Source organism: Eschrichtius robustus, chromosome 9 (assembly GCF_028021215.1).
Source record: "Eschrichtius robustus isolate mEscRob2 chromosome 9, mEscRob2.pri, whole genome shotgun sequence".
Classification (NCBI taxonomy): Eukaryota; Metazoa; Chordata; class Mammalia; order Artiodactyla; family Eschrichtiidae; genus Eschrichtius; species Eschrichtius robustus.
Genome location: NC_090832.1, coordinates 2,316,935 through 2,388,388, shown reverse-complemented (window position 1 = coordinate 2,388,388; position 71,454 = coordinate 2,316,935). Strand labels below are relative to the sequence as shown.

Sequence of the window (71,454 nt, the reverse complement as noted above, 5' to 3'; positions counted from 1 at the left end):
GACCTAAAACAAGTAGGCTGCCAGATATTTCTCCAGCAAAGATGGGTTTATTCGGGACCAGCAGAGACTTGCAGTTCAGGGTCTGCAACCATGGTGTGAGCCACATGCAATCCCTGCACAGCAAGGGATGATGAATGCTTTTATAGAGGGAAAAGGAAGTTGGGGGGCGGGGGCTACAGTAAACAAAGAGTCCGTGGCTTTTCATTGGCTGAGTCCTTGCGGGAAGAAGAGGCCTCTTTCTCTTCCTGTGGGGCTCTGCCATCAACCATCACAGGGAGTGAGAGCTCCTCCTTCCGGTCTCCCAACCCTGGTTAACTGAGGTTTCTGTGTATTAACTTTTTACATTTCCCCTTTTGATCAAGATCTTTCTCTGAAAGCATCACTGATCAAGAGTCAGGTTTTCTATTTCAGTGGATTTTTGTCCCTCAGTGCCAGGAAGGACTTTTCAGCGTGTAGTGTCCTAAGTCGGAGGGAAAATGCACAGATTGGAAACCTATTGAGGTCACATTTGAGTAGCAAGGAGGACTAGGAGGGAGGGAGAACTCTCAGACACTTTTTGTCAAAGTCTATATGTTATCAAGAGCATAGACACTGGAGATCATCTCAAGCACTATGTCATCTTCAAAGGTTTGGAGACAAACTTCCAACAGGCTTGATCTAGATATCTTGGGAAAGCTGTCTCATCAGATGTTGTCTGCTTCAATTCTGGGAAATCTTTACTTTCAGGTCACCAGATGACATGCAGGTCCAGTCAGGGTTCAGTGCTTTTTTTTTTTTAGGTGTGCCATGTGAACCCAAGAGTCTCTTCTTTGGGGTTTGGTGGCACAAGGGTTGGTTAGCAGCACCTGATAGGGACCTTTCCAGAGAGATGGAAGAGAGTTCTTCTGGAGGTGACTTTTCCAATAGACAAAAGCTCCAGGTTGCAAGGTGTGATGCTTAAAGTCTCTGTCTCCTGAGGGCACACTGTGAAGACTGCTTTACCAAAACATGGCTATTTTTAAATAGAAGCAAGTAGGCCTTTACAGTATTGGAGTATCTTTCCTTTTATCAGCTGTGGGTCAAAAGAAGCAGGAGCCAAGTGCATTGAGTCTCTGGGACTATCTCAAAGGGTGAGAGGTTGTGAATTCCAAAAAACATGCATCTGAGATTTAGAAGGACAAGTGGCAAACTTTTGGCCAAGGTGTTTTGCCGACTGAGTCTTAGGAATTCCCTTAGCATGTGCTATTAAACCAGAGGATTGAAGGTGGTTAGCACAGTGGCAGCGTTGTAAAAGCAGCTGGACAGCACAGACCTATCCAAGCACCTGGCCAAGTGATGGGTCCCTCCATCACTGTACAGTTTGAGGGGACAATCTTTTCTGAAAGGACTTTAGCCACAGAAGAGGCAGTAGCCTGTCTGCAAGGGAAGACTTCAGTCCAGTGTGAAAACATACAGACCATGACTAAACATATTTCTATCCAAGAGATAAAGGGAGTTGTATGAAGTCCACTTGCCAGAACTTGAATGATCCATTGGGCAGTTTTAAATGTCTGGGGCAGTGTGAGTTGTCTTCCCTGGGTTGTACTTTGGACAATTGGGACAAGTGAGGTAGGCAGTTTTGCGGCCTTTTAAAATGTTTCCCCACTAAGGTCTTCCCTGGTGGCGCAGTGGTTAAGAATCCGCCTGCCAATGCAGGGGACATGGGTTCGAGCCCTGGTCTGGGAAGATCCCGCATGCTGCGGAGCAGCTAAGCCCGTGTGCCCTGACTACTGAGCCTGTGCTCTAGAGCCTGTGAGCCACCACTACTGAGCCCGTGTGCCACAACTACTGAAGCCCATGTGCCTAGAGCCCGTGCTCCGCAACAAGAGAAACCACCTCAGTGAGAAGCCCATGCACCGCAACGAAGAGTAGCCCACATGCAGCAACGAAGACCCAACACAGCCACAAAAAAAAAAAAGTTTCCCCACCGCTATTGATTCATAATAGTTATCATTTTGCCAGAACAATGGTTTGATGCATGTACAGTAGTGGGGAGTGGGAATTTTAGAGTCTCCGGTAGGACTGGGTTATTTGGTCCCAACCAGAGCTTTCTCTTTCTATCAAACCAACAGTTGTTGAATTTCCAACCTTGTTTTTCCTTTTCTGAAGCCAGTTGTTGGACTTCTCTAGGCAATTTTTCTAAGTTATTATTTGGGGAAATTTCCCTTTGGACCATGACAGAGGTTTGGCTTCTGTTGGTCCTTTTAAGGGCGGCATTCCTAATTTATTATTAACAAGTTAATAATTATTCAAATATTAACTTGATCCCTAGAGGGTCAAGTTTAGAATGTCCTGGAATCTTAATAATATCTGAAGTGGCAGGTTAAAGTATTGCACTTAATAATTCCTGAACATAGTGGACATTTTAAATTTTACTTCCACTGGAAGTAAGGAAGCCACATTGCTTCCACAAGATTCCAAAATCATGAGGTACTCCAAACGTATACCTACTATTAGTATAAATATTGCAAGTTTTGTCCTTGGCTAAAGCACAGGAGTATATAATTCAGCCTGTTGGGCTGAAGAAGCCATAGGTTCTTGTTGTCCTTACCTCAGGCAACATCAAAGGGGTTGTAATAGCACACCCAACACAATGTCTTCCTTTGTCATCTTTTACGTAAGAGCCCTCTGTGAACCATGGAATTTCCTGTGGCTCATCACAAGGAATCAGGAGGTGGTCCATCAGTGTTAAATGGTCATGAGGGACTTTGTCATTGTTGGAGGGCAGAGAAGTAGCCAGGGTAAGGTTATTACAGTGTAAAAGAGGTATGTGAGGGGCAGTTGACAGAAGGGCTTCTTAAGAGGTGAGGTGGCTGGCTGAGAAATGTTGAGTGTGGTGGGAATTCAGGAGGGCTTCCGCGGCATGGGGTAAAAATGGTTAAAGGGAATCCACCAGGATTTTCTCGGTGGCCTTAACCAAAAGGGCAAAGGCAATAATGGCTCTGAGGCAAGGGGGTAGTTCTGTGCCAGAGGGTCTAGTTTTGGGGGATAATAACCTTATGGGTCAATGGTGGTCCCCATGTTTTGGGGTGAGAAACCACAGGGCATTCCCTTCCTTTTCGTGTACAAAAAGGAATGTGATAATTGAGACGCCCAAGGGAAGGTGGGTTCATCAAAGTTTCTTTTAAGGCCTCGAAAGCCATGTCATCCAGTTATTCCCATAAAATTGGGCGTGCGGTGTTACTGTGGAGTAAAACATATAGAGGTTTGGCTCTAAGAGAGAAATTTGGAATCCAATTTTGGCGATAACCAATTATCCCAAGAAAACCTCACAGCTGGCAATTAGTTTTGGGTTTGGGGAAACTTAGGACCCCATGAAATCCATCTGGATCTAGGTGTAGCCCTTGTTCTGGTATCAGAAGCCCTAAATATAAAACCCAGGTTTGGGCAAACTAATTTTTTCCTTTGTAACCTTATGTCCCTCTATAACGGGGTTGGCTGAATGTAAATGACATTCTAGAAGTTCTCTCATTAAGAATGTTTTGTCTTAAATAATGATGTTTTAAATACAGATGTAAACACATATGTGTATACATAATGTATATGTATTGAGAAAAAGCCTAGAGAAAAACTCTGAAACAATTTCTTTTATTTATTTTCCAATGTTTTATGATGACCACATGCTACTTTCGTAAACAGAGATATAATTAAAAAAATTAAAACCTAGAAATACAAAACTTCATCTTCATCTGGCTTCTTGTCAATCTAATTAAATTCACAAGTCTTAGCTGTTCTAGAATACTGGGCACAATACTGAAAATCAGGCATAGAATTCTCACCCAAAGTAGAATAGAAGTATCTAGAAAAATGATAAATCAAACCTCCAAACTAAAATCTTTCAAGCTGCATGAAATGACTGATTATCAGTCAGAATAATACTTTGTTTTTTTAAATAACATTTGGAGGTCAGTGTCTGCCACATGAAATTTACTATAAAATATATACTAAACACAAGAAGTTAGTAAATTAAAAAGTATAACATTTTAATGTTATAACATGTGTTACAATAGTTTCACTTAATGAAGAAATATTCTCAAAGTAAAATGAAAATCTTAAAGTAGAGCATACTTTGTTTGTAAAAAAGACATTCATTTTATTATCCTTTTAAAGTTATTTTAAATTATTTCCCAAGTGATTCGAGAATAGTTTCCAGTCATATCTTACTGTTCCCAGAAGCAGCCTTTTTCAACTCCTTTTGCTGTTTCCGCAGATACTTACTTCCCTCATTCTAATTGTGTTTGTACTTACATCTCTCCCTGTATCACTTTAAGACATTCTCAGTGGTCATCCAATAATGGAAGATAAAGACTTAATGGCTTCTCTAATCATCTTCCCAAATTTTCCTCTTTCCTGCCATGCAGTAAGAATTAAAACAACATTAATTTACCCTATATGAAAATATAAGTACTTTTTCCTGTGAGACAAGTTGTATACCATGATTCTATTTCTTATTTCTTTCTTTTACAATGTTTGCTTTTCCTAGGGTTAAAAATTTAGGTGTCTTCTATCATTTCTTCTTAGGCTCGCCAAAAGAATTATGTTAAAAAACAGAACTAAACTAATTGCTATTTCCAAATGGCCAAGCGCATCAGCATATCGGGTAGTTACCGTTTTAGTCTCTCTCTGGCGTCATCCTCCGTTCCAGTGGAAATAGGTTTCTTCCTAATCCTTCTGTACACCTGTCCTCCCAGGACTTCTGTTTACTTCTCACTTCTGCTGTATTTGCATCTCCCCGGCCAGGAAAAATTCTCCGCTTTTAAGGACCTGTGTGATTAGATTAAACTCATCCAGATGATCCAGGGTAATATGTTGAGAGCGTTTATTTAATCACACCTGCATTGTCTGTTTTGCTAGATAAGAAAACATACACACAAGTTCTGGGGATTAGTATGCGGATATTTGTGGGTACCCATTATTCTGGCCACCTTACATATCTTTTATATCTTCCTAATTTTTTTCACTTATTTCTCTTAAGGCATTATCAGTTTGGTTAATTTGCTCTCGTGTTATTATTTTTTATAAATTTATTTATTTTATTTTATTTTTTGGCTGTGTTGGGTCTTCATTGCTGTGCGAGGGCTTTCTCTAGTTGCAGTGAGTGGGGGTTATTCTTCATTGCAATGCGTGGGCTTCGGTAGTTGTGGCGTGTGGACTTCAGTAGTTGTCGCACACGGGCTCAGTAGTTGTGGCGCATGGGCTTAGTTGCTCCGCGGCATGTGGGATCTTCCCGGACCAGGGCTTGAACCAGTGTCCCCTGCATTGGCAGGTTGGATTCTTAACCACTGTGCCACCAGGGAAGCCCTCGTGGGTTATTTTTAACACATACAAATTTAAATTCTTTCCTGAGTTTGTCAATTCCTTTCTGAGTTTTTCTAAATCTGACATATGTTGCTTTCCATATCTTATGTCATTCTTTATGTCTGCTATAAACCTAAAACAATAAAACAGCCAGTTATTTTACCAGCAAAACAGGTTTATTCAGGAGCAGCAAAGAATTGCTATTTGGGACAGGCAACTATGGTGAACCACATGCAAGCCCAGTAAAGCAAAGGAGAGAAAACTTTTCTAGAGGACAAGGGGACGTTGGAGGCTGTAATAAACAAAATTCCCTTGGAGGAGATTAAAGTATAGTGGCTGTTCATTGGCTGAGCTGTTTCCAGACAAGGAGACAAAAAATCTTTTCCTGCGGGAGATAGTAAAGTAGCATCCATTCCTGGGGGAGATGCGAGGTGCATCTCTTTTTGTTGGAGTCTGTATTGACCTTGAGTGGTACGTGCATGAGAGCTCCCCCTTCTGGCCACCCCACTATTTCAGTGAGGTTTCCCTTTATTAACTTCCACCTTAATTTATTTTAAAATATCAGATTATCGTTCCCACCTATGTGGGAGGCATGACTTTCTGGCTTCCCTAGAGCCAGTGATCCCAGAGAGCAACATAGGAGAGAGCGCCCTTCTTTGGAGCCCAGCCTCCGAAGCCAGACGTCACCATTTCCCTCTCATCCCACTGGTTGCACACCTATGTCCTCCCTGTTCAGTGTGGGAGGACATAGGTGCCAGTGGTGGGATCCCTGGGGCCATTTTGGAGGATGGCTACCGGATGCTAAAATCAGTCAGTAAAAGTTTAATGAAGGAGAAGATATTTGCATTATGTCTTCTCATAAAATGCTTATTAGTTACAGGGGGAAAACAATAATTCAATAATTTGATAAGGGAGAAACCTCACAAACACCACTTAACCAAGAGCCCTGGTCAGTTCGGGCTGCTGTAACAAAGTCCCATAGACTGGGTGGCTTGCAAACAACAAACATTTATTTTCTCACAGGTCTGGAGGCTGGATATCCAAGATGAGGGCGGCAGCAGGGTCAGGATCTGGGGAGGACCCTCTTCCACAGGTGGCAGATTACCGACTTCTCCCCACGTCCTCACAGGGCGGGAAGAGAGCTAGACAGCTCTCTTAGGTCTCCTGTAAGGCACAGCTCCCATCACCATCACACTGGAGGTTAGGATTGAAACATGTGAATTTGGGGGGAAAGACACAAACAATTCAGACCATTGCACCAAGTGACCAAAATTTGCATCACCAGGAATGGGACAAACTGACACCATGTGCTTCTCATCTGGTGAATTGAGGACACATCACTTATGTGGTATTCCTGCCAAAAATGCATAATCTAAATCTAATCATGAGAAGACGTCAGATAGACCCTAATTAAAGGACATTCTACAGAAGACCTAACCTGTACTCTTCAAAAACGGCGATGTCATGACAGACAAGAAAGGCTGATGCCACTCCAGATGACAGGAGACTAAGGGGACTTGACCAGTGGCGACTGTGGACTGAATCCTGAAATGGGAACAACGTCTGCTGCTAGGGATATGCTTGGAGTAGCTGGAAAGTCTGACTATGAATGGCAGATTGGATACCAGTGGTAGTGGGCCCAGGTGGCCCGGAGCTTATGGTTAAACATTGAGGAATTTTGCAAACTGGGTGTTAAATTGTTGGTAACTTGAAATCAGCCATGGTGAGCCATTTCCCATGGAAATGGCGAGTGTTAGGAATTGGGACTCCCCCCGCCTCACCCCCAGTGCACCAGCATGCCACGTGACAGTTGGATTGTGACAATGTTCAATTTCCTGATTTTGGTCACTCTACTGTGGAGGGCAACCTTCTTTTTCTCAGGGAGTCCACAGTGAAGTATTTGAGGGTAAAGGGACCCAGTGTGTGCTGCTTACCCTCAGACAGTTCAAGATAGATCAATTAATTGATCGATATGTAGATAGACATTCATAGGTGATAGACAATCATACAGTTAATACAGCAAAATGGTGACCTTCGGTAAATCTGGGCAAATAGTTCTTCGTACTATTCTTGTCACTTTCTGTACGTTTTAAATTAAAAAAAAAAAAACAGAAACAAAAAGCTCCAACCCTAATATGCTGTAGGCTATGAAGTCCTGGAAACATGACTGACTCGCGAAAGTCACACAGGATGTAGCTCTTTGGTCTAAGGCTCTCATAGCACCTTGAAGTGGCCTTTCTTAAAGATTTAAAATTTTCATTAAAATGTCTTATGAGAAAATGAGTGCATGAATACTTTCCTATTTTAAAAATAATTTGTTACACATACATTTTTCTGTTAGAAACGAAATTATTTTGTTTCCTTTCAGCTTTAGAGTTGCAAAGTCTCCTTGGGTTCTGAATGAAAAGCTACAAAGAAGAGCTGGCACTTGCTTCCGCAGGCGAGAAAGAGGCCTTGTGTTCGAAGGCAGAAGGGGTTTACCCTGGACGGAAACCTTACCAACAGTGGGCCGAGAAGTTGGTAACTTGCACTTACATCGCACTGATGATCATTGGGGTGTTACTCTACAGCGTGATTTCTCAACATCGGTTGGACTGACATTCTGAGCCTGCCAATTCTTTGTTGTGGGGTGTTCTGGGCATTGAAGGATGTTGAGCAGCGTCCCTGGTCTCCACCCACTGGATGCCAGTGGCAGGGAGCTCTCCGCCGCCAACAACCCAAATGTCTCCAGATGTTCCGGGGAGGGCAAAATCGCCAGTTGAGAACCACTGTTTTAGAGTCGATGGTACAGGAAAAGTCAAAAGCAAAAAGAAGAGATGGTATATGTGTATATACACGTATATATATGAGACATTTGAAGAGGCTAGGGTTTCTTTCAATGGACGTATCCTGATCTTTGTGTGTTGTGTACATTTTATTCTTCTTGTTTATTTTTTAGATTCACCAATTAAAGGAGCCTAATTTTCTATATCACCCATGTTTTAGAGAATGAATTCACATCTATCTTGGACTCATAATAGCATTACTTTCTATAATAGTATGAAATTCTATTTAATTTAATTAAGTTAATGGTTTTAGTTAATCTATCCTAGCTCTAACATACTGGTCAAATTCTGAACTTCAGCATCCAAGGTATTTAACTAATGGGTTAAAACAATGGATCAAAATAGTAACGACAACTCAAAGTGATTTTTTAAAATCCCAATTCTTCAAGAATGAGTAGTACACAGCTTCTAAAACACAGAGAATGTACGTTTCCAAGGTTTGAATGTACCATACACTGATATGGTACCATAGCGATGGCTTCTTGTACCAGCCACTTATGCTTAGACATGTACTTAGCAAGAAGATAATTAAATTCATAAAGAGGGCTAAGCATTGTAAAGCTAAATAAGTAAATAAAACCTGAGAGAAGTCACGGGGTAGAAGAAAACCACTTTCATATTGTCCTCGGCATTGAAGAATATCTAATTTAAAGGCATCAGCTAAGTGGCGAATCTATTATCTGACAGTATTAGCCATAATATCTTAGAGCAGTTAATGAAAATTAGTGAAAAAGGTGATCCTTGCCGGTTGTCCTGGTGCACGCTGCCCCCTGTTGGCTCTCAATGCATCTTTGCGTCCTTTCCTATCTCCTGCATTCCATGTCTTCATCCAATCATTTTTTTTCTATTTGTTTAATTCCATTTGATTTAATCAAGTTACATTATATAAACATTGGGAGGAGTATTTCCATAAAATATTTTGAGAACCAAGTAGACTTGGATGGTTCATCTTAGCTGCTGTGTGACTGTGGGTAAGCTGCCTAACTTCTCTGAGCATTAGTTGTCTCATCCGTAAAACAGAGCTTAGAAAACACAAAAATTAGCTCAGAGTATCATGGAAAAAATGCGATGAGGCTGTATATAAAACCAACTCATAATAGTTAATATTCTTATCATGCTCTCTGTTTTAGACATTCAATACTATCTAGCAATCTTTCTAACTATATATATTCCCACACACGGAGACTTTTACCCCGTTTACAAATCGGAAACCAAGGCACAGCGAGATTAAGGAACTTGCTACAGTCAACACAACCAGCAAGAGGATCTGAACTCATGCAACGTGGCTCAAAAGTCCATACTTTTAACCACGACACAAAACCCGTTATCAGAAAATCCTCGTTGAAATAATGAACTAAGTAATTTCAGAAATGTACGATGAATATGCCAACAGGGGAAGTACAGACTTCTTCTCTTTCCCAGCATGCTAGTGTCGTTCGCACAATCTATGAAGCATTTATGAGAACTCATAGGTCATGAAGCACTTTATTCATTCTTCACCTCTGTCTAAACCATCCCAACCTTTCAAGCACAGGACAGCTGACCTCAAGAGAGAAAGCATTAATACTCCTGAGTGCAGATGGAGAGACTATCCCCATGAGTCAATATGCATTTTCAATTTCTTGACATTAAAGAAACAGGGACTTTCCATGCCAAGAATATGCAAGTAGGAAGTCAGAAGGCATTTCCCCTGTTCCAGCCTCCTGAACTTATTATCAGAATCTAGTAAAAGAGTTTGTTTCTATAACACAGTCACATCTCTTGAGCCCATCTTCTCTGTACCCTCACTTCTGCAGCACTGCAGCATGAGTCCAGGCCCTTCTCTTTTTTTTTTTTTTTTTAAAGCAAATTGTCTATTTTTAGGTGTCAATCAGAAATACATTGAAAAAATATATGTTCACACAAAAAGTTGTACATGAGTGTTCACAGCAGTGTTTTTCCTAGTAGCCCAAACTAGGAAGCAATCCAAACGTCCACTGACTGATGAGTAGATAAATAAAATGTGTTATCACCATACAATGCAATATTATCCCTTATTAATAGTGATACGAAACAAAGTACAGAGTCAATGCCACAGCATGGATGAACCTTGAAAACCTTAGGCGAAGTGCAATAAGCCAGTCACAAAAGGTGATTCCATTTGTAGGAATTGCCCAGAATAGGCTAAATTCAGAGACCTAATGTAGATTAGTGGTTGCCTGGGGCTGTAGGGTCAGGTGGGGAGTGAGTGCTAATGGGTAGGGTATGGGGTTTCTTTCAGGGAGGACAAAACTATTCTAAAATTAGAATGCGGTGATGTTGCATCACTCTGAAGATGTACGAAAATCATTGACTTGTACACTTTAACCCTGATCAGCATTGAATAATACCGTATTTTTATTCTTTGCCAATTTGATAAATGAAAATTTATAATTTGTTTACATATGCCTTGCAATGATTAATAGTGAATTAAACACTTTCTTATAAAAAAAAAGGCTTGTACACTTTAAATGGACGAATGTACGACATATGAATTATTTCTCAACAAAGCTGTGACGGAGTGATATACTGAGTAACTCCCATAAGGAGGTGAGTTCAATAATGCCAAATCATCAACTGTGTGTGCTGCTTCTCTTAAATAAAACACGGAGGCTAAATTGGAAAATACAAGAACAAGCTAAATGTGAGCACATAAATTGGTACCACATCTAAGGGCATCTTTTCTATCATTTCATTGTAAGCATTTTTTTTAAACTTTTAATCCATCCGTTTTGGTGAGATATGGAAATTAATAAATGAATAGCTCTCTTACCTCCCAAGTCAAACAATAATGCAGTTCCCATTTCTTCTTCCTTAATTTAAGGCTTATTTGGGACATTTAAAAAATTTAATGGTATGTTTCCTTCAGTTAGTAAAATAAACTTTAAGCAGTAGTATTAAAAATCCCATGTTTACAAATGATAAATAGTGACATCTTCGGCCTTAAAGTGCTCAAGGAAGTGAATGCTTTTGAACAGAGCTTCTACTTTGTTGACTTTATGATAGGAAAAACGCATGCATTTTAAGGCAAATTCCCCTGTTGTATAAACGACTCCCTGGGAGTGAGGAGTTATACTAACTTTTATGATAGAGTAGTAATTGAAATAATACCCTAGTGACTTCGAAAGTTATCTTACAAAGCTGCTAAAAGAATCGAAATGGAGAACCGTAGCTTAGCTGAAAGAGGAACTCTAGTTGCAGACCTAGAAAAAGCCAAATAAAGATCAAGTGCACCGTGGCCTACTCACTGCCTGCGAGTTCCCTCTGCCCGCGTCCATCTCCCCTCACCCCCCATCACCAACGAATCAGATCCACATTTATGTCATTTTAAGTTACAAAATCTTACGAGGTAGGTTAATACTTGACAGCTGAGGAAACCGAGGCTTAGAAAGGTCAAGAGGCCTTGAGAAGTAACAAACGGTACAAATCCTCAGACTCAGGAAACCCAGTGAAGGCAAATGTGCTAGCAAACGTTTAACACCTGGCTCTCTGTTTGTTTTTTTTTTTTTTTTTAAAGCCCTCATTTACAGTATTTGCCAATTTCCTTAGTGTTTCCTACCATAGTGGGTTTCAAGCTACCAATGTGATATCATGGGAACACGCCCTGGGTTGATAGTTGGCTGTCATATTCTTCCTTCAGCATTTTTCTATCATTAAAAAAAAACCTGACTCCACAGTCTTTAAGATTTACCATTGCCCCCATTTCCACAAATGCTGGAGAGATTGCACAAGTCAGCACCCCCCTCCCCACGTGCATCCCCTCCCGCTTAGTCACAACTGCAAAGCCGTGGCACCACCCCCGGGGGTTATGGCCACCCTGCTTACCACCAAGGGTGGGTCCTCGTGGCCATCCGGCTGATGAGTACCCCGATTCCAGAACCCCCTTCCCAGGTCTGCTTCACATGACCCGATCTGGGGCGACTGTCTTGGTTTGAGTGCCCCAGAAGCAGAGCCTAAGATCAGGCTTTGGGTGCAGTTTATTTGGGAGAGGGTGCCAGGAAGCACCAGTGGGGAAGTAGGGAAATGGGACCAGGCAGGGAAGGAACTAATAAAGGCTGTGTTTTCAAGCACGTTTCTATTTAAGTAGAGCTCAAGCCCGAAACACTGGAAGCTAGTGGACACAACTTAGATGTACCTCCTGCCCCCAGGGGTGAGGGGGCTAGGGGTCCTTACCCACTCATTGCCTGCAGGCCCTCTCGGGAGGTACAAACTCCCTGGCACTTCAGGTCTTCCTCAAATGCAGGCAGAGCAGGTTTATTTGGGACCAGCAGAGATTTTGCAGACAGCTTCTTTTCATAGACATGTTACAAACACACAAGTAATTTTTCCACTTCCCTAATTTGGATCCTTTGCTTACTGTCTTTTAATTTACTAATTTCACTTCATAATTCCTAATCATCTTTTGATGTGTATATATATATATATAGATAGATAGATAGATAGATAGATAGATTCTGCCTCATTCTCTTTAACTCCTGCATTCTGTGTAAGGATGTTTTACAGTTATCCTTTGTGACTAGACTACAGTCCATTTGCATTTGTTTTGTTGCTGTGGAAGTTACTCATCCCAGTGGTTAAAAAGCCAAACAAAAGGGGAAACTACTGAAAGGTCTCGAGTCCTCCCTGTTCCCCTCCGCACCACCTGGTACCATACCCTAGACTCAGCTACAATTAAGTTTGTTTTTAATTCTTCTGGTTCTTTTCATTATATCTCTAAATAATATACATCCTGACCCATCAACCATAAATAGCATATTTTCAAAGGATAAAATTTTATCTTCTCTTTCAGCTCCTAATTTTAAAACTTACATTACTTTTAGTTCTAATGGTGGAAGATTTTGTGACTTTACCTAAGTCATTATTTATAAACTTACATATTCCCTATTGGCTCCCTGCAAAGGGAGATGAGGAAATTAGTATATTTATACTCTCTCTCACCCCCCCACCAACGTTATAAGTCTGAGTTTTACTTCTATACTGTCAAGAATTTGCATTCGCCTCTGCAATTATGATTACATCTTTCAAACTTTGCCCATAATTGATTGAAAACACTCAGCAGCATTCACGATATTAGGGGTACAGCAGGTCTGTAGGCAGCTCGCATATGCCTTTCAGCTGAACCTTTTCTGCACCCGGGTCAGCCTCCAGCTGTCAGCGCTGAGATGACTTGGTGCCAGCTTTGGCTTTTACCGGCCACCACAACGTCCTCCGCTTCGGCCACCGCCCCCAAAGCCGCCCGAGGCCCCGCCCCGCGCCCGAGGCCCCGCCCCGCGCCCGAGGCCCCGCCCCGCGCCCGAGGCCCCGCCCCGCCGTGACGGCGGGCTGCGCGCCGGCGCCGGGAGCGTGGGCTGAGCCGCGTTGCCGGGCGCCGTGCGGGCTGCGGCAACCGTCGGCCGTCGGCGCGGCTTGGGCGGTTGTCTTGGAGAAGCAAGATGGCGGCGACGGCGGCCGCGGTGGTGGCGGAGGAGGACACGGAGCTGCGGGACCTGCTGGTGCAGACGCTGGAGAACAGCGGGGTCCTGAACCGCATCAAGGTTGGGCGGGAGGCCGGGAGGCCGGGGGGCCGGCGGAGGGGAGGCCGGCCGCGGGCGACACAAAGGGGCGCGGGGCGCGTCCGGCGGGCCGCCCCGGCTGGGGTCCGAGCTCGCGGGCCACCTTGGGGGCGGTCCGCCCTCGGGTCGAGGGTCTCTCCCGGGGAGCCTCCGGGCCGCGCGGCGGCGAGCGGGTGGGGGGGGGCCCGGCCAGCCTTCGTCGGAGGAGGCCGACCGCGGCGTCCGGTGGTCGAGTCTCCCGCTACCCGCCCTGGTCCCGTTCCAGGCCCGGTGGTCGCGTTGCTCCCCGCCCCTGGGTCTCCCGCGCCCCTGGGTCTCCCCCGCCCCTGGCCTCAGCTGCTGGGCAGCGAGCCCCCCCCCCCCCCCCGGCGGTGACGAGCGGGTGGCGGGCTACTTCTCGGAGTGTACTTTGCAACCTCGACGCGACCGATGGGCGTCATGAAGGCCCGGAAATCAGGACCGCAGCCAGAGTGATGGGTGCTGACCGTGCCAGGGGGACAGACGGTGGGCACGGGGCACAGAGAGCTTGCGCCCCTCCGTCAGGACGTCTCGGGACGCCTTTTGGCCTCTCTTCGCACCTGCCTGTTGAGCGTTATCATCTTGCTAGTTTTCCTGTTGCCTTTTGAAATTTCAGCTGGTGAGCTGCTTGTCCTGAAAATGTCCTGAGATCATTTTTGTTCCTTTACCCCCGCCCCCCGCTTTTTTTCAAGGCTGAACTCCGAGCAGCTGTGTTTTTAGCGCTAGAGGAGCAAGAAAAAGTAGAGGTACGAAATCTACAAAGTTTAATGACTGTATTCGTTTATGTTTAATTTCTAATTACTTAAAAGCCACTCGGAAACACTGTTTCGAGGAGTGTGTAGCCAGGGACAATTTTGAACTAAGGATTAAACTTCTTTACTGTTGGGAGAGGGTCACGATTATTCTCTTTTCATGTATATTTTAGAGTTTTGGAGTAATCTAAAGAAAGTTAAGGCACCACAACTCTGAGGCCAGTAGTAAATCTCATAGATCTCTTTCCTTAGGGGAAATCCAGAACACTTGAAGAAGTGGTTTCACAGTCAGTGGGTTTACTGCGGGACCCCTTAGAACCTTTAATATGCTGATATGCACTGTGAATCCCCACCGGGTGGGAGGACTATCGTATGCAGCTTTTCTCCAAGTTATCCAGTCACCCAGTTATTTTAAAACCATGTAGTCCTTCTTATGTCAAAGGTCCTGTCACTTCTGTCTGTATAAGTGTATTTAGTTTTTTCTCTCTACGGCAAGTCCTGCCACCATCTTGAGTAAATATCGTGGCCAGCAAGCGTTACTCCATAATCAAGGCCTTCAACTTCCTCTGTGACCAATCAGCCTCTTCTCCTCCTCACTTTAGACCTAGATGCCTTGCTCCTCTTTAACTTCAGGAAGGTCTTCAGTTCTTGGCTCTTCTGTGTTTTTCCAGACATCAGTCTTCTCTTAGCTGCCTCTTGTTCTTAGCTGGTCTGGACCCCATGGTCCGTATCTCAGAAATCCTCCCTACCTTGCCTTCCAGCCATACTTGATTTGGGGAAAAATCTTAAGGGTCATTTAGTTGAGCAGATTAACTCCCCTCCCCGTTTGTGTCCGTCTGCGCTAGAGCGGTCAGCCCGCACTGGACTGCTGACGTTCCTGGTTGGTGGTTCCAGCCTCCGTGAGGTCCTGAGCTGGCTGACCCTGAGTCTCGCCTCTGCTCAGCAGCTCCCACTTCACCTTCACGTTAGCCTCTGACATCACGTTACAGGTAGGCTAGGAGGCTACATCACGTTAGCCTCCTAGCCTACCTGTTTCCTTCACTGTTGACAGACGGTCTTGTCTCTCCCTTCACTAGATAATAGAAGCATCAGATCCTAACTTCTTGTGTCCTCCTCCACAATCTGTCACTCATCTCAGAAAAAGCTCCCCTGCATCTGTGTTCATCTGTTTCTCGTTCCTTCCTGCTTTAGTAGAGGCGACTCTATCTTGTCCAAGAATAATCACTTTCTCTGGGTTTTACCTTCTAGGTGTTACTGTCAGTGTCTCTTCTATACGCTGTTATCTTTGGCCTCTCCCTTTCTCCTGGCTCTTCTGTTGAGCACGGAAACATGTTTACATCTCTCTCAAGGAGAGAGCTGTTTCCCTTGACTCATGTTTTGCTTTTTAATACCTCTGCAACTTTTTTCCTCAGTTTTGAAAGACTGTGTCTCTCTTATACCTTTCCTTATGCTCCAGGCACCCTCTAATTCATTAACATCTTAAATCCATCACTACTACACCTAAGTAGTTTCTTTTGCTGCTGTCAAGAAGAATCTCCTAATTGAGTATATCTCAGTCCTTACCTTAGCAAAAAGTAGTTCCTGTAGTAATCAGTAGTTATAGAATGGGTTTAGCCATCATTTTGTGAGTGACAGTATTTAACTTAATATCTTTGCCAAAAAATTGAACTTTAGTCTACATTTTGTAGTGGTTTAGGGATAAATGTATAACACTTAAAATATTTCATTTTTTAACAGAACAAAACTCCTTTAGTCAATGAGAGCCTGAAAAAGTTTTTAAATACGAAAGATGGTAAGATGTTTTTTGTTGTTTATTTTGTCTGTCTCTGAATTTTCAAATCTTGACTCCATTTGGGAGAAATGAGGAATTTCAGATTATTTTTTTGAAGTATCCGATTCTTATAGGTTCTCATTTTAAATTGTATATTATTGTACAACTGAGTTGCCATTAAATATCAGTGGTCATGGGAAATTGTTGGTTAAAGCCAATTTTATTGTAAAAAGCTGATTTTACTGTGAAAAGCAAAACACTCACCCATTTATGAAATGTCACATTGTGTTACTGATAGTTCCAGACCAATGATCCTAATGAGGAAATGGCGGAACTGAGATGTTCATCACTTAATTGTATTATTCAAGAGAAGAAATTTGCAATTTGAAACATTGAGAAACTTCTTTTCTCCCTTTACTGAAGTTATCTTACTTCCAGTGTCAGTGAGGAGGCCTCAGGTTCCTAAAGACCCTCTCCCACCTTCTCTTTTGCTCTTTGCAGGCCGGCTGGTGGCTAGTCTCGTTGCCGAATTTCTTCAGTTTTTCAATCTTGACTTTACCTTGGCTGTTTTTCAACCTGAAACTAGCACAGTAAGAATGATGCTTTTTATGTCTGTCTCTGAAACTGCCTTTGATACAGATGGGTTCATTACAAGCTGAAAGTTAACAAAATTTGACAACTTACTTAGAGTGTCTTGTATAAAGGTTATATTTTATAGTTGATTATCTGTTTTTCTCAAAAGCCATCTGAGCTATCAGATAGCTGCCACCAGTGTCCCTGCTTCACATAACTTGACAGAAGTGTTGTTATAGAGTTAACTTGTTCTGCTCTAAGCCTGTACCTGGTAACGGAGACTTTGAATGCAGAGACTTGGTAAAAGAAATATATAATTCTTAAAAACGGACGTTTCATTCCTTAGAAAAATGGCCTCTTTGAGTTTAGAGATGTCTTTAAGTTCTGAAAATATTTTTCTTTAATCTCTGAAAATAACTTTTCTATATTTTGGTGCATTTATACTTCTTTATATCTTATTTCTTTCCCAGTTTCAAGGTCTCGAAGGTCGAGAGAATTTAGCCCGAGATTTAGGAATTATTGAAGCAGAAGGTACGGTGGGTGGACCCTTATTATTAGAAGTGATCAGACGCTGTCAACAGAAAGAAAAAGGGCCAACCAGTGGGGAAGTAAGTACAGTCCTATCCTTTGTTACCTGTTTCTGTTTTCCAGTCATTGCCTGTCTAGTGCGGCCACGCAGATTAGTGCATACATAATGAGTCGGGTTTAAATAAAAAGAGGTTATTCCTTCAAAATAAAACAAGACATACTCAGAGATTGTATAAATGCACATTTTGATGAAAATTGGAGATGTGGTAGCTCTGAGGCTGCTGCTGCACCTGTTCTGGGGAGTGACATCAGACCAGGGAGTTCAGGGGCTGGGCTGTGTGGAGCCAATCCCAGCTCCTCCACTAACTACCCTCCGGCCTTGGCCATGCGACTCCTCTCCCCGGTCCTCCTTTGTAGATGGGGATGGTAGTCTTCCTCGCAGGCGTTGTGGGGCTTACACGCGTGACTTAGTACACGCGTGAGTTAGTGCATGTGAAATGCTGAGAACACTCAATTGTTGGTTGTTACTTTTACTACTATTTTTAAACATAGAAGGGCTGAATTATAGGCTAGTTAACAATTTTTTGAACTTAAAGGCTTTTTTAAACTAGGCTTAAAACTTTAAGCTGTTGATTTTTACAGTTTCTAAACATTTTCACACTTTGTTTTTTTGATTAGCCATTGTCTTTCTTATCCTTTCTTTTTAGAAATGATGCTAATGAGATTAATGGTCTGATTTCCTTTACAAACATTAGTTTTACCTAAAGATACTGTTTCATGGATGTAGACAACATCATAACTGTTCCAGATACCTGGTTAAATGTGTGCTTTTAGTCAGGTTGGTCTGTAGGAATGTGGAAGGTAATGGACTTTGGACTTTTGATGCTGGAGAAGAAAACTAGCTGTGGATTAGCCCACCGAACTCAGTGAAGCTTTCACCAAAAGTGCATTTTAACCCCCCCTTAAAAACCAGGTTGCTGTGCCCACATCTTTTCAGTCTTTTCTATTCATGATTGCTGAATTAATTCAGCCCTTTGCCTATTTCTTCCCTCTTTAAACATTGCAGTGACTATGTAATGGCAACTAAATAATCTCCAGGTTCCTCAACTTTAAGATCCTGCATGATGTGGCACCAACCTGGCTTTCGAGCCTTATGCCTTTTTTTGAAATGTGCAACCTTGTGCTTAGGCCAGGTGGAGCTTACCCTTGAAAGTGGCTTTTGCTGTCTTGCTGTCCCCTTTTTCTCATCTATTCTCCACCTGAAACGGCGCGTCCTCTCCCACACGCAGCTGTGCAATGTTACCATCCATGTTCTCTCTCTTTTTTTTTTAAGAAATTTATTTATTTTTATTTATTTTATTTTATTTTTTGGCTGCGTTGGATCTTTGTTGCTGCGTGCAGGCTTTCTCTAGTTGCAGCGAGCGGGGGATATTGTTCGTTGCGGTTGGCGGGCTTCTCATTGTGGAGGCTTCTTTTGTTGCGGAGCACAGGCTCTAGGCACACAGGCTTCAGTAGTTGTGGCATCAGGCTCAGTAGTTGTGGCTCATGGGCTCTAGAGTGCAGGCTCAGTAGTTGTGGCGCACGGGCTTAGTTGCTCCGCGGCATGTGGGATCTTCCTGGACCCGGGCTCGAACCCATGTCCCCTGCATTGGCAGGTGGATTCTTAACCACTGTGCCACCAGGGAAGCCCCACCATCCATGTTCTCTTGACTCTGACTTCGGGGATGTTTTCTTTTGTTTTTACTCACTCCCTCCTGGCAGCCCCTGTAATTTAGTGCCTTATCCCGCATAGTTGTAACAGTTACCTGTGTTTTTTTTTTTAATTTAATTTTATTATTATTTTTTTATACAGCAGGTTCTTATTAGTCATCTAGTTTATACATATTAGTGTGTACATGTCAATCCTAATCTCCCAGTTCATCCCACCCCACCCGCCCTCAGTTACCTGTTTTTATGAGAGTCGCTTATATCTACGAATAACGCAACACCAGGAGCCACTTTTGGAATGTACTCCTGTTTTTATGAGAGTTGCTAGTTGAGTTTTTTTTTTTTTTTTTTTTGAGACAGTGAAGTAAGGAAGCTAGTCAAGGGAAGGTAGAAAGAGTAGATCTTTGAGAATCACAGGACAGTGTTAGTGTGGCGAGTCGGGAAAGCAAAGTGAGAAGGTTAAATAACTTCAGAAAGGAAGCTTGGGGGCATGTTTAAATGCGGCCTGAGTATGGCCTGAGTATAGCCTGCTCAAGGTGTTTGGGTAAAATACTGAGCAGGTAATTAGAATCACAAGTCTGTTTGCTTTGTGTTTTGGTAAAATTTGAAGAAAATCTAATGAGGATATTTATATTAATAGGAAGAGATAAAAGTGCCAATATTGTATAGTGGTTTTAAATGCTGATATTCTGTTGAGGTATAATTGGTATGTTCATGCTTTATTTTTAAATGTGTTTTAATTGTAAACTGTGAAATATTTCAGGGTGCGCTAGATCTGTCTGATGTACGTCCTCCACTGAAGTCCCCAGAAGGAAAAACAAGTGCACACAGTGCCCCCAGTAAGGTGAGTGGGCTGAGGCTCCGCGGGGCTCTGCTTTCTGTCGCTACTCTTGTTACAAGTTTTGTTGTTGTCAAGGTGCTTTTTTGTCTTTGATGAAGTATATATTTTAATGTTTATTTATTTATTTATTTAGAGAGTCTCCTAAAACTTTAATAAGCTCCTTTGGGACCATTATGCAAGACAATAGGTTTTTTAAAATGCCATGTAAATATGCTCTTAAATTTTTTTATCAACAATTTATATGTTGAGCCACATGAGATTTGGATCTCAGTACTATACTTCCCATTTTTAAAATACTGAAGTTATTTAAAAAAATTTTTTTTTAATTTTTGAAAATTCTCTTGCTTTGATATTGTTTTGAATATTGTATCGTAGAAAGAAATATGCTGTTAAATAACAAAATTGTAGGATATTTGGATTCATTTGGTACTTTGAACGTATTGTCCTTCAATTAACAAGGAAATTTACTTTTCACTTATAAGTTCCTGTAATTTGAGAATATCAGGCTCCAGAATATAGAATTGTTGTGTTGAATACTGTAGACAGGTGCCCAGATATGGAATTGTAAATCACGATGATTTTTTTATACTGATGAGCTATTTTAAGGATTTATAAAAAGTCTGTGCACTCTGGTTGTATTTGTATGAGCTGTTAAAGTTAAGGCCTTCTGATCTCAGGGATTTGGATTAACGGAGAAGAAACTGTGTGGAACACTTGAATGTAAAATCCAGGCTCTCTGTACTAGTAGGAATGGATAGAAAGGTGGTGGTCTGGAAGGGCATCTTCCTGTGCCTGGCTGAGCACAGCACGGTGGCTGGACCAGCCCGTGTCACCCAAGGGCGGGCTGGGGTCTGATCGTGCTGTGGGACTTCCTCTGACTTCTGTTTGGAGAGGTGCCGTGGAGTACATCCCCAGAGTGGCTCCTGGGGCTGTGTTATTCGTAGACACAAGTTGTGTCTTTTTAAATTAGGTGAACGTCTGGAGGGCAGCAATTGTACTGCTAGGTTCCTTGCTTTTCCAAATGCCTGGGCGTAGACACCAGTGAATGGTTCCTGTTGCTGTTTATTGCTGGTTCTTTGATTTTGTTGCTCCTTTTTATTTTTTAGATTTAGAAATCAGAGGAATGCTGTGCCTTGGGAATGAGGCTCTCACGCTGCTGGTAGCTGTTCTTTTTCCCGAGGCCTAGTTAGCCTTTCCTAATAGGGTCGCTTGGTCTTGGAAGCATTTTTCCGTGATGCTCATTGGAGGCTGGAACCTGCTGTACAGGGAGAACGAGGTCATGAGTGAATCTAAAATTCACTTCAAATTAAGTGCCAGATATAAGAGCCTTAGTAAAAAGAAAGGTTTGCTTTCTGTGAAAATATCTGGCTTTAGAGGGATTAAAATTAACCATATTCCAAAATCCTTATTAATACCTATAGTATTGAGTTATTTGGAAGTTCTCTTTTTAGCATATTATTTTCTAAAGCATATTGGCAATACTGATTTTCCACATATCGTGTGTCTTCAAGATAAAATGTTAATGTCTGTTTTACATATCTGTATGCTCTCTACATAAAAAGGGTTTTAAGCTCTGTCATGAGAATTATCAAGAGAATCTTAAGTTTTAAGTCAGGAAATGTTGCTCTAAATACAGAGAAGTGATGGTAATTTTTAAGGTGTCTCCAGGTGGTCCCTGCTTCTACCACCTTCTGATGGTTTTCAGCTTCACCTGGGCCCTCGGTCAGCATCACAGGCCTGCGGGCGCAGTGAGCACTTGCGGACACCGCAGCCCGTCTCTAGCGGGGCTGGATGGGGTCTGTTTTAAGGCACAGCATTCTTTTGGCAGTTAAACTGCAGTTCCCCTGTAGTCCTACCGGATCTGGATTTGGGATTCCAGCCCTTGCCCCACCCTTTTCTCGCCCGCTTTCTTCTCTCTCTGAGGTCTTTGAGTGGCTCGCGGGCTCTAAGAAGGGCCTACACATCAGGGCGCCTCATCGGTCTGGAGGGCACTAGGAGTTCCGGGAAGGTGGGGTCAAGCGCAGGGTCCAGCCCGGCCCTTAGAAGCTGGCTTTGTGTCCTTCCGGGGAAGGAGTGGTAAGGCCAGGGCAGGTCGCAGCGGAAGCTGCCGAGGCGTTCAGGCTGGCTTTCGTAGCGTGCTGCTGGACGGAGCGGGAAAGGAGTGGGTCTCCGCACACGGGAGCTGAGCGGGGGGGCTCCGGTCCCTACGTGTAACCCCGTGACTGGCGGACAGAGGAGTTAAACATGAGCTGAACCACTTTAGGAAGAGTGTTAAGAAAAGACTAAAACACTGGATTTCAAAGTGAAGCACATTAGTTAGATTTTCCATTTTTAAGAAATTTTCTAATAGGAATCTTTATTGGTTTGGTATGAATTAGTTTATTTTTAAAGATTTATACTTTGTGGTAAAATGTCATTTTATTCTCATGCTCAGATACCAAGGTATAAAGGACAAGGTAAGAAGAAGCCAAGCAGGCGGAAGTCTGGTGCCAAGGTAACGCGGGAGGGCCGAGGAGGAGAGCGGCCTGGGCCGGGCCGACCGCCGGCCTCACGCGGGCCTCCTCGGGCGCTGAGTTCACACTGGCCTAGGGTTACGTTTCCTTTTGAAATGTCACTTTCTTTTATCTGTGATCAGAACGTGCCAAAGTCATGGTGACGTAAAAGAAAAAGTAGTTTGACTTTCAGTTTTTATCCAGGTGAAAATCATAGTGTTGTATTTTAAAACTCTGCTCTCGGTTTTGCTTTGAGAATTCCTTGTTTTTTTGGCAACAAAAACAAGTAGAAGACACTTACTTTCCTCTTGAATGGATGGTCACCTATGTATCCTTAACATTATGATTTTTATCTGAGGTAACTAGAACATCAGACTACTTTTTGGATAAGTTCCAGTCGATGAGTAAAGGCCACCCCTAGTTTCCTTCAAGACACTTGTGTTTGTGTTGAGCAGCTTGTCAGCCCCTGCACGTCTGTTAGCCTTTCTGAGCGCTGCCTCACAGCAGACTCACGGGGGCGCGCTGTGTCACTGCCTTGGCTGCTTTTTTTCCTTCCCAAAAGATCTCAAAATTCGACTAAGCTAGTAGATGAACTGCTTATAAAATTTAAGTATTGGAGTTCTCAGAAGCATTAATTATCTGTATAGTTCTTACACTTATTTAGAATAAGATCAAGTTATTTAACGTTCAATTCTGTGAGAATCACTAGTCCTTGTTGAGCCTAAGTTTATGTATAGATTTTTTCGCTAAGTTGAGGACTTCCAAAATTAAAGGGTTTTGAAAAATTGTATTTGCTGTGTTAGCTGGCTTTAGTTCTAGTGGTTTCAATGGTAAGTTCCTGGTACTATATTTGTTCACACTATTCTTTATGCACTACTACATGAGAAGATGTTTTAAAATGTATTCGAGTATGTTTGAACATTTACATAGTGAAAGTCTTTGTGTGTTAAGTGCTGGGGGCAAGACAGATTTAACATGGGGCCTCACTTAAGCAGTTTATGGTCAAATTGGAGACGTGAGACAGACCTTAAGAAAAATAATTAAGCAGATAAACTAGCATGTTTTTTACAGATGTTTTAAGTCAGTTACTTGTACTTTTTTAAAGTATATTTCGTAATATTAAATTAAAAAAATCTTGTTGGTGTCATGAGTTTTAAAGAAGTTAAAAATTTGAAAGAAGTTGATACGTAGAACCAAAGCCACTAGGAGACACATTTCACTTTGTGTGCTGGACGCAGCGGCGGGGGCCCAGACACGCCCTCCCTCCCTCGCCCTCCCTCTGCGGGTGACTGAAGAGTCTGCACAGGCCTTATTCTGGAACTGCAGGCTGCAAGTCGGGCCCCTTTTATTTCACGCTTCCTCAACAACTTGGAAACCTCTTCCCTTCTACTTCCCTGCTCTTGTTTCCAAACTGCGTCTATAAGAAGTCTGTGTGGTACCCAGCCCAGTAGAGGAGCCCTTAGCCCTCCCTCCCTCTGCCTTCCTCTTTGGCCCTGTGCATGCAGCAGGGTCCCAGTACCCTTAATAGCCTAACTTTCTTAACATCTTAATAATCCAAATCCTGAGCTGCATCTGGTCATGGCGGTTGTCCACAGCCAGGTCCAGGGGGAGCCGTTCACAGGGTAGGTAGTGGCACCATCGGGTGGGCAGAGCTGGGAGTGGTAGCCCAGGGCGCCCAGCTGGAAGTGTCTGTGTCTTACTGTTTCTTTTGCCTGCGGGAAGGCACAAGTATTAACTGCTCGTTCAGAGACTTCTGGCTGTTTTCAGAGAAGCTATATTCATATCAGAAATAAACTTTAAAAAATAAGTTACATGTATAACTGATTTGTACTTAGTATTGTAAGCCCGTTAATATGCAAAGCAAAATCTAAGGGTTTTGAACTAATTTAATTTGAGTAAAATAAAAGTTACGTTTCTTTTTGTTATTGTTGTAGGACAATAAAGGATGCTAGAAGAGTTAGAATACAAGGTGCATAAATATTAGACGGGAGGGCATTTCTTTAACGAGTTAAACATTTTAAATGTGCATTAACACTTCCAAAGTATCATCTGTAATAATCTGTTTTGGTGTGAACCATTTTATTGTACCAAGCATGGTGCTAGTTGTCTGAAAAAAATAAATGCATTTTATTTATTACAACAGACTTCTGGTAGGCTCCACTAAGGTTTTTACCATTCAGTTGAAAAAACTAAATAAGGTATTAGATGGTTTTTGTTTGTTTTTAACACGAAGCTGTTTTAATCATCACATTAAATGTAGCATGGAAGGTTATCATTTCTTTTCATAATCGATTTTTAGGTGTTTTAAAACATTTGTGTTGAGGTATTTTTTTGCTTCAAGTGCTTAATAAATAACATTTCTTAATTTGTTCCTTGTTTTCAAAATTCTGGGATAAGCCCAGCTTTATGTTGATTTAGGGCGGTGATGGGGATCACGTGCTGTGTATGTTTGGGAGCGTGTGTTTCCGCATCTTTTGCGGTTGCCTTCGGGTTTTTGAGCTGTAGAAATGATCCCCGAAAGTATAGTCTCACCTTAGGGTTTTCTAGATGAACAAAACAGTGTTATTCTGTACACACACACACACACACACACACACACACACACGCATACACACACCCCCCACCCCCTAAATGAAGGAATGCATGTGGGTGAACAAGATGCCAGCACTTGGCCCATACCTGTAATGGTGCCTGGCCTTCTGCTTCAGGTCCCAGACCTCTTGTCCGCTGAACCTGTGAGCCGGCGGCACAGGCTAAGAGAGCAGAGCGGCTGGACAGAGGGTGATCTTCAGGCCGATTTCACAGCCAGACATTGGTTCTCATGTGCATCTGTAGGAATTACAGATTGTTTATATACAGCATAGGGATAGTGTTTCTTTAGAAAAACTGAGTTTTTAGAAAGGGGCTTGTATGTTTGCTTTGTGGTTTTCAAATTCCACAGTGTTTACTTTCTAGATAAGTAAATTAAACCTTTAAATATATGTGTGTGTTACAATGGTAGTAAAACTACTTTTCTAAATAATTCATTAGTAAGTCATGGGTCACAAACTGCCTTTGGCGGAGTCGGGGAGGGGAGCTGCAGGCTGAAGTATGGGCGGGGAAGAGAATTAGAATTGCACAAATATTTTTGAATACTTTTGCAAAACTGGGATGTTTCTTTGGCTTTGCTGTTCCTCTGTTATGAACAGTGCAGATTAAGCCTTTAGTTTAGAAAAACAAAATTATTTTTTCCAGGTTTTTAAGACATTCTACTGATAATTCAGTTTTTGGCTACTGGAAAATTGGTAGTTATTTCTCTGTGAAACTTCTTTATGATGCTGATTTGCTGTTAATCTAGAAATGATTGAAATCTTGACTGTGTAAGTGTACTAGCAGAAAATTAAACATACTCTAGAACTTCCTTACAGTTTGGCTGTAGTTTACCGTAAAGCTTATTAGCCCTGGGGTCCATCCAAGGGGTTACGCGACTGCTGTAGTGCTGTGGAGCAGGCCTCCTGCTGACCTGGAAAGACCAGGCTTTGTTATGTTTTATTAGAGTTACCTCTTAGTTCCTAGGGCTGCTGTAACAACGTGCCACAAAGTTGGTAGCTCAAAACAGCGGAAGTTTACTGTCTCACGGTTCTGGAGGCTGGAAGTCTGAGATCAAGGTGTCTGCAGGAGTGGCTCCTCCTCAGGCTGGGACTCTGTTCCCGGCCTCTCTCCCAGCTTCTCGCGGCTAGTCCTCGGCGCGCCTTGGCTTGTGGACACATCACTCCAGTCTCTGCCGTCACGTTGACGGGGCTTTCTCCCTGTGTGTGCCTGTCCTCTCTTGTTGGGACACCAGGCATATTGAGTTAGGGGCCTGCCTGCCTCCACTGTGCCCTCCCCTTAACTGGTTACATCTGTAGTGACCCTACTTGTAAATGACGGCACATTCTGAAGTACTACTGGGTGTTAGGGCTTCAATTTACCTTTTGGGGGGATGCAATTTAACCCATAATAACCTCCAAGGCCTCTGAGGTTGTCCAGGGAATGAATTCTAAGGCATTGTCATAGGAATTTTTTTTTTTTGCATTTGCATTTCTTTATTTTAAACAATTCGTAATCTTAGCTGTTTAGATTTATCCTGAGTCTTAATTTGTCCACATCTAGGTGATAGAGACTCAAGTAACTGAAGTTTATGTGTATGAGACTTGTCTTAAGCCATGATAAAAGTTTTTTAAGCAGATCCCAGTCTATTTCAGTTTCAATTATAAGAAATAGACCTTATCATTTTCACCAGACCAATTACTCTTCCTGTGTTCTCAATATCAGTTGATAGTCTCCAAATTGAAACAGGGAGCCATTCTTAAATCTCACTTCTCTGGCAGTTCCCATATTAAAACCATTACCAAGTCCTGCTAACTTGTATATACTTGTCTGAACTGTCCCGTCTAATTAATCCTTATTCCAGCTATCAGTTTCCTCATTTGCAAAATGGGATGATATTGTGTAATTCTTGTAAGCATTATTATGCCAGCTTTACAGATAAAGAAATTGAAGCATAGGGAGATCAGGGCCTTGTGTAAAGTTACGTAGAAGAGTTGGGATTTACACACAGCATCAGCTGCTTCTACAGCTCTAGTTAAATCCCTTGTACCTTTTTTTGGGTTACTCATACAGCCTCCTAACTGTTTTCCTCTTTTAAGAGTTTTGGCTCTTCTAGTTTGTTCTTTACATAGTCACGTGATCTTTCTAATATGCAAACATGACTCTGTGAAATATCTCCGTGATCTAGGACCTGTCTTGCTTTATTCTGCTGAGCCTTGCTTTAACTTCACACTTTAGCAGTTCTGAACTCTTCGTGTTTCTTGGTGCATATCTGTTGTTTCTCAATTTTGTGCCTTTACTCTAGCTAATCCACTGCCTAGAATACCCTGTCCTTAACTCCTGTCTTCAAAGTTCTATTTATTTTTAAAACTCAGCTTAGACATCTTTAGCTCCAAGAAGACATTTTAAAGCTTCCTTTTTTCTAAGTTTGTATTTGGTGTCTCTCTGTACCCCGTGTATATCTCCATTATTAAACTTACCATTTAAAAATCTAAAAAATAAGAAAATAAATAGATCCCAGGGTATATGCGTCATGAGTTGATCTGTTGATGCTCAAAAAATTTGGACTTTCTCCATGAAAATTGCTCTTAAAGTTTTGCAGTACTTTTGCTTCAATCTACAGAATGTTTTGATAAATGCTTCTCCTCTTAGTGTGGATTTTTTTTTAATAGTAAAAAATATTTGGAATTAAGTTTAGTGAATTCATTAGTAACCCGGTTAGGTAATGGTCTTTTTGATAAAAAATGAGCCATAGTTATAAAGTAATGACACGTTCCTATGTGATTTAGAAATTGATTTTGACAACGCTTCCAAAGCAGATGGAGTGTTTTTAAAGTTTAATTTTACTCCATAGATAAATAGAACTATAATTTTAAAACAAATTATTATTTTAAAAAATATGTATTGTGTTGAACATCATAATGTGCTACTCCATGAAACTTGTCTTCCTAAAACTAGCCTTTTGTTTCATAGCAAGACTAAAACCTGTCAAAAATAATCATGGATATATATTAGTTATTAAGTTCAGATAGTTCATTACATGGACTTAAATTATGTTGCTGTGAATTCATGGGGAAGAAAGACTTTGTTGGAATAATTATTGTTTCCTGTAATGTGCTTTACATTTGTATTTGTCCGTTTCATGTCAGGTATCCTTTTGAATTTTCTCAGGGATGTTTTGAAGGAGACAGTCTTTCACTGTCTCAGTATCTGTAATCATAAATGTGTTTAAATAGCACAAGAATGCAGGGTATTTATTTCCGAATGCATATTCCTTTGAAAAGGTATAAATCAGTTTTTAAAACGTTTATAAATCAGAAGTTATAATGGGCATGAATATACTTAAGAAATACATAGGTGGATGGTGCTTCTCTATAATTGATAATAATAGGAAAACTTCAAGAAAGTTATTGGGAAATTTGAAAAAGTGTCTGCTTCTTTGAAAATATCCTATGTTGTCTAAAAGGGTGATAACTTGGTATTTATTTCTCCAGACATCTCTTTTTACAACCATTGATGTATCTATATTAATATCATATGGAATGTATAGCTCTATACAAGGCCCTAAAAATTGTATAGCATATATCTTACCTGCTGTCAACTAATCATGGCCTCTAATTAGTGTAAAACTATAAATGTATATCTTACTGCATAGTACCTTCTGTCTATACACAGATTGAAAGTGCAGTCATCCTTAGTGTCTCCTTGAGTAATTTCTAACCTGCATTATTACCACTTTTCCCCAGCTGCCCATCCCTTTTTTCTTACCTCCTAGTAATAATTTGACTTGGAAAAGACTACTACGGTTCAGTTCTTGAGGAAATTCATGCCTGGGAACATTAAATTCCTTAAAATTATATAGTTAGTAGTGGAGTATGGACTACGTTACACGTTCCGTGTTTCAGGAGAGTGCTTGCCTCACGCACTGTGGCGTCTTACTCAGCCCTGCTCTCTGTAGCGTGAAGGCTGAATCTTGGGAAACTGTCGTCTTTAACCCATAAAAACTACAGTTTCATGTGGCTCAGCCTAATAGCAGAGCATAAGCCTTTAGAGCTAACCTCTGGAATCAGACTTCGATATCAGACGCCTTTACTCCCCGGCTTGGCAAATGACTGCAGTGTCTCTACATCTCCTTTTTCATTTCTGCAGAGAAAACAGAACCTGCCCCACACACCATAAGGTTATTTTGAGGATTAAAATGAGGTAACACATGGGAAGCATTTGAAGACTTTCCATAAATGTTAGCTACTTTTATTACTACTATCATGATATTTTGGTTTTCTTGTTATTATTTTTATAGTTGTTGACATAGAAGTGTCTAAAGACAAAAAGAAATCTGACCAAGGATAGAATAAAATTAGCTTGTGAGGGATAGGGCTACCTGAAAACAAGAAAATACAGTGTGCAGTATATTTTCTGCTAACATCACCAGATCAGTAGGACGGGAGTAAAAATGCTTGAGAATTTTGTGCATTGGTTTCAGATACATGGAAACATATACGTCAATACATGCATCCATGGACGTTTAAGGGAGGTGTGGAATAGGGAGTTACTCTGAAAGTCTGAATTAAGACCAGTGATATAACTAGCAAAACTTTACTTTAGAAATGTGAACGGTAAAGGCGGCATCTTTCACCTTGATGTCCATTGTATTTGGCACCGGATGGAAAACTGCTAGTTTTATTGATGACCACTTTGTTGTAATGCTTGGTTCATTTTTGTGATGAACTAATGATGATGAACTAATCTTCCTTATCTCCTTTGTTAGTAATGCTTTTTATTTGCGAGTTGAAAACATATTAAGGTAATTTATGAAGCAGTGATATATATGTAAGAGGAAATGGGAAAGTTTGTTTATAAATGGGCTAGGTGAAGGTATTTCCATTTAGGGAGGGAGGAAAGGAATGGTACAAACATGTTTGACGTTTTTCCCCTTCAAAAGTTAGTTATGCCCTGAAGCCTGGGGATGAGCTGGTAGGTCCGGGGGGTCCCACTGCACCTCACGCAGTTGCAAGACCCCACGTGTGTATGCGCGTGCATACACAGAATTGCGTGTGTTCACGTGACTTTTTTATTATTTAAGAGGTCTTATTAAAGTTTTATTTCGCCAAGGAGACCTTTTCTCTTTCCCTCTCTCTCTTTTTCTAGAAGGCCAGCAATGATGCTAGTCAGAGTGATGCCAGTATCTCATCATCAGAACCAAAGAGCAAAAGTAGTCTTCACTTATTGGCCCATGAAACGAAAATTGGATCCTTGTTAAGCAACAAAAGTCTAGATGTCAAAGACGAAGCTGGTCCTTGTCCAGATGAAGATGATATGGAAGGAGATTCTTTCTTTGATGATCCCATTCCTAAACCAGAAAAAACCTATGGTTGGTGAGTAACCTGTGCTTCTATATTATCAGACTAGCGGCTTAAAAATAGAGTTTCTAAATGTTTTATGTTTAAGAAATAGTGAGCTACCAATAGTTCTGTAATTATTGAATTCGTAAGTCTGATTTTGTGTCATTAAAGCCTTTTGTGTTGTAAAACAATTCCAAGTTTTGAAGGACCTAGATGTTAATGATTTCAGCAGGTAGGTTTGTACTGAATGCCTGCCGTATGCCAGGTACCGTTTCAGTGTTGAAACAGGCAAGATCTCTGCTTCCGAGAGCTCGTACTCTGGACGGCAGCAGCAATAATTTAAGAGTCACCAGGTGCCGGGTCGTGTAGATGCAGCCCGTGTTGCAGGAACTGAGAGAACTGGACGGCGGAGGGCGGGAGTGCGGGTGTGGAGGGCAGCCGGCTCTCAGTAGCTGGCGGAGAAGGCCTCACCTCAGGGGCAAGCTTACGGAGGTGAGAGTAGGCCAGGCGTTTAGCTGGGCCTCTGGAGCCCTGCACAGGCCGAGGTGTGTGGTGTGGCAGGTCCGAGGACCTGTGGCGAAGGAGCTTGCAGGAGGTGGAGTCGGGCCGGGGCCGGGAGCGACCGTGGCAGGGCTTGGCTTCGCTCTGAGGGGCCCGGAAGCCCCGGGGCTGTGAGCAGCAGAGTGGCCGATCCGACCTGCGCTGTGACAGGGTCGCCTGGCTGTTGGGTCTCCAGGAGGGGAGCTGTTAGGGTTATCCAGGTGAGAGATGATGGTGGAAGTGGTGAGAAATAGGCGGTTTGGGATGTGTTTTGAGTTTGGATCCAGAAGTATTTGCTGATAAGTGTGAGAGAGGAAAAGCAGTATCAAGGGCAGCTCCGGGGTTTCCGGGCTGAACAACTAGGAGGTTGGAAAGGCCGTTTACCGAGATGAAGGGCAGGGGGAGCGAGGCTGGGTTGCACAGGTGGGCCGCGTGACGGCCCAGAGCTCACTCTCGACCAGTGAGTTCCAGAAGGTTGTCAGTGCAAAGGCGAAGTCTGTTTTCAGGTGTGGTTGCGGGCGTTCAGGGAGAGGTCTGGGCTAGAGGTGACAATTAGGGAGTCATCAGTCTTAGCTGAGGTCGCAGCCGGGAGACTGGAAGAGGTCACCAAGGAAGGGGCACTGCAGCGGGACCCAGAGAACCGGAGAGAGAGGCGCCCTTGGCGGAGGAGGCCCGAGTGAGCAGCTGAGTTAAGTTCTGCTGAAAGTCCCCCTTTGCGCTTAGCCACACGGAACCCCGATGCCCCTCGCGGGCGGTGCCGTCGGGTGGGACTGGGGCGGTGTTAAAGGGTGAGCGTGGCCTCGAGGAAGCCTGAGATGAGAGGACCGTACGTGGCAGAGTGCTCTCCTGATGAGTGTTCCGTGCAGGGCGCGGAGGGACGCGCGGTGGCTGGAGGGCGGGCGTGGGGCTGAGAAACGTTAAACTGCGAAGAACAGTAGCACGGGCGTGTGTTGATGAGAATAATCCGCTTGTAAAGAGGAAAAATGAACGAAGTAAGAGCGGGAGAGTGCTGCACCTCCGTGCCGGCGCCGGAGGAGGTGAGAGCGCGCCGGGCCGGAGGAGGTGAGAGTGCACCGGGCCGGAGGGCGAGCCTGCGGGCCGCCGGGCGCTGCGCCGCGTCCGCTGCAGGCTGGCGGTCAGGACCGTGTGCCGAGGTCAGCTGCTGGCGTCACTTGCGGCCCGCTCTGCAGGGCCACGTCTGGGCTCTCGTGCTGGGCTCGCCAGCGCCTGCGCTGTCCCTTGCCTGCATCTCGGGGCCACGGAAGGGGCTTCTGATAAAATCCCAGACAGTGACGCTGATGAAGAGGAGCAGTTTAATTTGTGAGATATCACATACAGTTCTAGAGAGAGGGGATGACTTCCTGCATGAATTTGCAGTGATTCTTAGTCTGCTTTGCCTTGCCAGGTATACTTCATGATTTTGAATCTGTGAAATGTGTCCCAGCTCCTGTGTTGCCTATAAGATATATTCAAGCTGCTTATGTTTTAATGGCAGAATGTAAGAACCCCATTTAACTGTACGCTTGTTTCTTGCTAGGAGAAGTGAACCTAGTAAGCAAGTAGGAAGCCTTGCATCGCTCTCGGACGCCCCCCCCTTAAAAAGTGGACTCAGCTCCCTTACTGGAGCTCCCTCATTGAAAGACTCTGAAAGTGAGTATCTGGAAGTCCCTAGGTTTGCTAACTGAAGACGTGGACTTTGAATGCTGATGATATTTTTTTCTCTAATTAATTAAGTAGTGTATGATCATTGTTTATTTTTTCAGAAAAATATATGTAAAATCATAAAAATAGCCCATAATTTTACTACTCAGTGATATTTTCTGTTAATATTTTATTTTTACAATTTCTTTTGAGCGTGGTCATATTCTCTATATTGTTTTGTATTCTGCTTTTCCTATGCCATGGGAATATTTTTAGGAAATTGACTTTTTAACTGTCTTCTATAATAAATAGACATTATAATTTTTAAGCCATCTCTCTTTTTTGGACATTTAAATTGACTTAACGTAGGATTTACTTACAATTAATTTTTAAAACTTTGTTTCATAGATTCTGTAGATAGCACAGTAATCATCATAAGAATGTTAAAATACTATTGTCCCTTTAGGGATTTGGATCAGATGTATCTTTTTATATGCAGCAGAGGTAGGGATTGTTAGCTAGACATGGAATGGCCCTGCTACTGCACACAGATGGTGACAAGACCAAGGATGTAAAAAGCAAAGCCTTAAACATGTAATCATGCAGATGAGCTTTGTATACTATATCATAGTAAATATAGGATTTAATTGGCAGAGTGTTTAGAGTATAAATGTGCCTCCTTGAGTAGATCTTTATTAGGAAATTGCTGTGGGGTTTTGCATAATCTTGTAGTACTTACTAACCATTTTGTGTTATGTGATACCACTGTAGTAGGATTTCCCAGGGCACATAAAGTAAACTAGCCGTGCGTCTATTAATTCGGCCCAGTTTCCCTCTTTTTCTCCTTTCCCGTGGTATTGTCACCTTCAGTGAAGGAATCCAGAATGTCATGATCATGTCACACTTAACACTGACTAGGAAATAATGATTTAGAGAGGGCATTGAGAACTGGGGACTGAAGAAATAAAAACCAATGAGGAGATCAGTTTGGTAAATGAAATAGCGATTAAATTGAAGCAAAATTTAAAAGTTCAAAGGAAAAATAAAACTGATGAGAATAATTAACTGTAGTCCGTGAATTCATACCCAGTAGGGCTTCTTATAGAAGGCTGATATCTGATAGTTGGGTAGAAAATGATTTTGATGGTCAGGTTCCAATAAAGAGTAGTATGGCTACGAAAAGGATATGTAATAGTGTGGTTAAAAAAGGGATGTGTGATACATAGTGTAAGCATATTATATTGTGTAATGCATAATAATGCATAATGCAGTGTAATTAATCACAGTTTGTAATTTTCTTCTTAGTTTTCGGTTATGATGTATCAACAAACCCTGTACTGCAAAAAAAAAGTTGACATGGTTTAGAGACCATTATATTCTAAAAGTCAATTTAATGTGAATATTTTTTCCTGTTCACAGGTAAAAGGGGAAACACAATTTTGAAAGATCTTAAATTGGTCAATGATAAAATTGGATCACTTGGTTTGGGTAAGTAGATTTCCAATTTCAGTATTGACTGCTTTAAGGCGATTATTTTTTAGGATAAAATCTTAAATGAAGTGTCAGTCAGCCTACCGTGAGCACCTCATGCACAGATGGTTGGACGGTTTTTATGTGTCCAGGATTACTCTGTCGGCCAGGGGTGGAGGGAGCAGTAACCACAGCGGATTCTGTCCTCGTGGGGTTTAAACTTAGCAGGAAGATGGGTGTTAAACAGGTGCCTTACGGGTACTTTGAGCGTTAGAAGAGTCAGGCCGCGGCGTTGCGGAAGCGGGTAGTAGTTTGACTTAGCCTAGCCTTGGCGATGGGGGAGCCTCTCCCAGGAAGTGACTGCTCTGCGAGACCTGCTGGGGCAGACAGAGGGGAGAGCCTGCCATTCGGACCGAGAGCACAGTGCGTGCCGAGGCAGAGGCGCTTCCCTGGGGCTGGCGGAACGTGGTCCGGGCCCCAGGGAGTCAGTCTGACGGGGGTGGATGTGTAACAGGAACTCTGGGGTGCTGTGTCCTGTTCTGTGGTCTGGAACAGCAGCGAGAGCGGTACTCCTGCAGCAGCAGGAGAAGCCTCCGAGTGGCCTGGGCCACTTGTGGGCACCGTAGCGCCCTCAGAACCTTGACGTTTCTGGAATAAGGCTTTAGAGCACAGTTTAGTTTGGGAGACAGAAGTATTAGTCAAGGGCACTCGTGTTCACAGACAGGCGCTTCACATGTTTAAAGCACGAGTTGGCAAACTCTTTCTGTAAAGGGACAGAATGGGTATTTTAGACTTTGTGGGCCACACGTCGTCTCTGAGTATTCTTTGTATTTTTACAATCATTGAAAAATGTAAAAGTCATTCCTAACTTGCAGGCTGCACAAAAACAGGTTGTGGGCTGATTTGGCCTGCAGGACAGGCTTGTAAGTGTAACCAGAAAGTCAGAGGCTAATGTTAGGTTCCAGCCCATTACTCAGTGACTATTTTGTCCTTGAATTGGCTACAGAAGCTGGAGGAAGGTGGGGGAGTGGTTAGTTTCCCCCAAATCCAAACTGCAGCCCAGCTGTTCTTTTTAATGATGCCATATAGCTCAGTAGTGTAGTTTTTGAAGGAATTGTATGTGTCTAATTGTAGATAAATTGTGAGGCGTGTTTATATAAATATAACATATATATCTTTTCTTAAACTTATCAGGGACTGGAGAAGAAGATGACTATGTTGATGATTTTAATAGGTAAGAAAAATGGTTGGACAAGAAATACATAAATTGTAAACAATTTCTGAACAGGAAAGTATGACAAAATTACATTGGTGCTTATTTTAGTCTGTGATTCTCTCGTTCATATTGATTGAAGGTGAATGGAAGATAGTTAATCCAGAATTATACATTGGACTTTGAAGCATGTTTTTGATTTTACATTAGAAGAAGAACATCTGTATTATGTGCAGGGAACTTGATAAGAATAAGAAAAGGAAATAACATTGAAGGGTTGACTCAGACGCCGGTAGAAGCAGTCAGGCCACCGGATTGCCAGTGCTTTCGCTCTCCCCTTTCTGACCTCAGTGGTGGGAATTGTCTACATTCGGCTTAAACAAATTGCCCTCTCAAATTGTTTTTCTGATTCACATGACATTTCTTAATATTTTGTTTCAGGTAATTTTTTTATATATGTAAAGAAAATATAACCTATGACTTGGCTAATAATTAATTTGGAAGTAATATTTGTTGTAGATATGATTAGAAATTTTAAATCAGAGCCTGAGAATTTAATGTAACTGATAGTTTTTTTCCCCCAATTTAGAATTTGTGTTTACTTTCTAACATATTATACAGTTTTTTGAGAGATGAAGTTTAAAAAATCTGGGTTTGCTTCTTTCATGCCATTGTGACCATAGTCACTATTATGAAGCTTAGTGTTCTCATCTGGTAAATGGACTGGACTATTCCTGCTGCCCTTGCTAAGTTATTTTAAGGCTCAAGTGAGATGAGATGTCTGGAATTAATGACGTGTAATAGTTTATTCTATTTTATTTGAAGAATTAAAATAATTACGTGAAAGACTGAAGAATGCTAGTTACTCTCTCTGAATGTTTATATTCAAAGTTCTTATTTTTCTTTTTTTTCCCCTGAAATTAGTACCAGCCATCGCTCAGAGAAAAGTGAGCTAAGTATTGGTGAAGAGATCGAGGAAGACCTCTCTGTGGAAATAGATGACGTCAATACCAGTGATAAAGTATGCTGTTGTGCTTCTCCCAGGGAGTGCTTATCTGTGCTTGTTGCCTTGAGTTACTGTGAAGCTTCAAAACTTTATGCTTTTTGCAGGGCAGGAATAGAAAGGCAGACTTAGAGAACGGATGTGTGGACACAGGAGGGGAAGCGGGGAGGGTGGGATGAATTGGGAGATTAGGTTTGACATAAATACACTACCATGTGTAAAATAGATAGCTAGTGGGAACCTGCTGTATAGCACAGGGAGCTCAGCTCGGTGCTCTGTGATGGCCTAGATGGGTGGGATGGGGGGAGGGGAGGGAGGTCTAAGGGGGAGGGGATGTGTGCATGTGTAGGGCTGATCCACTTTGCTGTGCGGCAGAAACTAACACAACATTGTGAAGCAATTATACGCCAATAAAAAAAATTATACTAACTAGGAGAAAAGCAGTTGAAAATTCCATAAACTTTATGACGGAGTTTCCTGGTCCAAATCTAAAAAGAATGTCTGTAATGAACGTGTAAAATTGTTTTCAGTTGTCGCCTGCTTTGTTAAGTGAGTGCTTGTGAAATGCTGGCGTGTTATTACTGGGGCTTCAATTGCTGTGGGTGTTAACTGGGCCATGGTGGGTCAGGATGAGAGTCAGAATCGACCACCTCAGGGCGTAGACACTGTAGGCAGGAGGTCCTTTTCAGAGACGTCAGTATCGAAGGTTGATGTGTATATAAGAGCCCTGTGAATGCGGGAGCTGAAGCAGAGACTGGTGTGTGGAGTGTTTGTGAGGTGTGAGCGGGCAGGGGGACAAGACAGCAGAAACGGGGAGTCGGTGTAAAATTAGGAGTGCATTTTGGAGATCACATTTGACCTTTTATTGGGCAGAGAGCAGATACTTAGGTGTATGTTAGATGTGAGATGTAAGGTAGCATCTCAGGGTCAGATATCAGTGCCCACGGTACACTGTGGGTGAGTCTGCCTTTGAGGTTGTGGGTCGCTACAGCCTGGAGGTGAGCCTTGCTTTCCAGAATAAGGAAGGACTCTCCAAGTGTTTGTGACTGTCAAGGACTATCATGTAGGGAGAAGGCCTTTGAGAGAAGCAGCGTTTTGTAATGAATCTGGGCCCGCGTTCCTATTCTTTTATGTATGTGTTTTCTCAGGCGAGCTGCAACCTTTGATCCTCAGTTTCTTTATTCGTGAGATGGAGGCGTCAATGCCTCCCTCATAGGCTTGTTCTGAAGGTTAAGTGATAATATATAACGTGCCTTCTCTAATTCCTGATACTGTATAAGTTTGTAATAATTTGTCTTTCTCTTTGTACCTTATGTTATCGTAAAGAGGCCTGAAAATGTTGCTTTAAAGTTACCAAAAGAACTACAGACGGATTATTTTAACACCCAGTCTTCTTGTTAATGTAGAGTTCAACTGTTAGCCCAGCTTTTGTTACCACCAATTTCAAAAAAGGAAGAAGAAAGGACAAGGACTTCTAACTATGCAGCAGTTTGTAGAGTATAAGATAGTATTTAAGTTATAGCAGTAGATGTTAAACGTTATTTAAGACTCTGCTTGCATCCTGACACTAATTCTTTTCTTTCTTTTGAACGACAAAGCTTGATGACCTGACACAGGACCTCACTGTGTCCCAGCTCAGTGATGTTGCGGATTATCTGGAAGATGTTGCCTAGGCTATGAAAGAAGGAAGTATTCTAATCGGCAAAGGACAAAGGGCTCTGATCAGCTCTTTTTTTTTCCTGGACAATCTCACCCTTTGCTGGAACGTCTGCTCCCTGTTGGTGCCTGTGTTTCAAAAAGATGACAGATATTTTTAAAAATTAACTTTTCATTATACTAAACAAAATGCTCCTATTTGAGACCATGTGTGGAAGATTTAATATTCTTAATTTGGTTTAGCTACATGTTTCTCTATGGAAGTTGATTACGCTCAAATTCACTACAAGGAGCGAGCCTGTGAAATGCCAGTGTTAAGCGCATGACGAAGGCGCCAGTAAAGCCGTAGGTTCCCAAAGCTCCGCGTGCGCGCCTGTGGGGCAGCCTCCTGGGGTCAGGCGCTTCGGCAGCAGGTGGTTCGTCTGCAGTCAGCGCGTTCGGCAGCAGGTGGTTCTGCAGGTAGTTGGCAGGTGGCCTGGAAAATCTGCAGTCCTGAAGCCCATCACTGTAAGTTACATTTGATAGGTTGACTTTATTTCATATTTCCTTCCATTTGGAAGGTTTGTTAGACCATTAAGGTTATATTAAAATACTCATGTGTGTGCTACTTAGTTTTGCTTGTTTTAAAGATTAAAATCCAGATGCGGTCATGACTTTTGATTCATGGAATTGTCTCTGACAGCACTTGCAGTTGCTGTGCTATGTCCATGTACGAAGCTTTATTCACAGGTTCTCCTTGTCATAGTTATAATTTATCATTTGTAAAGATGCCTTGAAACATATTAAATACCAAAATGCATCTGAAACCATTAAGCGGTGCTTTTATTCAGATCTGTAAGTTGGTTATATTAAAATCCAAATTGGACTGTAGCAGTGGTAGTGGCCTAAGACCATATCCAGGTTGACGAGCTTTATACACTGTACATGGTTTCATCGTAACCCTTAGAAGCTGAGCCAGTGATAGAATTCCAGGCAGTCTCGTTTACATTCTATCCATTGTGCTGCTATTTATGTAGGTTGCTGACATCACTGATCCTGAAGTATTAAAAAGAACAATTGGAAGTGGTGCGTGCATGTTCATATTGATGTAAGTAAAGCTGTGATTGTGTTAAATTTTGTACTTTTTAATTTCAGTTAAAGCTTTTTATTAAGTCACCTTTATTACTAAAAGGAGCAAATTAGACCTAATTCATTGATCTCAAGAAGTGACCAGACTTTGTGGTTTGTATAATGTTAGTTTTTCATTTCATACTAGTATAAATATTACAGAAATATTTACTAGGCTCCGAAATGTAAAGGGAAATGATAATGTATGGATCAAGGTTATGTGACATTAGAATCTGATTTTATACAATTTAAGTGAAGCTGAGCCGTAAACACCAAGAGGAAGCAGGACAGAATGTGGGCCAGGGCAGCCTGGGAGCCGCTCTGCCAAGCTGCCCTCAGTTTGTGGGCCGTGATCTCAGTCTCGGTCAGGCTTTTTGTTCCATGTGAGGAAATAGCGCTGCGTCAAGATGTAGTCTGTTGCTAAAAGCCCCCCAGTGTGCTCTCTGTAAAATGTATTTCCTTGGATGTCATCTCTGTGAAAAGTCATTTTCTATAAAGACTGTGGTTCTGTTCTGGCCCTCTGGAATCTGTGTCAAATGTGTGATTTATTTTTTATATTATTTGATAGGAGCTAGATTTCTGTGCAATGATTTGAAATCGTTTCAATGGAATGATCATCGGGGTGTGGTGCTTTAATTTTGCAGAAAACTTTTGAATAGCAACATCTGAAATTTGTCATTTTTCTGTTACCCACAGAATCTGATCTTTTGATAGTATCTGGGAGGATGGGGAGAAAAATGCCAAATATGAGACTCCCTTTGTCATCAGCAATACATACATCTGATCAGATAGTTTTAATAGCTTAAAATTCAGCTATGAACAAGCTCTGTTTCCACAGGTGTCCCTTGATCAGATAGAAGGTTTTGAGTGTGATTAGCGTTTTCTTTGTGTTGAGAAGTAATGCTGAAACATTAACCCAGGAAATAACATTTTTATGGTAGAACCTGTATCGTACAGTGGAGTTTTTCAAATGTTTCTTTGTCTGTCAGATGTCAAGAAAAGTCTCGTTTTATTCATGATGACTGCGGCGAGCGGCAGCTCACGCCCTTTGTGTTCCGTAGTGACAGTGACCAGGCGCCAGTTGTGCTGACCTTGGTCCTGCCCCGATTGCCGCCGCCTGCCTCTGTCCCTGGCCCCCCTTTCCTTGCTCCCCGCCCCGGCGCCGCACAGCACCTGCGAGCTGCCAAGGCGGGTCCTGTCTCGGGGTGGATCTGCCTCTCCTTGTCTGCATCGTCCTTCCCGCAGAATCCTGCCGGCCTGGCTTGTTTCCGTCTCGTTCTCAGAGAAGCTCCAGCCGGGAGGGGATGCCCGTTTTCCCTCCCACCCCGTCACTGTCGCGTTTGCCCTGTGTGTTTTGTTCACCTCTCATTGCTGTCTGAGATGCGCTGGGATGTCATCCGTAAGCTCCGTTGGAGCAGGGACTTTGTAACCGGTGTGTGTCCCTGAGCAGAAGTCAGCCCCAGCATGTGCCCGGTGAGGATCCGAGGCGACCACAGCCACAGATCCAGGGGGCTGGGCAGCTGTTGCCCGAGGACAACACGGCACGCTTTCGGGGGGGCAGCCGTCCTTACCCTGAACCCAGGGAGGCCCCAGCTTCAAGTCTGAGGGGTGGCTCGGGACAGCGGGCCTGGCTGCCCTGCCCACCCCCCAGGCTGGTCGGAGCATTGTTCCTGACGGGCGTGGGCAGGCCTCCTGTCTGCGGCTCAGTGTGGACACTGGCACAGGGCAGCAGCAGGGTTCCAGGTCATGGACTGACGGCCCCGCCGGACGTGCCGGAGGGCAGCGCTCACCTGGGGAAGAGCGCGCCCCACGGCGCAGGTGCAGACCCCACTGGACTCGGCCTTGGGCTGCCTGGGACCCCACCTGGTCTCTGCCCTTGCACGCTAACCCACCCTACCCTCCTGACACGGTCTACACTGCCAGCCCCCATTGTACGAAGGGGCGTATTTGGTGGAAACAAGTGCAGAGGAAATGAGGGCAGCCACTCTCCTGGGTCATCCACACTGGACGGAGGAGGAAAGTGAACAGCATGTGACAGAGGCTGAGATGAACCAGCAGAATGGCTTATCTTGGGGGAAACGATTCAGAGAAGAAAATCATTCTAAAGTAAAAACCTAATTGCACTACTTGAGATTTGAGAACGTTTGTACCTAAAAAAGGCTGCTATGAAAAAGGTGCAATCAAAGTGATTTTTTAAAATTAATTATTTATTTTCGGCTGTGTTGGGTCTTTGTTGCTGCGCGTGGGCTTTCTCTGGTTGTGGTGAGCGGGGGCTACTCTTTGTTGCGGTGTGTGGGCTTCTCATTGTGGTGGCTTCTCTTGTTGCGGAGCACGGGCTCTAGGTGCGCGGGCTTCAGTAGTTGTGGCATGCGGGCTTCAGTAGTTGTGGCTCGCGGGCTCCAGAGCGCAGGCTCAGTAGTTGTGGCGCACGGGCTTAGTTGCTCCGCGGCATGTGGGATCTTCCCGGACCAGGGCTCGAACCCGTGTGCCCTGCATTGGCAGGCGGATTCTTAACCACTGCGCCACCAGGGAAGCGCCCAAAATGAATTTTGATTAAAAAATTGTTGGGCCAAGTCATTCGGTGGAAGGATTGAATGATGGGATAACGCAAAAAAAAAAAAAAAAAAAAAATTAGTAACCTCAAAGGTAAAGAACTCCCTGCATGTGTAGCAAAAAGACCAAGGTGGAAACAGAATGGTCAGGAGCTGTGGACAGAGGATTGACTAAGGACTGCAGCAGCTACGTGTCCATCGACAGGGTTAAAACTGAGGCAGGAAACATTGGCAGAAACATGCGTAGGTTCAGAGACGCCCGAGTGTCTGGATGAGCGAAAGCCAGGCCCACAGCTGGGTGGATCCTGATTAGCGTGAAAAAAAGACTCTTCCAAGATCATTTTAAAGGAATGAGAATGAAATTGCCTGACCGGATGCTCCAAGTAATAGAGCAATAACTACAAAGTTAGGAGGGAAAATGAATTTTGAGCATAGAATTTCTACCCTGATGGAAAAAAAAAAAAAAAGGAACCTTCCTGCCTTGTAGGAAATGGATCGCAAAGCAAGGTAAGATGGGCCTGGCCTCTCACGTGGCATCAGGCTTACGTCATGTCTCCGCGGGGCAGTCTGTGCTGCTACGGGCAGTGGGAGGGGGACCTGTGGACCCCTCCCCACCTTTGGGAGCACGCTGTGCCTTTACCAGGGCTTTGCCTCTGCAGAATGGTGACTTTGGGTAAAGTCGGGCCTGCTTCCCCAGAACCAGGAAGAAGAGAGGGCGGGGGATCCCCGGGCCTGCATCTCAGGGTGGATAGAGAGGAATAGGGACAGGGGAGCAGCAGGATAGAGGCGTCTGGGCCATGCCTTATATACAGGGGTCATTTCTGATATTTTCACCTGAGTTTGTTGTTTTGGCAATTTATGAAATCTTCCGATTTGATGATGAAATTATTTTAACATAAATGTTTAATTTTCAAACACTTCTAGTTGCTAAAAGCCAATTTGGGCATGTTTTATAAATCACTAGACTATTGGATATGGATCTTAATCTCTCTTTTAAATCATTTATAGTTTGTAAAACTGAATGGTAGCTCTTCTGAAATGGAAATTTTTGATGAATGAGTTCCCTTTTTACTTCAGGCATTTAGCATTTCTCTCCCCCTTCTCTCTCAGTCCATGTGGTGTGTGATTTTTTATCTGACCTTATGTTTAAATTTTGGCATACAGAATGCTGTGCTGCACCCACCGTCCTGAGTCTGGTGTTGGGCCTTGATGGCAGGCGCTCCTGCAGCCTCAGGTGTGTTGGCTCTTTGGCTGGGGTGCCACCTTCCCTGACCCCTCTTTCCCCATCGCACACACCTGGGCTACTCTTACCCTTTCTTCTCTTTCAAGGCCCAGGTTAGAGGAAGCAAGTGTTTTGTCTCCTCGCTGTGCCAGGTACTTGTCATCTGTCCCTTTGACTCCCTGCACATCCCGTTGTGGGGGAAGTATACCAGGATTCCAGCAGATGTTTACAAACGTTTAAGGTGCTGGGTGCCAGGTGCTGTGCCAGGTGGGCACACGCTCTGTGCACAGTCGGTAACGGGGACTTGGGACATACCACATCTGGCCACCGTGTGCTGCTCACGGGCCCTGTGAGAATGTCACACGCAGGACCACCAGAAAGGTGATGTTCGAGGTGATCTTTGGACTTTGGTTCCCTGGAGACGGGTGGGCCGGTGGGCTCTGCCCAGGGTTGCCGGACTCACAGGGAATGAGCCAAGGGCCCTTCTGAGAAGGAAGGAAGTGTGGGGCAGCAGAGATGCAGGAGGTGGAGTAGCAGAGGGATTGAGTGTACATGTTGAAACCACTGCACAGATCAGGATCCTGGACACCTCACTTCCTGGCTGAGGGCTGTCGGGCAAGTCATTTGTTATCAACGTTCTTGGTTTGCTCATCGGTACAAGGGGGAGCGAGTACTGCCTGACCGCACGGGGCGGCTGTTGTGTAACATAAGTAACGTATGCAGAGTGTTCCGCAGTGTTCTAGGCAAATAATACTCAGTAAATATTAATGGTTTTTTTACTAAGAAGGTAAGAGTCACGGGACGTAGTTTAACTTGGATGTGGAGGGCAAGGAGGAGAGAGGGCGCCTTGGGTAATGGCAGATGGATTTCTGTTCCTCTCCCGAGGCCTGATTCAGATGCCACTTCCCACCAAGCCTTCTTCCCGCCTCCGCCGAGCTACCCGCAGTGTAACGTGTTCATGGTCTGGGTTTTCCTTGTGTCCCTGTCAGTGGTGTCCCAACGGGGGTTTCTAGCTGTGACTGCACCACCACTTAAAGGAGACCTGGTGTGGTAACGGAATGAAAACCACCCAGACTGTTTGAGAAGTCACAGTATGCCGTAAAAAGTTACATCAACTATGATTTTAACACCCCAAAATGTGTTGTAATTCCTTTCATAAGAGAATTACGGGATTAAAAAGTAATTCTTAGTGCACTACAGACTGAGCTGTTAGGGAGTGAGGTTCAAGCTTGAACTTACAGGATGAGCATCTTTGTTCAGTCCTGCTGCTGGGGGTCTGTGCGATAAAGATGAGTGATGAAACAGCAGAAGTTATCCCGACATTGAAAGCTAGTTGTAACAGAATACTTTCTCAGATCGTACCAAAAGTAGTAATTCATGAGTTAAATTTTGAGTAGAAATAATCACTAGGCTCTTGTGTTATTCGATAACCCAGTTAATGAAGAGGAGTGCATCACATAAATACACTGTAAAAACATTTAGATTTACTACCGATTTGACACAAAATATTGATGAAGACCATATAACACTATGATATGCTGTATGACAAGAACATTAATGAAAAACTGGTGAATGGACATAATTAAAAGAGAGCATGTATGTTACTAAAATGTTACTAGTCCCTGAAAAAAAATGGAAATGCTATAAATTCCAAACTCATGCGAAAAAAGAACTCGAAAAAGGTTTCCAAAATTTGACAGTTCTAAAACTTACATGCATGACATTTCCAAAATGCATTGTAATTGAATTCATCCATCGATGAAACTCTTAAAATATGTCAGTAATTGAAAAACCATTTTGATCAGTCATTCTAGAGTAAAATTATTTTTTTATCTCCATAGAAAGATATTTTTAAAAGTCATTCTGATACGAAGAGGTGATATCAGAAAGTGTGCCGTTAAAGCAATGTAGGAAAAATGTATTACAAAAATGCAGCAGGCAGTTAATGAAAATATTTATTTTCCTATATTTTGTGATGTTTGTGGTATTTGTCAGATTTATTTATTTTCATTTTTTATATTTTTACCATGCCGGCAGTACATATTTATTATTATTCATGAATGGTCAAAAGACTTACAAGGCCCATTACTATTAGTGTAACCACACATATGAAATATCACTTGGTGACATGGAGTGAAAAGGACAGTTTCGTATATATTAAAAAAATACATACACATACACACATTCTCTCTCAAAGTCTCACCATTCACCGCTACAAAAGCAGGAGGCATCAAGCTGCAGGAGTTCCAATATACATAACAAGTTGAAACATCTCAAGCATAAAAACTACACTTAAATTGCAAAAATAAAGTTTCTTCAAACATTTTGATCTGAGCTCAAGCAAAGCAAATAATGAACACCAATGATTTTTATACTATTTAACACACTTTAAAACATAAAAGGACCAACAGATGCAAAAGTCCTGAAAATGTAGAGGTTATTTATAGGAATGAACAATGCGTTTCATCCAAAAAAAAGTCTACATCAGATGTGTTTCATCCTGGCTCTCAAATATTTGAGAATCCTAATTTACTATATTCAAACAGCAAGTTAAGCCAGAACAAAATGATAAACAGAAAACTCATTACTTCAAACAAGGCGTTATTGTCCTTGGTTTCCTTAGACGGTTTCACCAGTGCAAGAGCATCATTCACCTGAAAGACCATGAGTCACAATTAAAGGGCGCTTGTACAAAACTATTTCCTTTTTTCTTTAAAAAGTGCCACATACTTCTCATTTAAACAACAACAACAACAACACACATAATGCTAGTGGAAGGCCGTTTGTCTCCATCTCTTGTTAATGAGGAAAGGCCAGAGTGATTCTTTGATTCCAGTTCGAAATAGTGTTCACTGGCCAATGCCTAAGGTCTCCAATTTGGAGGAGTCAAGCTGAGCGTTTCTCGGACGTTGTGCTCCTAAGACAGGACTGTCAGTTACCGGTCTTAAGTGGCTGCTGGGGAGGTTGAAGGCGTCTGCAGTTGCACACGCCATTTCGTACTTAGTCGTCTGTTCATTGCCAGACCGGTGAAAGGTTCCCTTAACTGATGGATCCAGCATCCTCTCCTGTGCTAACTGACGACACACAGTGGCCACATCTTTGACGTGACGTGTGTGGGGGACGGCTGCTGCCGGTGGTCCCTGTTCACGGACTTGTTGCTGAATTGCACTTTATAAACATAACAGTCACGGCACTTTCCCCGAGCTTTTCAACTTCTCCATCCAGAACAGGAATTCTCAAAACAGCAGCTCCTAAACTGTTCTCCAGTACGGCCCTTTCTTCTAGTTTTGTTTTGCCATATAGATTTAGGGGACTTGGTACGTCTTCCTCTCTGTAAGGTGGGTTTGTTCCAGCAAAAACATAATCGGAGCTAATGTAGATTAGAAATGCTCCGATTGCAGCTGCTTCCTTCTCCGAGTTCCCGGAAGCATCCGCATTAAGGTGAGAAGCAGCGTCCGGCTGATTTTCGACAACATCTGGCCTTCTCTCTGCTGCACAATGTACTAGAACATGGGGCTGAAAATCATAAATGATGTGATGAACTGCTTTAGAATCCAAGAGATTAAGCTGCTCAGATTTTGGTCTTGCTCTTCTAAAACCACAGCCAACGGCATGCCAATTATTCTGCTGAAATTCTTAGTACACAGCTCTGCCGAGAAGCCCGGTGGCACCAGTAATCAGAACCCGCCAGTTGGGGCTGCTAACTTCCTCCTCGACCAAAGGGCAGTTCACGGGAACAAAGTGGATAGAGAGCTCCGTCTCCCGCCCACCGTGCCTGCCGTGTTGGCGTCGCCGCAGATTTGTTTCTACTCCAGCGCCCTTGGCCCTCCTCCCCTAGGTCTGGGCCGGCCGATCTGTCACATTTTTAAAATTTATAGTTTGTTGGGCTCTTGTGTCTATTCAGAGTATGTATGTTTATAGCTAACTTTGTATAGGTCATTTCGTATCCCTCCTCTAGCAGAAGGTAATCCCAGATGTTACAGGCTGCTAAACGAGGCCCTGCCCTAGTCAGTAGGCTAGCAGTCTAGCCAAAAGAAAACAGTGGAGACAGAAAAACAGTTTAAGTCTGTTATCAAGGAGCGTTGGTCATTGAAAATATGTAGGCGTCTGAAATTTGAGCAGATTCTGTAGATCAAATGAGAAATATTGAAAGTTTCTTCATGAAACTCGAATCCTGAGAACCTTTGGCGGGAGAGTCCGCAGCGTCGTTGGCACCCGTCTTCTCCCCGTTCTTGCAAGCCTTCACGCGGCGGGCATGCTGCCTGCTGCTCTCCGTCCAGAGTGACACATCTGGTCGTCTCCTGGGCATCACGCCTGCTCCAGGGGTTTCAGCGTCACAGAGGCACTCGGCTGCCTGCTGCCGGCAGCTGCTTGCTTTGTGCCCTCTGGTTTAATGGCAAGCTTCCTGGTTGCAAACAACAGTCTCAGTCTATCCCTAACTTAGACAGAAATGCAGTTTCTTGGAAAGATACAGGATGGAGAATCAGGCGTAAAACCAGGCAGGAGCCTAGGAAGATGGGTAAAGAAACAGCCTGGTGGTACCGCAGCAGGATTTTTATTTTTTAACTTTATTTTTTCCGTAACATCATATGGAAAAACCGGAACGCACTTCTTGGCCAACCCTATACATACTGGATGTTGAGTTGTTCGAGCACCATTGGAGAAAAAGCTATCCCTTCTCCACTGAATTGCCTTTACTCCTTCATCAGAAATCAGACTGTATTAAATTTGACGTTTATAAAGACCCCTCCCTGAAAGTTTCTCAGCCAGCAAGACGGTTTAGTACATACCAGAGAAATTTAAGGAATGATAGATGTATTCTCATTTGTTTTTTACCTTGCCTCTTAAAACAAATGATTTGCATTGGGAACTGTTACTGATGGCAGGTACTAATAACCGCCATTCATAGTAGTAGACAGAAACAGCTTGCGACAGCCTTTCCAGCTGGTGGAGTGCTCTCCAGGAGGGTTGGGGGCGCTTAAGGCAGGTACTTTGTTCCAGTCACTGCTGTCCCTTTCGGTCAGTGACAAATGCACCTCTGTGTGATGCTCCCAACAGCTTCGTGGGAATTACTGATTCCTCCTTTACAGGTAAGATTGTGTAAGTTGTAGAGGCGGGACCTCAGCATTTTCCGGCAAGATGAGCAGAACACAGGGCTTCTGTCCACCAGCAGAACCAGCATGTAGTTCAGAGAGCAGGTCGTGGAGACTCTGAGGAGTGGGACTGTTCACTGCAGACACGTCGGGTAGTAACTTGCATCAACGTTTCGGTTGAAACCTGTATAGTGGCCTAGACTTGATTCTGATGCTGGCGAGGGCCGGAGTGGACATGCCTTGGTAATTTTTCCACGCCCATGTTTATTTGTGTTGTCCTGAAAGTCGAGGTGGGGTTTCCTGGGTGGGGACTGATTATCCCTAAGAGCAATAACCAGATTTGCTTCCTTTACTCTAGTTTTTCCCCTCCTGTGGTGAGGTGGTGAGGGCCATGATTGCTGTCACCTTACCCCTTTCGGGGGTCTGTACTGGAGGTGAGAAACCCTTAAATAAGAATCTGCAGGCTTATATGCACATTGTTCCTCTCTCCTCCTGAGAGAGGGAAAGCAACTTGATTCTCCCAGTATAAATAAATCCTCCTCAGGAAGAAAGGGGGAAGACTCCTGGGTTCTTACTCTTTGGAATGTAATTAAATGTAATTAAATATTCCAGATTGCTGGAATATCTCCATGGCTCCAGGGTCTCAAACCCTTTTGAAATGTAAGCACAGACCATGAGAAAGGTGAATCTCTATTCAGTAAAGACCTGCCCTTTGTCCAGGGTCCCACAAAATTTGTTCAGTAAGCCCTAACCATGCAGAAATATGGAAATATTTTCTCTGCAGCCTGCAGTCCCACACCCAGTTGCTGGGTGTAACTCACCAAAGAACAAGCTGGAATAGCTGAGACAAACTTCGGGGCCAGAAAGTGGTCAGGGTGTGCATTGCAGGCCGGAACATGCCTTAATGCAGTTCATGTCACTTTCCAGTAATTTAAACACTTTATTGAGATATGTACACACCATGCAGTTCACCCATGTCAAGTATACAGTTCAACAGTTTTTAGTCTATTCACAGAGTTGTGCCACCGTCACCACAGTCAGTTTTAAAATATTGTCATCACCACCAAAAAGAACCGCATACCCATTGGCAGTCATTCTCCCTTTTCCCCACCCCGCCGACCTTCCCCCAAGACAACCACTTCCTGACTCTCTAGAGTTGCCTACTCTGGGCCTCTTTTATAAATGGAATTATACAATATGTTATAATATGTTTTCTTTCGTGCCTGGCTGCTTTCACTTAGCATAATGTTTTCAAGGTTCATCCATGTCGCGGCATCTATCACTACTTTATTTCTTTTTATTGCCGAATAATATTCTACTGTATGGATATACCATATTTGATATGTCAGTTCGTAAGCTGATGGACATTTGAGTTGTCTCCACTTTTTGCTGTTACGAATAATACTGCTAAGAATATTCGCACAATATTCACATACAAGTTTCTGGGAGAACGTTTTCTCTTGAGTACATACATAGAAGTGGAATTTCTGAGTTATATGATAACCCCATGTTTAGTATTTTGAGGAACTGCTAAACTGCATTCCAAAGTAGCTGCACCATTTTACATCCCTGCCAGCAGTCTATGAAGCTTCCAGTTTCTCCACATCCTCACCAACACTCATGTTTTTTGTGTGTGTGATGAAGGTGGATATGATTTTATTTTATTTTTGAAGTTTTGAATTTTATTTGTTTTTTACACAGCAGGTTCTCATTAGTTATCCATTTTATACATATGAGTGTATACATGTCAATCCCAATCTCCCAATTCATCCCATCACCACCACCTCCCTGCCACTTTCCCCTCTTGGTGTCCATATGTTTGTTCTCTACATCTGTGTCTCTATTTCTGCCCTGCAGACCAGTTCATCTGTACCATTTTTCTAGTAATATACGATATTTGTTTTTCTCTTTCTGACTTAACTTCACTCTGTATAACAGTCTCTAGATCCATCCACGTCTCTACAATGACCCAATTTCGTTCCTTTTTATGGCTGAGTAATATTCCATTGTGTATATGTGCCACAAATAACCATTTGTCTGTCGATGGGCATTTAGGTTGCTTCCATGTCCTGGCTATTGTAAATAGTGCTGCAGTGAACATTGGGGTGTATGTGTCCTTTTGAATTATGGTTTTCTCAGGGTGTATGCCCAGGAGTGGGATTGCTGGGTCATATGGTAATTCTATTTTTAGTTTTTTAAGGAACCTCCATACTGTTCTCCATAGTGGCTGTATCAATTTACATTCCCACCAACAGTGCAAGAGGGTTCCCTTTTCTCCACACCCTCTCCAGCATTTGTTGTTTGTAGATTTTCTGATGATGCCCATTCTAACTGGTGTGAGGTGATACCTCACTGTAGTTTTGATTTGCATTTCTCTAATAATTAGTGATGTTGAGCAGCTTTTCATGTGCTTCTTGGCCATCTGTATGTCTTCTTTGGAGAAATGTCCATTTAGGTCTTCTGCCCATTTTTGGATTGGGTTGTTTGTTTTTTTAATATTGAGCTGCATGAGCTGTTTATATATTTTGGAGATTAATCCTTTGTCCATTGATTCGTTTGCAGATATTTTCTCCCATTCTGAGGGTTGTCTTTTTGTCTTGTTTGTAGTTTCCTTTGCTTTGCAAAAGCTTTTAAGTTTCATTAGGTCCCATTTGTTTATTTTTGTTTTTATTCCCATTACTCTAGGAGGTGGATCAAAAAAGATCTTGCTGTGATTTATGTCAAAGAGTGTTCTGCCTATGTTTTCCTCTAAGAGTTTTATAGTGTTCAGTCTTACATTTAGGTCTTTAATCCATTTTGAGTTTATTTTTGTGTATGGTGTTAGGGAGTGTCCTAATGTCATTCTTTTACATGTAGCTGTCCAGTTTTCCCAGCACCACTTATTGAAGAGACTGTCTTTTCTCCATTGTGTATCCTTGCCTCCTCTGTCATAGATTAGTTGACCATAGGTGCGTGGGTTTATCTCTGGGCTTACTATCCTGTTCCATTGATCTATGTTTCTGTTTTTGTGCCAGTACCATATTGTCTTGATTACTATAGCTTTGTAGTATAGTCTGAAGTCAGGGAGTCTGATTCCTCCAGCTCCGTTTTTTTCCTTCAAGACTGCTTTGGCCGTTCGGGGTCTTTTGTGTCACTATACAAATTTTAAGATTTTTTCTTCTAGTTCTGTAAAAAATGCCATTGGTAATTTGATAGGGATTGCATTGAATCTGTCAATTGTTTTGGTAGTATAGTCATTTTCACAATATTGATTCTTCCAATCCAAGAACATGGTATATCTCTCCATCTGTTTGTATCATCTTTAATTTCTTTCATCAGTGTCTTATAGTTTTCTGCATACAGGTCTTTTGTCTCCTTAGGTAGGTTTATTCTTTTTGTTGCAGTGGTAAATGGGATTGTTTCCTTAATTTCTCTTTCAGATTTTTCATCATTAGTGTATAGGAATGCCAGAGATTTCTGTGCATTAATTTTGTATCCTGCAACTTTACCAAATTCATTGATTAGGTCTAGTAGTTTTCTGGTGGCATCTTTAGGATTCTCTATGTATAATATCATGTCATCCGCAAACAGTGACAGTTTTACTTCTTTTCCAATCTGTATTCCTTTTATTTCTTTTTCTTCTCTGATTGCCGTGGCTGGGACTTCCAAAACTATGTTGAATAATAGTGGTGAGAGTGGACATCCTTGTCTTGTTCCTGATCTTAGAGGAAATGGTTTCAGTTTTTCACCATTGAGAACGATGTTGGCTGTGGGTTTGTCATATATGGCCTTTATTATGTTGAGGTAGGTTCCCTCTATGCCCACTTTCTGGAGAGTTTTTATCGGAAATGGGTGTTGAATTTTGTCAAAAGCTTTTTCTACCAACACTCATTATTATCTCTCTTTTTAAATATAGCAATTCTGGTGGATGTGAAGTCGTATCACATTGTGGTTTGGGTTTGCATTTGGAGCATATTTCATGTGCACTTAAGAAGGTGTATTCTGCTGCTGTTAGGTAGCACGTTCTATAGCCGTCTTTTAAGTCTAGTTAGTTAATAGTGCTGTTCAAGTTTTCTGTTTCCTTGATCTTATTCTTAGTTTTTCTATCCATTATTGAAAATGGGGTATTGAAATCTTCACCTGTTACTGTTTAACAATCTATTCCTCCCTTCAATTCTCTCATTCTGTCCAAAATGCCTGTATTTTGGAATTCTCTTATTAGGTGATTGTTGTATCTTCCTGATGGATGACCCTTTTATCATTATAAAATGTCCCTCTTGATCTCTAGCAATATTTTTGTCATTTTAAAATCATTTTGCCTGATATTAGTATAACCATTCTTGCTCTTACGGTAGCTGTTTGCATGATGTACCTTTTCCTTTCAGCCTGTTGGTATCTCTGAATCTAAAGTTTGCCTCATGTACACAGCATATAGTTGGATCTTTTTTGTTTTCTTTCAGTGCAGTCTGATAGCCTCTGCCTTTTGATTGGATTATTTAATCCATTCACATTTAGTGTTATTATTGATATAGTTTGATTTATGGCTGCAATTTAAATTTTTTGTTTTCTATATGTGTCATGTATTTTTTGTTTTTCTGTTCTTTGCTGCTTTCTTTTGCATTAAGTGTATCTTTTCTAAAGCGTAACTGTGATTCCTTATTTGTTCACTGTATGTGTGTGTGTGTGTGTGTATTTTCCACATATATCACTATGTAAGTGTAAGGTGCTAAGTCCAGCATGATGGTTTGATTTACGTGTATTGTAAAATGATTACCACAGTAGGTTTAGTTAACATCCATCAACTCATAGCTATAATAAAAAGAAAAACATTCTTCTTGTGATGAGGAATTACTCTTATGGTCTGCTCTCTTAACAACCTTCCTATGTATCATCAGTATCTTTTTAAAGTTATTCTCTTAGCGGTTGCTCTGGGGCTTACAATATACTTCTCAACTTATAAGAATCTTTTTAGGTTTATCCTGAATTATTTCCACTGAGATATAGAAACATGTTTCCTGTCTAGCTCTATTCCCTCTTCCCCTGTCTTTGTGCTGTTTTTGTTATTACCTCTATATGTGTTACAAATCCAAGAATTGCCTGTTATAATTTTTACTTTATATAATTTTATGTCTTTTAGAGAACCCATGTCCGTAAAGTGAGGTGGGGAGGCAGGAAAACACATGGAAAGGGAACTGTGCCTCTCTTAGTGGATAGGATACCCTGAGCTGTTTCTAGAGGGGGATCTGTGAACTTCCACTTGACAACTCTGCAACGAATGAAACCCCCCTACCCTGCATCTGTTAGTCAACAGTGTATCCTGATTCACTCCTTACCTATTACCAGGCCGCCTGTTCTAGGGGTCGTATCTCAAAATGACTCAGAGTACTCCCACTTTTACCTCAAACTTTGTCGAAGTTGTCATATACTGTGCCACTTATCCGCCCATGACATATAATCAAGTTCTAATATTTAAAAAGAAGAATTTTCCTTCAACAACTGCCCTGGGGGAAGCTGCTGGGCTGGGTGCCTCTGTTGCTGTGTCAGCATGCTGCCCAGAAGGTGTAACCGCCTGGCAGAAGAAAGCAACGTTTTGTAAAGAAAGCAGATGGGACTTCTCAGCGATCAGCCAGCATATTCTAAGAAAACATTGCGTGCCTACTATTGTCTAGTGAGTCGTGCTCAAAGTTACTGAGAGTAATTACTAAAATTAATGTATTAAAAGCAACCCTCCCCCAAAAAGACCCATCCACCTAAAACTGCGTCATGTTGTTCTGTGTCATGTTTAGGTATTAAATAACATCATCTCTTGTGATATGCCTAGTAGTAGGAGCGAGTCAAACTAGGTCATTTACCCAGTATGCATTCTGAAGTCTTAGCATTAGAGAAGGAGGTGCAGGTTATCTGCAGCTATTTCCATTTCTTTGAAAAAGAAAAGAATAATTACCATGGGCTTATACAGATATTTGGCAATGGGTCTCCTAAGAAACAGCAGAGAACCTTTAAAATTTTATACTGAGAAAATAGAAGACTCTAAGAACTTGGCAATAGAGTGTTTAAACGCTCTGTAAGTTTATAACACTGTAGGTCTATAAAATGGCCAACTTTATAAGAACAAAGAAATAAATATCTGGTTGATTCATTATGGTCAAGTAAGGATGGAGAGGGAGAGCACAGGAGACAGACAAGGGAGAAAGTGAAAAAGAGAAACGGGTCAGGAGGAGGGAGGCGGGAGGAGGGGGCAGGAAAGCGCAAGGGCTGGACCCCAGGAGGGAGAGTGACCATGCTGGGGGGCGGGGCGGGGGGAATCGATGATTCCTGCAGGGTAAGAATGTGAAGCTGTCTTTGTCTTCCTCTTAGGAGACTGGGCCATCAGCTGATACAGTAATGACCCACCATACACAGCTGTCTTATCACTTCTATCAGTGATTGACTTTTCGGGATCAATTAGCCACAGAAACTTCCTGGGAAGAAATATTCTCAACTGCTGTGGTGTGGACAAAATAATCTACTAAATTACTTGCTTCAAGATATAAAATCCAGCAGATTTTCCCTAGTCCAGTTCTGAGGTTACTAGAATCCAAAAGGCAGGGAGGGAGGTATATATATCAGGCTGTTTTTATAGGTGATGTCTACTCCTTAAGTAATTCTCAAAAAACGAGTTGATAAAAAAATCCTCAGAATTCTCTGAGGTCTATCTTTGCATGTTGAAAAAGGAGTGAAATCTATAGTGCTGTGAAATATTTTAAATATCTCCCAATATTTAAAACCTGTCTGTGAGATTGAATACAGGGCCAAAAAGGCAAACTCTCCAAAAATACACGTTTTTTTCATAGAGACTAGCTCATTGTGTGGGCTTTAAGAAGCATTAGAAATATAGGCCACCTTAGAATGCATACCTGAATAGGAAACTTTGCAGAAGATAATCTTGCTATTTCTCTCCAGAGTAGCTGAATTTTCCACTGTGGTTTGGCCTCTGTGGTTTTAGAAATAATTTATGTGCTATGTGCGCGTCCTGTTATATAATAGCAGCCGTACTGTAGGTGTGCTTGTCCGTCAGCCTTTATTCAGCCGTGCTTGTGTGAGGTAAAGCCCTGCTTAGTAAGATGACTCATGGGTGGCGTGCTCTCGTTCATTAAATTTTACCTTTAAATAAAAGATCTGGAAACTTTAACATAGAAAATGTTTAAAATGCAAATCCATTAATTAATAATCTTCATGTTCAGACTAAGACGTCAAAGTAGCTACTATAATAATGCTTTTTTTTTTTTTCAGGTAAAACTAATTTTAATAACAGATTTTCTCAAACACAACAGATCCAACATGCAAAAACATATTTATGTAACCCAATATACTTCATCATGCAAAAAGTATAAAAATATTAATAAGCTATTTTACATATATATATATATTTTAAATTAATTAATTAATTAATTAATTTTTTTGGGGTGTGTTGGGTCTTCGTTTCTGTGCGAGGGCTTCCTCCAGTTGCGGCAAGCGGGGGCCACTCTTCATCGCGGTGTGCGGGCCTCTCACTGTCGCGGCCTCTCTTGTTGCGGAGCACAGGCTCCAGAAGCGCAGGCTCAGTAGTTGTGGCTCACGGGCCCAGTTGCTCCGCGGCATGTGGGATCTTCCCAGACCAGGGCTCGAACCCGTGTCCCCTGCATTGGCAGGCAGATTCTCAACCACTGCGCCACCAGGGAAGCCTATTTTACATATTTTAAATACTGTCTTTGAAATCTGGTGTGTATTTTGCACTTAGAGCATCTTTCAATTTGGATTTTCATCAGTTAAAGTGAAATGTAGTCCTACCAAAACAATGAAGCTGTGATTAACAGAAAAATATTTTATACTGCTTCAGCTTTTAACCTAATTGGAATTATTTTTTTTAACATCTTTATTGGAGTATAATTGCTTTACAATGGTGTGTTAGTTTTTGCTTTATAACAAAGTGAATCAGCTATACATATACATATATCCCCATATCTCTTCCCTCTTGCGTCTCCCTCCTTCCCACCCTCCCTATCCCACCCCAATAATGCTTCTTGAATGGAAAGATAGAAATTATTAGCAAAGAAAGAGAAGCATCAAGAAGAACTAAATGGAAATTAGAACTGAAAATTTCTAGTTTTTTAAGGAACCTCCATACTGTTCTCCATAGTGGCTGTATCAATTTACATTCCCACCAACAGTGCAAGAGGGTTCCCTTTTCTCCACACCCTCTCCAGCATTTATTGTTTGTAGAAAACTAAAAATAGAACTACCATACGACCCAGCAATCCCACTACTGGGCATATACCCTGAGAAAACCATAATTCAAAAAGAGTCATGTACCAAAATGTTCATTGCGGCTCTATTTACAATAGCCAGGACATGGAAGCAACCTAAGTGTCCATCAACAGATGAATGGATAAAGAATATGTGGCACATATATACAATGGAATATTACTCAGCCATAAAATGGAATGAAACTGAGTTATTTGTAGTGAGGTGGATGGACCTAGAGACTGTCATACGGAGTGAAGCTAAGTCAGAAAGAGAAAAACAAATACCGTATGCTAACGCATATATATGGAATCTAAAAAAAAAGAAAAAAGAAAAAAAAATGGTCAGAAGAACCTAGGGGCAAGACGGGAATAAAGACACAGACCTACTAGAGAATGGACTTGAGGATACAGGGAGGGGGAAGGGTAAGCTGGGACAAAGTGAGAGAGTGGCATGGACATATATACACTACCAAACGTAAAATAGATAGCTAGTGGGAAGCAGCCGCATAGCACAGGGAGATCAGCTCTGTGCTTTGTGACCACCTAGAGGGGTGGGATAGGGAGGGTGGGAGGGAGGGAGATGCAAGAGGGAAGAGATATGGGGACATATGTATATGTATAGCTGATTCACTTTGTTATTAAGCAGAAACTAACACACCATTGTAAAGCAATTATACTCCAATAAAGATGTTAAAAAAAAAAGAAAAAAAAAAACCTGAAAAATTCAAAAAAGGAAACAAAATACTCAGTGGGTGGGTTCAGTAGCAGAACAAGGGTAACAGAGGAGGGAGTCAGTGAACTTGAAAACAGGTCTAGAAAATTATCTGATTTGAACAACAGAGAAAAGACCCTGAAAAAAACAAAGAACAGAGGGAACATTGGGATATTACCAAAAATGCTAACATTTATATCACTGGAATACCAGAAAGAGATGAGAAAGAGTGTACAGAAAAAATATTTGAAGAAATAACGGCTAAAAACTTTCAAGTCTGGCAAAACACATAAACTAACAGATTCAAGAACCTCAGCACCCTCCAAACAGGAAAACCACCCGCCTCCACCAAATCCATATTCTAGGCACATCATGAGCAAACTACTGAAAACTCGACAAAGTCTTTAGAGCAGTCAAACAATGCATTACTTATAGAGGAACAAAGATTCAAATGAATGGAGATTTCTCATTAGAAACCATGCTACAGGGACTTCCCTGGTGGCGCAGTGGTTAAGAATCCGCCTGCCAATGCAGGGGACACGGGTTCAAGCCCTGGTCCGGGAAGATCCCACATGCCGCAGAGCAACTAAGCCCGTGCGCCACAACTCCTGAGCCCGTGCTCTAGGGCCTGTGAGCCACAACTACTGAAGAAGCCTGTGCGCCTAGAGCCCGTGCTCTGCAACAAGAGAAGCCACTGCAGCTCTCCACAACTAGAGAAAGCTGCGCACAGCAATGAAGACCCGCGCACAGCAATGAAGACCCACGCGGCCAAAAATAAAATAAATAAATACATTAAAAAAAAAAAAAAAGATTCTAAGTTGGTTCCTGAAGGGAAAATGAAACTCCATGACCCTTTTTTTCATCTTCCCTCTTTTTTTGTTTTTTTAAACCTGGCAATTTACCTATAGTGCTTTTATCTGCTAAACTGTTTCAGAGTGGAATAATTTAGACATGTATAAATCCCAGTTAATAGATTTCTTAACATCAAATTTGGATAGTTTTTGTCTAAACTAAATGATTTCTTGACTTGTAGTTAAAAGTAACCATGATAGAAATCAAGTTTGATTCTCCAGTTTTTGAAAGTTTGTTCCCCAGCTGAGTACCTTGTGTCCAGAAAGAAGGGGAGAATAGAATTGGTGGGAAAACTGGCCATCAGTTAAATTGCCTTCTTCTGTCTAAAATAAAACTTCATCAGTTTATCAAAAAAGCAGTTAAATTTCTGATTTCTCCTTAAGAGTACCGGATTTGAGTACTCCCCTTAAAAGTACTCTGATTTCTGTCAGATCGGAGAGGGAGACAAAGCAGCTCTGCTCTGGCCTGGGCCTGGCCGTGGGATGGAAAGACGAAGCAGACGAGCTTTCTTCAGCTCCCTTTACAGCGTTTCTCCTCCCTGGTGTGTCCCATGGCCTTATTCCTCATGATGCAGCTGGCCAGGCACCGGATCTTTCTAGCAACCTCCAGAAAAACTTGGCTTTCTTGTAACCCACTTCTGAAACACCTTGCACCATCACGTGCAGGGAGAGCATGGGCCACATAAAGGACAGATTTTGGATTGAAATCTAATTCTGATATGCAGTACATGTATTAGGGCCAAGTTATTTAATCTCCCTCCAAGCCTCAGTTTGTGCATCTGTAAAATGGAGATAGCACCTCATTGGCATAAAGGTTGTGAATACTAAGCAAGAAAGCAGCATCCAGCGCACAGTGGGTTCTCAATATTAATTCATCGTCTTCCTCCTCACCTCTGTTTTCTAAGACTTATTATTCCTAAGCGATATGTGTGGATTTTAACAAAGATCTATGGGGCCACCAGTATAAAGTCAGCGTCTCCAGTTGGTATGTCTTCTGTACATAGGGTGTGGGTATAGAGACAAGTCAGTATGTTGTAAGTACTCCATTTACTAAGAACATCAGGGAGTCCTGGGGTCCGATCCTGGTTTCATTGCGCTCTGGCCATGTGACTGTGGGCACGTTTCCTCTCTGCTCTCAGTTGTAATGCTTCCTCCTCGTAGGTGTGTGGAGGAAGCAGCAGGTGACCCATGCAAAGTGCTTATTAGCACACTGCTGGGTGCAGAGGGAGGGACCCAGGCATGGCACCCAGAATTGAGTGCAGCTTTTCTAATGCCCTCTAGGAAGTGGAGCCCACTCGCTTCAAAGGGCAAGAAAGGACTAAAATAACCCTGCTTTAGAGCCGTTGAAGTACGCCCCTTGAAGAAGTGTTCTAAGAAGTTAAGAAAATTTTAGATCATTTCTCTTTAGGGGGATCTGTGTTTACCTTGTGAGTTTTCCAAACCTGTCACTTACGATAAACCAACCAGGTCACTCAGGGTAGGCTAGATTCTGCTACGGTGGCAGCCTCATGGCTCGCCCAGATCCGTGTCCCTCCCAGGCCTGCCCCACACTGCCCTCCCTCAGGGAGGCAAGCTGACAGGGCTCCCCCGTTTGGAGCACCACGAGAGGAGAGAGGATGTGGCTACTTGGACACCAGCACTTCAGGGGCTTGCCTGAAAGTGCGAGGGATCTCCTCCAGTCTCGATGTGTTCGCCAAGGAAACCAACTCGGTGGGGAGCTGGAATCTGTCCTGTGCACGTGTACGGACATGAACACAGCAGCAGGGCGTTTGAGCACACCAATTCCACCTCGCCCGTGAAAGGACTGCATTTCTGGCAGCGCTGCACTGGGGGATGGCAGGGTGCGTGGTCCTCTTTGATTGCCAGAGGAAAATTCCAAACAAGACCCACCATTTCACAGTTGAATTTACAGTGATTTTTAGGAATAGCTTTTTCGAGGAACTAACGATCAGGTAAAGATGGATTTGGGACCTAGAGACTTGGAGCCTGGAACCGTGATTGTATCTAATGTGACAAGCTGAATATCATTGCTCCTAATAGAAATTAAGTGTTCAATAATTTTTGCCACTGAGAGGCTGATAACAGAACCTCTAAGGAAAAGACAACGGGTTCATATGGACCATATTCCCATTTAAAGTGTCAGCAGGAACTTTTTTTTTTGGTGACAACTTTCATGCCGACAGCTCTGTTATTAAATAAGAGCCCACGAGTTCTGTGTTACGTTGGGAACTGGTCTTTCTTAAGATGTGTGCCCAGTGTACACATCTTCAAGTAAGTGGTAACTTTAGAAGATCTCACCGGTAGCAGCAGATGTCTAGTTGGCTTTAGCATAAACTGTGTCCACTGATTGAGATGTCACTTAATATAGAAGAACACAGAGCAGAAACACTCAGGGATTGTGAGTAATGGAGTGACAAGGGTACTTCCTTCTGCTGGGAGGGTAGATTCCAGGGGTTAGGGGAAGGATTAGAAATGTGCAGACAAAACAAACTGAAATTGATGAACAATAGGCTTGTATTTTGTCCCAGGCTTATGGTAATACATTCATTTGTAGAGTGTATTAGTGTGGAAAAGTCAGTAAATAACGAACACGGGGGTAGCAACGTACCTAAAAGTGCCTCGTGTCTGGCTCAGAGTGGGTGCTTGATAGTTGCTTTAATGGGACTCCATCAGTGCCTTTGCTGTGTGTTAGCTCTGTCCTGGAAACCTGGGGAAGTCCCGGTTGCTACAGCGAGGCCCTTCACAGAAGCCTCAGTTTCAGGTCCTCAAGTTGAGACATCCTTTTAGTCAACTTGCAGAGTTTCTAATTACACATTCTTGCCCCTCCCAGGGCATATTTAGTGGTGGGAGAGCTGGGAGGGCTGCAGACCTTCTGGGAGCGCTCGGTGGGTCATAGATCAGTGCCCGGTCTGTGTTCTGGAAACTTGCTGCCCAGCGAGTGGTCCCTGCACTGTATCAGCACTGCGTCACCCCGAGCTTGTTAGAAATGCAGGCTCTCGGGCCCACCCCAGGGCTGTGGTCCCAGTGTCCGTGCGTTCACAAGATTTCAGGGAACTTATGTGCTCCTTAAAGTTTGAGAAGCCCTAGACTCTCAGAATTAGGAATGATGGTTTTCTGGGTTCTCATTTAAGAACGGGCTGTTGCACAGCTAATCAAAGATGGCTGCTTCACAAGCCCTGAATTTTAAACTTCTGGTAGGAGGAGAAATGTCTTCTGTCTTCTTCCACACTTTGATCTCCAGTGACCACACTCGGGGCTCCTCACGGAACAGAGAGATGACACACAGCTCAGCCCGTGACAGATGACCGGAGGACAACCGTGTGAGAATGTTCTCGCCTCTGCTGCTTAGACGGGTCCGTAGGCCCCGTCCTCTCTGGCCCCCCTGGCTCTATCTTGACTTCATATCAGCCCTTGCAGCACTCTAAGTAAGCCAGCCGAGGACAGCATGCCCTCTTGAAGCAGCAGGCGTAAGAGGGGGCTTCCATCTTAGGACGTGGCCAGTCTTTTAACTATCTGCTTGGGGGCTTGCTTTGTTTTCTGTTGTTTCTTTCATCTTATGCATTAAGCTAATTTTTTAACTGAAGTGTAGTTGTGATATTATATGTTACAGGTGTACAATATAACGATCCACAGTTTTTAAAGGTTATTTACTCCATTTATAGTTATAAAATATTGACTGTATTCCCCATGGTGTACAGTATACCCTTGTAGCTTATTTTGTACATAACAGTTTTTACCTCTTACTCCCCTCCCCCTATTTTGCCCCTCTGCCCTTCCCTCTCCCCACTGGTGACCATTAGTTTGTTCTCTGTATCGGTGAGTCTGCTTCTTTTTTGTTATGTTCACAAGTTTGTTGTATTTTTTAGATTCCACATATAAGTGATATCGTACAATATTTGTCTTTCTCTTTCTGACTTATTTCATTTAGCATAATACCCTCCAAGTCCATCCATGTTCCTGCAGCTGGCAGGGTTTCACTCTTGTTTATGACTGAGTAGTATTCCATTGTGTATATGTACCACATCTCCTTTCTTTGATTCGTAGCTTTCATCGCTGCTTCTCGTGTTTCTGGCCCCGCTCCGGAGGGTCAGCCCCTGGTTTCACCTTCTGCCCGTCCTGGGTTGCAGCCTCTGCTCACTCTCGCCAGGTGACTCCAGGTGCCTCCCAGCCCCACTAAGCTTTGACCCTGGTACATCATCTCCTCAGCCTGCTCAGGGCCCTTCTGGAGTTTACCTAGACCCTGGGATGCGGGAAATTGGACACACGTTAAAATGTGAACTTCTTCTGTGAAGGGGCTGAATTTGTTTGTTGCAGCCCCTGGAATCACGCAACTGTTTAGTATTAAATGCCGGATGTTAGACGTCCACCTCCTCTTACGACGTAGGAAGCCTCGAGAGAGACTTGTTCCCATCCTAACGACAAGGAGACTCCAGGTCATCTGTCAAATCACAGCATTTGTTAAGCCCTTCAGAGAGCTTCAGGTGCAAGACAGCTATGTGGGCCGAATTCCGAAGAGAGGGAGAGCCCCGTAGAGGAGAGCTGAGATGCATGAAGCATCCCAGGCTTGGCACGGGAAGGAGAGAGAGCTGGCTGTCTTACCACGGCAAAGAGAGCAGCTGATTGCAAAGGACCCTTAAAGGCCAGAGATGGGCTGGAAGATCAGGTTCAGACAGTGAGGCCTGGGACACAGGGACGTTCATACTTGCTTGCAGGCTCTTTTCTGCAGCCTGCCCAGGTGATCACAGGAGTGCTTGGGGACAGGACCCTGGAGAGAGCCCACTCAGTGGCACGGTTTCCCACGAGGACTTCAGGCTCCTGGGAAACAGACACAAAACTCTGTCCTTTCCCCGTTACCCTTTTCTGCCAGGAAGCAAAAGCCTTGAGCCACTGAGAGATGACCTGTTAAATCTCTCATCCTGGGCTTCCCTGGTGGCGCAGTGGTTGAGAATCTGCCTGCCAGTGCAGGGGACACGGGTTCGAGCCCTGGTCTGGGAAGATCCCACATGCTGCGGAGCAGATAGGCCCGTGAGCTACAATTACTGAGCCTGCGCGTCTGGAGCCTGTGCTCCGCAACAAGAGAGGCCGCAATAGTGAGAGGCCCGCACACCGTGATGAAGAGTGGCCCCCGTTTGCCACAACTGGAGAAAGCCCTCGCACAGAAACTAAGACCCAACACAGCCATAAATTAAAAAAAAAAAAAAAAAAAAATCTCTCATCCAAGGACAGACAATGATCTGTTGCTGCTGGGGGCAGGACAGGAAACTTTCTCCCACCCCAGACCAACCACAAATACAGGCAGAGTGGAGCTTCCATGGGAAGGAGGGGCAGGAATGCTTTGAAAACCTTATGTCAGCGGTCCCCAACCTTTTTGGCACCAGGGACCAGTTTCGTGGAAGACAATTTTTCCACAGACCGGGGGTGGGGGGTGGTTTTGGGATGATTCAAGCGCATCACATTTATTATGCACTTTATTTCTATTATTATTACATTGTAATATGTAATGAAATAATTATACAACTCACCATAATGCAGAATCAGTGGGAGCCCTGAGCTTGTTTTCACTTGCCACTCATTGATAGGGTTTGATACGAGTCTGCAAGCAGTTGATTTTTTATGGCCTCTGTGCAGTCAAACTCTCTGCTAATGATGATCTGTATTTGCAGCCACTCCCCAGCACCAGCATCACCGCCTCAGCTCCACCTCAGATCATCAGGCATTAGATTCTCATAAGGAGCACGCAACCTAGATCCCTCGAATATGCAGTTTGCAGTACGATTTGTGCTCCTATGAGAATCTAATGCCACTGATGTGACAGGAGGCGGAGCTCAGGCAGTAATGCAAGCAATGGGGAGCGGCTGTAAATACAGATGAAGTTCCCTCGCTCACCTGCCACTCACCTCCTGCTGTGCAACTTGGTTCCTAACAGGCCACAGACCGGTACCAGTCGGTGGCCCCGGGGTTGGGGACCCCTGCCTTATGTCAAGGCCCAGATTCATAGGGCTTACCTAAGACTCAGGACAACAGAAAATCCCTCCTTCTACCACCAGGAGCTGAGCACGAATCGTAAACAGTAGCCATCTATTTCTGCAGGAGGGGCAGGAGCAGGAGAGAGAACCTCGGTCTGGCACAGGGATCCAGGAATGGCCGTGAGGAGGAGATGGAGCAGGAACACTGAGGAAAACCCACGAGCACGTTACCCACTGTAAGGTAAGGCAGGCTGTGTGCACTGAAAGTAGTGATTAAAGACCAGAAAATCTCAAGCCCAGCCCAGCTCCTGACTAGACAGACAACCTCCTCACCCCGGAACCACACATAAAATGATTTTTTATGAGCATAAAAACTGCTTACTTTGGTCTCTATTGTTTCTTTATGCATGATTTGCAGCAGTCAATCCGAAGTTGATACTTTAAAAAGCAAAGCAGAACCAGACCAAATCATTGCCAACAGATAAAGCAACCAACGGAACCAGAACTAGTGATGACCCAGATGTTGGAAGTCTAAGATAGGGACTTTAAAATAACCGTGATAGGGAATTCCCTGGTTAGCCCAGCAGTTAGGACTCGGCACTTTCACTGCCGTGGGCCCAGGTTTGATCCCTGGTCGGGGAACTAAGATCCCACAAGCTGCACAGTGCAGCCAAAAAATAAATAAATAAATAAAAATAAGATAACCATGATAAATATGTTAAGTTATCTAGAGAAAAATGTATATAGTATGCATGAACAGATGGGAAATTTCAACGGAGAGACAGAAACTATAAGAGACAAATAGGAATGCTACAAATTAAAAAGAAATGATATAAAACAAAGAATTCTTTTGGCAGGCTTATCAGTAGACTAGTCTCAGCTGAGGAAAGGTGAATGAACTTGCAGATAGGTCAACAGAAATTGTAAAAGGTGATACACAAAAAAGAATAAAAGACTGAAAAAAAAAAAACTATAACAGGGCCAACAAGAGCCCTGGGACAATATCAAATAATCTAACACATTCAGTTGGAGTCCCAGTATAATAAATAAAAGGGAAAGAATAGAGCAGAAGAAACATTTAAAGAGATAATGGCTAAGAATTTTCGAAAAGTAGTGCAAGATAACAAACTCCAGATCCATGAAGTTCAGAGAACCCCAACAGTAGAAATACAAAAATAAATGACTCCTAAACCCAAAAAGCACAAAAATCTGCCTAAACATATCATAACTAAACTGTTAAAAACCAAAGACATGGAGGAAATATGGAATGCATCCGGGGGTGGGGATGGGGTTGGGGAACATTACAAAAAGAAGAAGAAAAACAATTACAATAGATTTCTTGTCAGATGGTCAGCAAACTAGAAGGTAATAGTGTGGCACCTTTAAAGTACCCAAAGGAAAAAACAATCTATTAACCCAGACTTCTGTACCCAGTCAAAATATTTTTCAAAACTGAAGGCAAAAATTAAACTTTCTCAGACAAACAAGCTGAGATAACTATGTGAACAGACCTGTGCTGCAAGAGATGTTGCAGGAAGTTCTTCAGGCTGTAGAAAATTACACCAGATGGAAATTCGGATCTATACAGAGAAATGGAGAGCACCAGCAACAATAACAATAAATATTTAAAGTATTTTTTCTTACAGCTTTTTAAAAGATTGTTGACTAAAGCAAAAATAGTAAATGGGGTTTATAACATATGTAGAAGTAGAATATATGAAAATAGTTGCACAGATGATGGGAGGGGGAGGAGTTGCAAGTATAAGGTTGTAAACGCAAACTACTAAGATACGATATTTTGAAATTTTCAAAACAAAATATGTAGGCTTAAAGTAGTCATTTCAGATCAGTCGCTAGTATCAATGAACATTGTTGTACATGGAAAAGTGTAAGGTACAAGGGTCAAGCTGAGACCTAAATTTTGAAGGAAACAAACAAAAAAAACTTGTTATCATTTAGTTCAGTGGTTCTTCAGTTCAGCCAACATCAGAATCATGTGGAAGAGTTGGTTTAAAAATGGAACCTTCTGGGCCCGGTGCTGCAGATCTCCCCGAGGCAAGGCCTCCTGTTTCACGTGGACGCTCCTAACGTGTGTCCTCCTGTAGCGCGTGGTGCCGACCCTCAGGGGAAGAGGTGCTGCGTCCTTGGTTATGGAGCCGAGTCAGGGTAGGCCAGACTCAGGGGTAAACGGACGTTCTAGCTGCTGAGAGACTGCAGCCTGGGCTAACGTCAAGAAAACCCCCTCCTTCTAACAAGGAGTCGTATCTTGCAGTGGTCAGCGTGGAGAAATCAGGATCCCTGGGAACAACTGGGCGTCCTTGATGAATCTAGGAACTTGGGGACCATGGAAACTGCGGGCCAAGTGTGGTCGACCACAGCAGCCTCTTGGTGTGGGCCTCCGTGTGGTTCAGAATACGAGGCTCTGGGTCATGGTGAGATCCCACTGCCCTCTTTTCTCCAGACAGAGGTCACAGATCAGCAGTGTCTCTTTTGGGACCCAGGTTGGCTTTGGGTCATGTGTGCGGCATATTCCTTGGGGCCAGGGTTGGGCAGACAAGGTTGCCATGAGTTCCTGAATCCACCATGGCTTTGGTCTGGAGGTGAAGATGAGAGCAGAAGTGTAGCCATTGGTGTTGGGCCAAATCACCAAGAATAGGGATCAGCCGATGAGTGGAGAAATGGGGTTGGCGGGGAGGAATTCTCATACCGGAAGAGCTGCATCAAGGCTGGGCTCCTTGGAACGTGCTGCGTGGGCAGGACAGAGTGGGCGATTCCTTCACTGGAGGACCTCAGATGGAAGCGGGAACTGGATTTGTCCCCTTCCTTCCACTGAATAGCAGGTGAAGGATTTTCTTTTTCCCTCTTCAGAAGGGGAAGCTTTTAGGCTCTGCTAAACAATCAAATTAATGGAAACTCTGGCGTCCCCTTAATTAGCCTTGATTTCCGCCAGGTGGGAGGAAGAGGAACAGCCACCCCACCTCTTGTGGCTGTTTTGTTTTTCCCTTCTTTCTTGTTCCTCCATACCCACTTCCTCCGCTTTGGGGGTTCCTCTGTGTAAAGCACTGGCTGACACAATGGTTGTATCTGCAAACCTCACACCTGAATGAGTAATTTTCCTACTAACCTTCTAAAGAGATGGTTCCCAAAGGGCATTATCAGCCTCAGGTCTGGAGCTGTAGTTTAGCTGTTCAGTGGAAGTCTTTCACAATCTTCTGACAAGTTGGACCAACATAAAATTAGGTCTATGTCATTCATCTCTTACGATGACTTTGGCATCACCTGTCTGTTCCCCCACCTCTTAGCTCTTCTCTGTGTAACATCCACTACCTGTCAGACGCTTCCCTATGAGGTGGCTACATCCCCCTATGTCACACACGAGGAAGCAGAGGCCCAGAGAGATGAAGTAACTTACACAGACCTCCCAGTTAATAAGCAACAGAGCCAAGCTTCAGAGGCCGATCTAATTCCAAGGTCTGTTGAGCTGTATTACATCCTGGTCCAGTCAGGACCTCTGTCTTGGTACATCTACCCCGGTAACCCTCCCACTCCAGTCAGGTCCTCCAGTGTCCTGTTGGTTATTTACTTTTATGTCCTAGGCTTATAATCTTTGTTTAACCAAGGGGGATTTTTAAGTTTAAAAGGAAATCCAAAAGTAATGTAGCCCAGTGTGGGATTCCATCTGTTTCCCTGAGATGCGTTGGTCCAATGGCCAATCTTCGTGTATTCCATGAAACTAAGGAACTTCATCTGACGAGACGGTTGTAGCATCTCTGTGGCCTCTGGTAAGGTGGCAAGCGAGGGCTCGAGAGCGAGGAGAAGCTGGAAGGGAAGTTGCCTGGCCCCACTGAGCTTTGAGTACGTGTCCCACATGAAGGCCGCCTACTTTTATTTCTCTTCAGGTTAAAACCTCTTCCCCTTTTGAGATGACAAATCACAAAACCAGCTTGCCCCAGATTGTGGTGAGCTCCCCCATCTACGCATCAGCGAGAGGTGGATACCTGATCAGGTCTCAAGATTGCTGCAAAAACGAGATAAGATTTTTTTTTTTTTTTAGTACTTTTGAGATAAGCTTTTGAAAAACCCACACTCTTTAATTTTTCCATGCCGATCATACTTCACTCATTCATTCATTCAGCAAATCTTTCTGGAGCCCCTGCCAGTGGTGAGGCCCTGTTCCAGGTGACTGGGCCTGTTCCAGGCCCTGTTCCAGGAGCCAAACAGCGGGCTCCTTCTCTCTGGGGCATGCACACTCGTGGCTGCAGACAAGGGAACGACCGGTGGGACAGTGAAGCAGAAGCCAGGAATGGGGCTGGAGCCGAGCGACTGCCCGCCAGTGGTCAGGGAGGGAGGAGCCTCGGAGCAGACACCTAAGGAAGGGAGGGGCCCCCCGAGGTTGTCTGGGGGAGGCGTTCTCGGCAGAGAAAGCAGAGAAATCCCAAGGACGAAGGCCCTGCATCAGGAATGTGCTGAGCAAACTCGAGGAAAAGCCCGGATGCCAGGGTCCCGGGTGTTAACAATGGAGGGGGTGGGAGATAAAGCAGGGAGGGCGAGAGCATGGGGTGGGGGGTCCTGTGTTAGGGTGCCCTGTAGGTCATGGTTAGGGTGCAGACGTGTACTGGGGGCACCCTGGAGGATTTCGAACAGAATACAGACATGACTTGAATAACTGTAAAAGTCCCACAGGTCTGTCACGTGGAGAACAGAGCGCAGAGGTTAGGAGTGGGCAGGGGACCACTTGGAAGGTGAAAGCGCCAGTCCAGGTGGTTGGCAGGGAAGGAGTGAGAAGCTGAGGGATTTGGGGTACAGGATTTATGTTACATCCCGAGGAGACAGCCAAGGGGATTGGCTGATGTGCTTGGTGGGGAGCAAGAGAGAATTTGGGCGCCGCCAAGGCCATAGCCTGCGCCACCGGGGTTGAAGGGGTTTGGTTGCCCGTTGCTGAAATGAGCTTGTGGACAAGCAAGTTTAGGGAAGGAAAGCTGAGTTTGGTTTTAGACAGGAGATATTTGAGATTCTTCCGAACGTTCTGAGTAGGGATCCTGATGTCTGGAGTTCCAGAGAGGGGTCTGGCCTGTAGACACAGTTTGGGGGTTGTAGTCAGTTGAATAGTGTCTCCCCCAGATTCATGTACACCTGGAACCTCAGAATGTGACCTGATCTGGAAATAGTCTCTGCAGATGTAATTAAGCTAAGCTAAGGGAGGGGACACAGAGACGCGGAGAGGAAGGTGATGTGAAGGTCGGGCAGGGACAGGAGTGATGCGTCTGCAGAGCAAGGAGCTCCACGGGCTGCAGGCCCCTCCCACAGCCAGGAGGGGCCCCGGGGTGGTCTCTCCGTCAGACTTTCAGGAGGGACCAGCCCTGACCCTGGACCTCTGGCCTCCGCGACCGTGAGAGGTTACGTTCCTGTTGTTTTAAGCCATCAGGTTTGTGGAACTTTGTGAAAACATCCCCAGGAAACTAATACAGGGTCTCAGGGTAGAGACATTGTTGAAGTGAGGTCCAGGTGAGGTCGCAGAGGGCCCGGCCCAGGGAAGCCTGATGTCCAGGGAGAGAAGGTGAGGAGGGCCCAGCAGAGGAGCCTGACGAATCTCTTTTCTTTCATCATTCCAACAGAATTTAGAACTAGTAATAGTGGAAAACAATAGGGCGAGACTGGGGACAAGTCTGCAAAGTCGCTCTGGCAGAGGCTCCTGCTATGGGAATGAGGCTGTGCTGAGCTGACAGGTGTTGAATCTCACTCCTACCCCTGGGCCCAGTCCTGGAAATCGGCCTACATGCATCTTTACCTGCTTGGGAGGGGTGTCACGTGTTTTAAAAAGTCAACTTTGTTGAGATATAATTTACATACAACAAAAAAGCGTTCATTTTCAGGATTGTTTCAGCGAGTTTCCACAAATTTATACCAGTGCAACTACAACCACAGTCAAAACAGGAAATATCCCCACCACCCTCGAAGGTTCCCTGGGCTCCTCTCCTGTCAGTCTCTGCCCCTCCCTGCTCCACACGATGCTGATGGCTTTTCTGTCCCTGTACATTAGCTGTTTCCCCCTAGATTCCGTGTCATGGCGTCATGCAGGGGGTCCTCCTCTGGGGGGCCTGCTGCTCTCCGAGTCTCCCGTGGGCGCCCTGGCATCCAGGGTGTCCTGGGCCTGGAGGCGCTGGCGCGTCTCTTCCCAGTCCTGCGTTCAGTGACATCAGCTTGGTTGCTGGACGTCGGCCAGAGTGGGGGCAGCATTTGCTCCACAGGAATTGGCAAGCCTGCCAGTCAGGGCTCCTTCTCTCCTGGGGAGCCAGCTGATAAACATCTACGAGTCCACCACCGTCCTGTCTGTTCACAGAGTTACTTCCTGATCACCGTTCGGCCACGTTGGCAGGAAACCCAGCATCTACGCTGCTCCTGTCTCCTGGCCCTGCTCCCACCTCAATCCCCCAAGAATCCTGAGGGCTTGTCCTTGAGGGCCTGTCCCGCTCGCAGAGGCACAGCTGAGGGAGGAGTGGGACCTCTGATGCGTCCCCTCGCTGGAACAGGTGGGGGGCGTTTTCCTTTGTCGCAGCTTCCGCGACTCGGAGAACAGGCATCGTGGCGGGGGGACGAGTGCTCCGCTGCTGTGCTAGGTCTAGCGCGTCGCACAGGCCAGAGGGGTTGTCACAGGCAGCTGATGGCACCGCTGAGCGTGGGTGCCTTCTGAGCTCGCGCAGGCTTGACTTTATTCCCGGTGCGCTCAGCCCCCCGCTGCGGGGACAGAGGAGCCTTGGACCCATCTTGTGGAAGCACGTTGGGTCCCGGTCACCAGGCAACACCTCCTTTCTTCACGGCTTCTTTCCCCAGGAGCTCTGGATGCTCTTCTGGCCAGTGGACTTCAGCTGAGACCACCCCCATCATCGGAAATTTTAGTACTGCTGAACCTAAGCAGGAAAGGTATTTCTTTTCTGCTAGGGGCGCCCGGCCCTGAGGCGGCTTCGTGCACCTTCCCCCCAGAGCTTCACAGTTTTGCACACTCAGAGTCCAAGGCAGCCTTGTGGAGCCAGCCGCAGAGGGTCTCACGGCAGCTGGCCGCCGCGGCCTGCGCCGTCCACGGTTACGTAACAGCTTCCAAGAACCAAGGAGATCTGTTCTAGGGCTTCCTACTGTTTCTGCTGAGGAAGAACGGAGACTGTCCCCCTTGAGGTGAAAGCTCCTCCAGCATAGCCGCTGTTGTCACCTGTGTCTCCACAGCAGCTCCCACCGTGAATTCCTCCAAGGTTCACGATTATCTTATGTCTGTAAAGAAACAGCAACAATTCAGTGCGATGCTTTTTCTCTTGACACAGACCCCTACACCAGCCACAGGAGAACGACGGGTCTCCCAAGACCCCAGCACGCAAGGGCGTTGCCTCTGGGGCTGCGGTCAGATGGTCCGGGGACCGTGTGAGCTGCACGGGTCAGTAGCCACAGCCTGTCTCACTTCCAGTTTATCTGTGGTCTCACGTGACCTAAGTCACTTGAGCATCTGTACTTTGTCACCCTTCTGTATCACAAAACGGTGTCCTGGACACCTCGTAACTCGGGGCTGCTTTTGACAACCGGTTGTCGGTCTCTGGTTGGAGCGCTTTGTGAGTCTGAGTGTGTCTGTGAGCACAAAGCACGCTCAGATGCATCCCCACAGATCAAACAGCCACGACCGTACAGCCGGCTTCTAGAACTGGGAGCTGAAGACCCCTCGGACGGCAGCTCCGGGGCCCACACAGGGGAGGGATTCCCTTTACACGGCCTCCAGCTTCAGAACTCACTTGAGGCTGGTGAGGTGTCAGACAGTAAAGATTCTTTTCATCTGTTAGAAAGTTCTCCTTTGGGGGAGCCGGTATCTACCGAAACTTCCCTTATTCTACTTCCGTCTTTG

At 43.7% G+C, this 71,454-nt stretch overlaps 1 protein-coding gene and 1 pseudogene across 3 annotated transcripts; one reads left to right on the top strand and one right to left on the bottom strand.

The window, feature by feature from the left end:
* Positions 1-13,502: 13,502 nt before the first annotated feature.
* CEP43 (centrosomal protein 43) lies at positions 13,503-39,459 on the top strand. 3 transcript variants are annotated; one of them, XR_011074948.1, is made up of 14 exons: positions 13,503-13,693; positions 14,422-14,475; positions 16,219-16,273; positions 16,754-16,842; positions 17,296-17,433; positions 19,824-19,904; positions 22,336-22,395; positions 30,110-30,336; positions 32,381-32,493; positions 33,904-33,972; positions 35,149-35,188; positions 36,092-36,188; positions 37,769-38,333; positions 38,843-39,459. XR_011074948.1 is itself a non-coding variant. In XM_068551157.1 (13 exons), exons 1-13 carry the CDS (start codon positions 13,592-13,594, stop codon positions 37,841-37,843), a joined length of 1,200 nt encoding a protein of 399 aa, XP_068407258.1. In that variant the 5' UTR covers positions 13,503-13,591; the 3' UTR covers positions 37,844-39,459. The 3 variants fall into 3 exon arrangements, 2 of the variants coding, with proteins under 2 accessions (XP_068407258.1, XP_068407260.1); XM_068551157.1 differs by having other exon boundaries at positions 37,769-39,459; XM_068551159.1 differs by lacking the exon at positions 22,336-22,395 and having other exon boundaries at positions 37,769-39,459.
* Positions 39,460-45,475: 6,016 nt separating this feature from the next.
* Positions 45,476-46,321, bottom strand: LOC137769425 (methionine adenosyltransferase 2 subunit beta-like; annotated as a pseudogene).
* Positions 46,322-71,454: the final 25,133 nt, after the last annotated feature.

Excerpts from the sequence above, each read along its gene's own strand:
- CEP43 (XM_068551157.1), top strand. The coding sequence starts at position 13,592 with ATGGCGGCGACGGCGGCCGCGGTGGTGGCGGAGGAGGACACGGAGCTG. Across the intron at positions 32,494-33,903 it reads CTCATTGAAAGACTCTGAAA|GTAAAAGGGGAAACACAATT; the intron begins GTGAGTATCTGG and ends TCCTGTTCACAG. Across the intron at positions 35,189-36,091 it reads TATGTTGATGATTTTAATAG|TACCAGCCATCGCTCAGAGA; the intron begins GTAAGAAAAATG and ends CCCTGAAATTAG.